This window comes from Carcharodon carcharias, chromosome 6 (assembly GCF_017639515.1).
Source record: "Carcharodon carcharias isolate sCarCar2 chromosome 6, sCarCar2.pri, whole genome shotgun sequence".
Taxonomy (NCBI): Eukaryota; Metazoa; Chordata; class Chondrichthyes; order Lamniformes; family Lamnidae; genus Carcharodon; species Carcharodon carcharias.
Genome location: NC_054472.1, coordinates 175,611,636 through 175,676,698, shown reverse-complemented (window position 1 = coordinate 175,676,698; position 65,063 = coordinate 175,611,636). Strand labels below are relative to the sequence as shown.

Sequence of the window (65,063 nt, the reverse complement as noted above, 5' to 3'; positions counted from 1 at the left end):
ATGTATTGTGTTTCCTTGTCTGGACACAGTCCTGTTTGAGTTTGTTGTCCGGCAGCAGACTGTTAATGATTTTTTTAGAAATGAAGAATGTCATTCACATTGGCTGCCCATTTCCACCTCTGTCATATTACCCATTCCGCCTCTGCTTCAGCTCAGCTGCTACTGAAAGCCTCCCATGTCTTTATTTCCTCCAAACTTGACAATTTTAACTCACTCCTGGCCTGCGTCTGGTATTCTATCCTCTGTAAACTTGAGCTCATACAAAGCTGTTAGTGCCAAGTCCTGTTCCCCGATCACCCCAGTGTTCGCTGATCTACATTGGCTCCCAGTCAAGCAATGTCTCAGATTTCAAATTCTCATCCTTATTTTCAGATCCCTCCATGGCCTCGCTTCTCCCTATCTCTGTAATCTCCTCCAGCCCCATGACCCACCGAGATTTCTGCACTCCTCTGATTCTGGTCTCTTGAGTATTCCCAATTTTAATTGCTCCGCCATTAGTGGCTGTGCTTTCTGCAAAACCCTAAGCTCTGGAATTCCCTCTCTGAACCTTTCTGCCTGTCTGACTTCTCGCTCCTCCATTAGGATGCTCCTTAAAACCTTTCTCTTTGACCAAGCTTTGGGCCATCTGCTCTAATCTCAGTTTATGCGCTTCAGTGTCCGATCTTGCTTCGTAATACTCCCCTGAAGCTCCTTGGAATGTTAAAGGAACTATATATTTAGGGGGAGGTCATGGTATTGTCACTGGACTAGTATTCCAGAGACCCAGGGTTCAAATCCCACCAATGCAGATGGGGAAATTTGAATGCCCTAAAAATCTGGAATTAGAAGTCTAATGTTGAACACAATCAATGATTGCCGATTGTTGTAAAACCCCAACCAGTTCACTAATGTCCTTTAGGAAAGGAAATCCGCCGTCCTTACCCGATCTGGCCTACATGTGACTCCAGACCCACAGCATTGGGTCTTAACTGCCCTCTGAACTAGGGCAATTAGGGATGGGAAATAAATGCTGGCCTAGCCAGCGACACCCACATCCCATGAACGAATAAAAAAAATACGTGTTGTTGTAGTATCTGGAGTGAGATTTGTTCCTTTTTTGATTTAAACAACTTTGTGATTTATGTTTGTGTATCTCACCCTTTGAATGTAACACAACTCCATGCAATTAAATTGGTTCACTTTTGACAATAAATCTTACTCTTAACCTTTTTTGTATATTGACAGGCCTGCCAAATCTTTGATACTGTCAGACTGAAGCTATCTCCCCTGAATATTTGTAGTAGAGACTATTAAGTTCCTAGACCAGCCCTGCTTTGAGTTTGGCCTCAGTTTTTGCCACTGTATCATAGTCCCATGTGGCGACTTCTGCCTGTAGCTCATCAACCATATTTACCTCTCTCCATTCGTTTAAACATATACACCCCAGTCCCATATTTGACTGCCTTGCTTTTGCCCCCTGTCTGGTTCCTCCTTTTTCTGAACAATTCTTCAGCCTGGTGCTATTTGCCACTTCTGCTCCTCTGTGCACCTTTCTCCTGGAAATTTTTTGTGATTTAACTGGACTATAGTAGATATTTAACAGCTTTTAGGAACGTGTAGAATTGTGGAAAGGTGGGAAGGGAAGGAAAGAGCAAAGGAGATGATTTGTGATGGGATGGAGGGTAGGAATGATTAAATGACAATGGATGGCGGAAGGCAAAATGTGGTGGCAGTGGGACAATACAGAAATAAAAACTGGGCATAAAGTAGGTGTAAATAGTTGTACAGAATATCAGGATAGCAAAATCTGGCAAAGAAGAGGAGGCTCCCGGAGTCTGGGAATATGATGGAGAAAAGTGGGTAGACCCCAGGGATATGGACTACCTTGTGGACCATGCACTGACAGGTGGTAGACACACTGAGCACCAGCCCATACATCCTCTACCCCACAGCCTGCCTACCAATCCTTCCCTATTGCAGATTTCTAGAATCTACAGTGTTTGCCTTATTTTAGATTTGGATGAAATTAATTTTTATCTTCTCAAGCATTAAAAGCTTCTCCGGTTCATCCCAGGCACATTTAAACTATTGCTATTGTGAATGCAACCTCTTGCTGTGTTAAATACATCACAACTATCAGATGTTTTGTAAACAAATACTACAACCATCAAAATGGATCATTGTCACAAGTCCAGGGTGAGGAAATGCCTTTAAGACCATCAAACCCACTCCATCCATAGCCCATGCACCTTTAATTTATCGGATGCTCTCTCATCCTAAGTACTACATGTTGATCTCCCTACTTTAATTATCAGTAAGTTCCTTGCTTTATCTTCCCCCACCCCATCAACTCTCAAAAAAGTGATGAGTACTCAATTCCCCTTCTAGACAGCAATCAGTTATCATTTCAAAGTGTCAAAAGCAAAATACTTCAGCTCCTGGGAATCTGAAATAAAAACAGAAAATGTTGGAAATACTCAGCAGGTGAAGTAGCATCTGCGCTGAGAGAAACAGTGTTAATGGGGCTGGATTTAATGCAACAATTAAAGTAGGGAGATCAACATGTAGTAGTTAGGATGAGAGAGCATCCGATAAATTAAAGGTGCATGGGCTATGGATGGAGTGGGTTTGATGGTCTTAAAGGCATTTCCTCACCCTGGACTTGTGACAATGATAAATTTTGATGATGGTTGTAGTATTTGTTTACAAAACATCTGATGGTTGTGATGTATTTAACACAGCAAGAGGTTGCATTCACAATAGCAATAGTTTAAATGTGCCTGGGATGAACCGGAGAAGCTTTTAATTCTTGAGAAGAATTGGGAAAAGGCAGATGGGCCTACTTCATCATGAGAGGGGCTGCACATCAGTCTCCCAGCAGCGGGAAAACCTTCCATGATTAAGTCGGAGGCAGAAAAGGCCCATGGGGAAAACTCGCCCACTCACAGCGGGTTGTCAATGAGGCTCATTATTTAGCCAATTGACAGCAATTATCCCTGAGCCCAGCAGGAGTTAGCAGGTAGTTCAGGTATTTCATGCGGATGGCAAGGCTTTTCCTGTGCTCGCCTGCATCTTCTGGAGGCGGTCCCTCTTTCAAAGGCACTTAGTGACCGATCGAGGTACCTGGTATTGGGCAAGAGGGCGGCTGTTGAAAGCCACTCCCTGCCCCCTCTCCCACAACCCCCTCCCTGTGACCCCCAACACATCCTCACTCACTTGTATCCTGGGTCCCTTGGTGATCCTAACCCTCTCCCTGGGTACATCATCAGTAGCAGCTACCGCTCCCGATGTTGCTGCCTGTAATAGAGAGCTGCCGACCACTGATTGGCTGGTAGCTTTCGATGGTGGGAATTTCACCCTTGGAGTTCTGGACCCCAGGGAAGGCCTGACACTGGCCAGTTAAGTGACTGACAGGTCCACCTCTCAAAGGCAGCATAGGTTTTCTCCCAGTTCTCCAACCAGTGGGCCAAAACTACATTGTTTATATTAAATTCCACCCAATGTGTCCACCCAATGACTTTTTATCAGAATAGCACTGTTGAATCTGCTTCCACCAATCTTTCCTGCAGTGTGTTCCGATCATCATAATTCACTGTGTAAAAAAATTTCTTCATCTCGCCCCTGGTGCTTTTGCCATCTTAAATCATCTTAAATCTATGTCCTCTGGTTACTATCCTTCCACCATTGGAAACAGTTTCTCTTTATTTCAGTTTCCTATGGTGATTGGCACCTAGGTGTACAGCTTTCATTTAGTGGCGGCTTGGCAAGTGCAGCTAATTGGAGTACACTGGTTATGATCACAGTGCGTGCCTTCATTCATACAATGCCACTGACAACGTGTGTGGTTCTCACCATTACATTTTGTTATCCAGTTACATGTTTTGATGGAGCCATTGGGTCTATTGTCTGAGTTTCCTTTGAGAATAATGGCCACTATTAAGCATCTATCAAAGTGAGGTATGTTATGTTAATGTTGTGTCAATTATATTGTTAAGGCTAAGGATAAACAGGTGGAGGGTATTAATTAATTAATTACCTTTGAGCACATATGAAAAGGGAGTGCTGGGACACTGGGTTGATTGGTGGGTAGGAGGCAGCGATCTGTCATGCTGCGTTCTGTGAATAAATCTACTATCAAGAAAAGAGTCTGTATCAAGTTTCTTACTTCACCATCTGGCTTGAATCCATTTAACATATTCATCTCATGTACCAGTAAGTGGGCAGACATCACCTCACATGCCTGGCATCCCTCCATTGTCTCTTCTCATCTTCCTAATACCTCAGATTGAGAGATTGCCATTGGGGAAGGTTTGGAGCAATTAGCCACATCTTTAGAATTTACACAATGGTTCAAGAGAACCTAAATGCCATAGGAGGAGAAAAAAAATCAGATCAGAAATGCACCAGAGAAAGCCTGTAAACACTTCCTTTTATATTACTATACCCATTAAATTAACTTTTGCCTGACCTGTCAGACGCTAGTGGCCCTAAACACCTGATATTAATGTGAGAAGCATAATTTGCTACTTATTATAGTAGAAACAAAATAATCATCCTTCCTATAATAAACTAAATTTGAATAAAATTATCTTAAGTTTTAATATTCTTTTGTATATGCTATCAAATATAACCATTACACCTTGGAACTTTTAGACACATTACACTTTGAGGGTTTCAGAAAGCCTCTTATTCTTTTAAAACTTAGAATAAACTCATTGAGTTGACCAGGATTAGGCTGATAACGCTTTTCAAAAAGGCAGCTGATTTCCAATTCCAAAATATATCCATCACACATATTCAACAAAACTCACAGATGTTTGTGTTAGAATTAAGTGACTTGGCTTCAGCCCGAATCAAAGTGCCTAGCGAAAACCAGAACATAGTTAAAACAATGTATTGAGTTTTTATTCATCCTTTGGATGTTGACGTCACTTAGTATTTATTGTCCAACCTTTGTTGCCTTTGAGAAGATGATGTGCCTTTTTCTTGAACCGCAGCAGTCTCTGTGGCAAAGGTATCCATAATGCTGTTAGTTAAACTGGAACATGATTGGCATGACTAACAAAAACAGAAAATGCTGGAAAAACTCAGCAGGTCTAACAGCATCTGTGGAGAGAAGCAGAGTTAACGTTCCAAGTCCGTATGAGAAAGTCATATGGACTCGAAACGTTAGCTCTGTTTTTCTCTCCACAGATGCTGTTAGACCTGTTGAGTTTTCCAGCATTTTTTGTGTTTGTTTCAGATTTCCAGCATCTGTGGTATTTTGCTTTTATATTGGTGTGACTAAAGCTGGCTGTTAACCATGACAGAAACAAAGAGCCAATGACAAGCTAAACCTTGTACAAAAATACTTTAATTTTGCCAGCAATGTCTTGAGTTCATTGTTGGACTTCTGAAAGCAGAAGAAACTCTCAGAATGGAAAGCTGCTCATCTAAAATGACTCCTAATCATCCATTTATTACAGAGAACTTAAGTGGATTGTCTTCATCTATAAGGATCCTCAAGCCCATCTTCCAGACTAGAATCAACAACCTCTAGTATCATCCTTTGCTGAAGTCTGTACCTCAGGAGCTTAATTAATTTCATTTGTCTTTTACTATCGGGTCATAAATTCAGAGGGTCCTTAAATAGTTCTTTATAGACGAATAAAGGAAGAAATCAGCAGTTTCCACAACTTAACCTACCCACTATTCTAGATATTTTAGATGTTACCTTATGAAAGTTTGAAACCATATATTTATATTTCATTTAGTCCTTCAAAATTGAGAAATGTTTAACCGTCGTGAAGTTTTTCTTCCCCAAATAAGTTATGCTTTTGCTCTGGATTCATTACTTATAGAAATGACTTCTGGGTAAAAGTAGAGGAAATCTATGTTCTAAAATAATTCCTATTTAATTATTGCTCAATTTTCAAGGCAACCTTGGAAGAATTCATTTTGATCAATTCATCAATACAGGAAAGAAAATGGAGATGACTTTTCCACAGCAGCGAATGGGGTGGGTGAAAAACACTCTGAAATTTGTTTTCCCTTTATAGAATAGTCAGTGATTCACAGTGAGACTGAGGTGATGGAGTTATGTCATTCAGAGGAACTACATTAAAATGGTATCGTACCATTAGAATGAATGAAAAATAGCTTGGGGTAATATATTACACAATAAAACTCACCACACCCAACACCAACCACAAACTAGGATCCCCATGAGTAATTTCTATTGATTCAATTTGTGAATTTTCTTGTTGAAGGGATTTGAGGGGAAATTCATGCAGAGTTCTGGAATTAGTAACAGTTTCACATCTTAATGGTTAAAACTTATTTATTTTGTTATTATCTTTATCAACATCAGGCGTGTTTATGCTCTGAACCACTGGGCTGTTTAACACAGCAGGAAAGATGGCATCCAGGCCATCTTAATCGTGGGAGAGGCCCCATGTCAGTCTCCGGCTGGCTGCAGAGCCACCCTTGATTAAGTAGGAGGGTGGAAGAACTGATGTGGGGTTCCCTACTGCCAGAGGCAGCAGGTCAATTCAGCTCACTGATGAGCCAATTTTCATTCTCATTGATGAGCCAAAAAGCCTCATTGATAATGCAACTCATTATCCCTGAGTCCACTGCAATTTAGTGGTGGTTCACGGAGTAAATGGAGGGTGCATGACTTTTCCATGCCCTCGGAAAGCTGCCCCACAAAACCTGTCGGGTTTGCCAGCAGCCATCCGGGCAGGGGGATCCCTCATAGTCAGGCACTGTGCCTGACCGGGAGACATGGCATCAGGAAGAGTAGGGGCATTGAAAGCCACCACCCTCGCCTTTGCCTTCAACACCACTCTCCCATGACCTCCACCTTACGATCCCCATCCTGCCTTCGCTTGCCTTTAGTCGGGGGCCTCACAATGATCCTGGACATCTGGTGGGTGAATTGCCAGCAGCTTCCATTGCTTCCCTGATTCACCAGCAGCTCTTGGTGGGCTGGACTCGCACCACCAGGGACCTCAATCGCAGGGAAGGCCTAATGGTGGCCATTTAAGTGCATGAAAGGCACCTGATTCTGTCAGGCCGTCCCCGCTGCATGAACTGTTCCCTGCTGGATCTGCTAGTGGGCAAGGCCGCCATCAGCCCTGCAGAATCCTGGCCATTACCTTCCTTCCTATTGTAGTCCAAATCTCTTCATTTAACAGAGACCTGTAGCCGTTTGTAATGTTCAGCTACTCCATACAGTTTGTATTGTCAAGTGGCAGATGAATATCAATGTAAACTGAATGATGTAATATCATGTAAAGGTTTGCAAATACAATTGTGGAAAAGGGAAAAATATTGCTGGATTGTGGGGAAAGAATGGGGAAGTGGGGATAATTGTGTCATTCTTCAAAAGAAGTGGGGCATTCAAGATGGGCCAAAGAGCCTCCTCCTGTGCTGTGCTATTCTATGAGTCTATGCTAATGCAAGACCACCTCCTGCTGCCCTGTCCCCATTCCTACTGACCCACCAATTCCCTTCTTGGCTCGCACTTAAGCTGACATTTAAATGACTCCCCCCTTTTCAGGTACTGTCCCTTTCCCTTTCAAAACCATCATTAGCCCAATCCTCAAAAAACTCACCCTCAACTTGCAAATTACTGTCCCAATTTCCAATCTCCCTTTCCCTCCAACGTCCAAAATCCATAGAAACTTAGAAAGATTTATGGCACAGAAGGATGGCCATTCAGCCCATCTTGTCTGTAGCCCAGAGGTTTCAGTACCTCAAGCACATATCCAAGTATTTGTTAGATGCAATGAGGAGTTTTTGCCTCTACCACCCAGACCCTCACAAACCTCTGAGTGAAAAAATCCTTCTAACATCTACTTTTTAATCAATGCCCCCTGGCTTACGACCTCTTTGCTAACAGAAATAGGTCCTTTCTATCCACTCTATCAGGACCCCTCATAATTTTATATACCTCAATTAAATCCCCCCTCAGCCACCCTTGTTTCAAAGAAAACAACAGCAGCCTCTCCAATCTTTCCTCTTGGCTAAAATTCTCCTTTTCTAAATCTCCTTTGTACCCCCTGTAGTGCGATAACATCTTTCCTGTACTATAATCTAAATAGTATTTTATACAAGTCTAACATGACCTCCCTGCTCTTATACTGTAGGCCCTGGCCTATAAAGGAAAATATACCTTCTTGACCACTGTATCTATCTGCCTCACCAATTTCAGGGATTTCTGGGTATATCCTCCAAGGTCGCTCTGTTCCTCTACGCTTCTCAGAATCGGACAATTTACTGTGTATTCCTTTGCCTTTTTCTCTCCTCCCCAAATGCATTATCTTGCACCTCACTGCATTGAGTTCCAATGGCCACTTTTCTGTCCATCTGAACTTCCTGCAACATTCTTCCTCATGATCAGCCACATGGCCAATTTTTATATCATCTGCAAACTTCTTAATCATATAAGTCTAAATTATTGTTTTATTCTACAAACAGCAAGGGACCTAATACTGAGCCCTGTGGAATCCTACTGGAAACAGCCTTCCAATCTCAAAAACACCCATAGACCATAACCTGTTGCTTCTTGCCATTGAGCCAATTATGGATCCAAATTGCCACTTTCCCTTGGATCCCTTAAGCTTTTAATTTTTTGACCAGTCTGCCATGTGGGACTTTGTCAAAAGCCTTGGTAAAATCAATGTGCATCAAATGTGCTACTGTCATCAACTCTCTTCAAAAAATTCAAATAAGTTAGTCAGACAGGTCAGTCCCCTAACGTTGACTGGCCAACAAAGTTAGTTGTCCTCCAGTCCTCCGGTGCCATGTCTGTAGCCAGAGAGGATCAGAAAATGGTGATCAGAGCTATTTCTTCCCTTAGCAAACATTTTATTGCGGGCCTGCGTGTTCATCCACTTTAATAGTAATACCTTAATATTTCCTCCCTTGTTATGTTTATCCCATCCTATACTTCAAAGTCCTTTCCGCCTCCAATACAATGTCTGCTTCTTCCCTCTCTTTTGTAAAAATACATGCATAATATTCATTAAGAAGCACGCCCATGTCTTCCTCCTCCACATGCTGTTTTCTTTTTGGTCTCTAATTGGTACTACACTTCCCTTATTCATCCTTTTATTCTTGATATATTTATAATACCTTTGGGCTTTCCTTGGTTTTATTTGTCAATATTTTTTTATGTCCTCTCTTGGCTTTTCTAATTTCCTTTGTAATTTCATCCTTACACTTTCTACACTCCTCTAGGCTTTCTGTAGTATTGAGCTTTTGGCACCTGATATAAGTTTTATTTTGCCTTACCCTACTCTGTATGCTCTACTTTGTTGGGACATATTTGTTCTGAAAGCTTTTTAGCTCGGTCTTGAATGCCTACTGCTCTGACATGGGCTTGCCTTCAAGCAACTGTTTCCAGTCCACTTTTCTCACCTTAGTAAAATTGGCCTAACCCCAACTGAAAAATGTTTACTCTTGGTTTATCTAAATCCTTTACCATAAATACTCTAAATTTAACTGAATTATGATCACTATCACTAAAATACCCTCCCACTGTTAACCCATCCACCTCCCCAGATTCATTCCCTAAAAGAAGTCTAATACTGAAATCTATACTCTCTTTTCCCCAACTCAAGTTTTCCTCTCTGCTACAGCAACAAAATGATCCTAACCAAAATCACAAATGACACCTTTAGCACAGCTGACCACACCATCCTTCTCTGAAACCTCTTGTCCATTGTCCAGTTCAGTGCGACTGCCCTCACTCGATTTCACCCTCATCTATTCAATCATACATAGCCAGACCATTGCAGCAATGGCTCCTCTTCCGACAACCTGCACTGTAATTTCTGGAGCCCTCCAAGAGTCCAGTCTTGGCCTGTCTTCTTCCTCATCTACCTGCCAAACTTGGCCATATCAACATCAGGCAGGCATCAGCTTCCACAGCTCTAGTGATGTCACTCAGCTCTACATCACCAACACCTCCTTAACCTCTCCACTATTTCCTGCTGTTAGACTCTTCCTTGACCCCTCCACTATTTCCAGTTGTTAGACTCCTTGTCTAACACCCAGTCCTGGAGAAGCTGCAACTTCCCCCAGTTAAACATTGGAAGACCAAACCCTTGGCCCACCCACCACAAACTTTGAATCAGTGGTATGGTACAATCTTCCTGTCATGCCACCAACTCAGGCTGAAAGTCAGACTGCACACAACCTTAGCATTCTATGCTACTGCCAGTTGAGCCTCCAATCCCATATACTCTCCATTAAAGATAATGTACTGGCACTTCTATAATACTGCCCACCTCCATTCATTCCTCTTACCATCTACTGCTAAAACCTTCGCATGTACTTTTATCACCTTGAGAATTAATTATTCCAATAGTCACCTGCCTGGCCTTCCATCTCTATAAGCTTCAACTCATTCTAAACTCTACTGCTAAATACAATCTCTCAACAAGTCCTGACCACCTGCTCCTTGTCTGATCTGAACATGGCCCCTGATCCCCTAATGTATCAAAATGAAAATTCTCATCCTCATCTTTAAATATCTTCACGGGCCTTGCCTCTCCCTATCTCGGTAAGCTTCTCCAGTTCTACAACTTCCTCTGATGTCCCAGTTACTTTGGATCTGGTCTCCTGTGCATCTCCCCTCTTTGATTCCAACATCACAAATGGCTGTGCCTTTAGCTGCCTAAGTTCCAAATCCAGCAATTGCCGCCTTAAACCACTCCATTCCCCTCTCCTCCATGAAAACGCCTCCTAAATGCAAGATGTTGCTAAGATGAGCCTTTTGACCAAGGTTTTTGTCATCCATCTTAATTGTTCCTTCTTTGGTTTGATGTCCATTTGTCTAGATTATGCTTCTTGGAAGTAAGTACCTTTGGATTTTTTAGAGACAAGATAAAAGTGCATGTTGCTGTTGCTGTTGATATTCAGACAGGAGACAGTCGTGGCGGACTAGAGAAAAAAGAAATGGGAGAAACTACCAGATAACGTTCAACGAAGCATTTGTACTCATTACAGGGGGCCAGTTAGCACAGTTAGCTAGATGGCTGGTGTGTGGCTCAGAATAACACCAACAGTTTGGGGCTTGATCCCCATTCTGACTAAAATAGGCTTGGAGCCTGCCCTGTAATAAAGTCACAGCATAAGCCATGATTTGGCAGCCCTTGAATAACTGGGGATGCAACTTGAAGAAGTAGTAACCAATCCAATTTTATTATGCCGTTTCGTCTTTTGAAAGGAGTTAAAAATTAGAATGTAATTGAAAAAAAAATCAAACCTTGCCATTGGCATACGCCAAAGAAAAGCTTGAGGAGGAAATCATTTTAAAATAGTTTTGCCAACATAATTCATGGAATGAAATGTAGAGAACATGACTTTTGTGGTTAAGAGGCTTAGGCCAGAAGTGACTTCTCTTTCTTAGACACCACCTAGTGGCCCATTCTGTGAACTGTGAATCTTGCCACTTGAACCTGTCAAATATAAGTATCCAGAGACAAAGCTGTTTAGTTGTTTGCAAGATCACAAGATAATTACAGATGAGGATGGGCATTTTGCCCATGATAAATGATCTATCCTGAAAGACCCTAATGTTGCTGCTGCCCCCAACACAGTAGCACCTGTAGTATAAAAGTCTGGCATAGAAAGGGTTAACATGGGACTGGGTACAGTACCGCTCACAATGTGATGTGAAGAAACATGTGACCCTACTCTAGAGGGCAGTCTTGTACTGCACAGAGATGTGTGTAGATGCAAGCATGGAGACAGCTCCTAGCTTAGACTTTATACCACATATATGTATATAGTTACAAGTAGTTAAACACTTACAGTTAAACTATACAAAACTCAGAACCTCTTCATGAGACCTACTGAACTACACACAACATCTTATGCATATAAAGAGAGAGTGCTGGAAAAATTCAGCAGGTCAGGCAGCTGTGGAGAGAGAAACAGGGTTAACATTTCAGGTCATTTCATTAGAACAGGAAAAGTTAGAGATCATAGCAGATTTTAAGCAAGTAAAGAGGCAGCGAAAATGGTGTGGCGAGTGGGCAAGAGAAAAGTGAAAATCTGTGTTATGGTGGAAGGTAGGCATGACTAAATGACAAAAGGGATGATGGTGCAAGGCAAAAGGAGCTGGTAATGGGAAAAGTAAAGAAACAAAAGCTGGGCCTTGAGGAGGTGTTATTGGGAATTGGCAGAACTATCACTAATAGCTGTTGTCTGAAAAAATAGGGCCAGATATTATGATCTGAAATTGTTAAACTCAATGTTGAAAGCTATGAAGTGCCCAATCGAAAGATGAGGTTCTATTTCTTGAATTTACTATGAGCGAAGAGTTAAAATGACAAGCGACTAGCTCAGGGTAATGTTTGTAGTCTGAACAGATGTGTTCCACAAAGTGGCCATCCACTCTGTGTTTGGTCGCCCCACTGTAGAATGGACCATACAGTATATGAAGTTGAAAGAAGTAAATTGCTGCTTCACCTGAAAGGAGTTTTTGGATGTTTTTTTAGAGAGGAAACCATATTGAGAGCAGCTCCTCTACATTGGAGAGACCAAACGCAGACTGGATGATTGCTTTGCGGAACACCTTTGGTCTGTCCGCAAGCATGACCCAGACCTCCCTGTCACTTGTCATTTCAACACTCCACCCTGATCTCATGCCCACATGTCCGTCCTTGGCTTGCTGCATTGTTCTAGTGAAGCTCGACGCAAACTGGAGGAACAGCACTTCATCTTCCAACTAGGCACTTTACAGCCTTCCGGACTGAATATTGAGTTCAACAATTTTAGATCACGAACTCTCTCCTCCATCCCCACTCCCTTTCCGATCCCCTGTTTTCAAATAATTTATATAGATTTTTCTTTTCCCACCTATTTCCATTAGTTTTAAAAGTATTTCCATCCATTGTTTTATCTCTAACTTTTAGCCTTTTTCGATCCCTTCCCCCCACCCCACCCTCACTAGGGCAATCTGTACCTTGCTCGTCCTGCTTTCTACCCTTAATGTCACCTATTAGCACATTCCTTAGATAATATCACCACCTTCAACACCTCTTTGTCCCTTTGTCTGTGACATCTTTTGGCAATCTCTACCTATCACTGGCTCTCTATCCAGCTCTACCTGTCCCAACCCCCCCTTAAACCAGCTTATATTTCACCTCTCTTCTATTTTTCCTTAGCTCTGTTGAAGAATCATATGGACTCGAAACATTAACTGTGTTCCTCTCTGCAGATGCTGTCAGACTTGCTGAGTTTTTCCAGGTATTTTTATTTTTGTTTTGGATTTCCAGCATCCGCAGTTTTTTGTTTTTATCTTAGTTCAGCATCCTGTTGGTTTTGCTGATTGCTACTCTGCATTGGTAGGACAATGTTCATCCCCTTATCCCTCCAGTTCACTGGATTGAGAGCATGGCCCAAATCTGAGTTCTTCTTCTGTCACCTTCATCTCCATTGCCCACTTCTTTGGCCAGGATTCTTCCTGCTGCACAGTGAACCCCCTCTCCTGCCTTCAGAATTCTTGTTCCACTTGGGACCCTTCCTCTGGCCTCTAAGGATCTCTAGATCTTTACATTGAGAAGTGCAGGTGTAACATTGGCCATTTCATTTTCTCTGCTCCCTCACTCTAATTGATCTTCCTCTGAACTTGCAGTGCTTCATTTTCTCAGGACCAAACCTCATTAAACCCACTGTTGCTGCTTAGTAAACCAACTCTTACCTAGAGAAGGTTGAATGCTAACTTGCTGACACCTCCCTCTTACCTCCCCCGGACCACACCACTGAATATCAGGCCAATATTTCTATCTTCTCTGGAGATCTTCCGTTCACAGCCTTCAACCTCATTGTACCCCCAAGCATTGCACAGCCCCCTTCTACCTCCTTTCCTAGGTGCACAGGACCTAAACAGGATTAACCTGCTAAAACCATCATCTCAGCCTGTTCTTGGCTCATCAAGCTGGTTTCTTCCTATCTCGATTATTTTTCTTCCCTTGTTCAGTCTGTTAGGAAACTCAGATACTTACCTTGATTTAAACTTGGAGTCTGGACACTCAGTTTCCAGTGGGCCTCGGGCCTTCTGCACATGTGCTGGCCAGGAAATAGGCACAGATGCTCAGTTCATGTTGTCTTTGTCCTTCAGGCCAGGAACCAGCCCTGCATGCCTGCACAGAAGAAAAGTAGAAAAAAGTGAAATGGCATGAAACTGCAGGTCAGGTGACCTGAACCGGAGTGCCATTCCAGAGAAGCTGTCTCAGGGTGCAGGACATGGGGAAGGGGACAGGGACAGGTTCCAGAAGAAAGTCCCAGGCAGGGACAAAGACATGAATCAGACAGCGGTCCCAGAAATCAAGTTGAAAGAAAGCAGCAGAGCAATAGGCTTCAAGTTAAAGACAGAGCTGTGAGGACAGACTTAAAATGAAACAGGCTTGAGAGAAGCCCTGAAGATCAGAGGAGGTAGTTGAAGATTGGCGACTCCTTCTGCGGGCTTTTTGGAGCAGTGGTGTTCTGCTTGGCATGGCTGAAGATCTGAAATTGTGCTTGTAAGGTGAAGCTTGAGTGTACTCGGAGATCCAGTGGAAAGAAATCGTGGAAGGTGAGATTGAAAGCCTGGAGGTGGATTCTTGTTGAAGCCATCCGAGTGGGAGTGACATTTGGAAAGAGTTCCAAGGTGAATTCTTCAAATGTGGAAACTGGAAACACTCGTGAGAAAGACAAAGTTTCCATGAGATTGGCCCACAATGTGACAAATGTCTGTGTGGGCTGCTGAGAAATCCATGGAATCTGCTTTGGTCACATCTGTCATTTACTTTGGAGTGTTGTGTGTCTGACCACAGTTTGCCTATTAATTCACAAGCACTCCATTCTAACCCTGAGTATTAGAGTATAAGATAAATATTGTAAATTATTTTATCTTTCTGAATTTATATGTGTCTGTAGAGATGTTGCTGGGGTAAAGGAATAGTGAATATTTGGATCATCTTCTTGGGTTTGTATCGAGATTTTTTCCAATCTTTTTATCTGGTGTAATATTGTTCATTTTTCTTGTTTAATAATTTTTTTTTGTGTTAAAACTTCATCAGCAGACTCCTGTCAATTTGTTCAGTAACTTTCCACCAAGGTTTCTTAAAAAAAAAGTTAGGATCTATCAAGCCAGGTTCCACTCTGGGATCTGACTTGTCCAGTATTAACATTAGCTGGGATTCTAACACTTCCCACCTATATTTGCAAGTCTTCTTATGTCCTCTGTCACTTTAACAATTTCAGGGTCTAACTGGCTCCTTTTCACCAATCCCTTTGCCTATAGGCTCTACACTTCTTCAATGACAGGGCCCAACCAGTCTTCATCCTCCATCCTCCTCCACCTAGCTGAACTTGTTCTCACATTGAACAACCTCTCCTTTGACTCCAATCACTTTCTTGAAATAAAAACGTGTTGCTATGTGAAACCATTTGGTCATAGCCTTCTTGTGGGAAATGTAAAATTATTTGTCCCAATCCTACTCAGGTCTTCTCCCTCATTTCCTTTTCCATTACCATGAAGACTCTATCAATGTTGTTTCCTGTTCTCACCTTGAATTGGAAAATTTAATTAACTTTGCTTCTGAAATTTCCACCTTTCCCTTTCCTCCATAAGGTTCAATTCCAACTCTTCCCTTTCTCAACTTCTGTGCATCCATTTCAGGGGATAGGCTATTGGCCACTATCCACTGTAAGCTGGTTGACTCTCACAGCTACCTTGAATACACTACTCACAACTCACTTCCTGTCAGGATTCTATTCCCTTCTCCCAGCCTGTCCCATCTGTTCTGACAGTGCCAGTTTCCATACAAGTGGTTCTGATATCTTCCTTTTTCTCAGCTAAGAATTCCTCTCGTGTTCCACCTGATTAGCCTTCACATTCTATGTATCATCCCTTGCCATTTCTATCACCTCCAGTGTGATGCCACTGCCAACATATCTATCCCTCCCCTTTGAGCCTTCCAAACAGATAGATCCATCCTAGTCCACTTCTAAACAACACAAACACCCCCTCCCTTTCCCATGCAAGTGTAGGGGATGTACTTCATTCCCAATGCGCAAGGTCTCAAAAGATCCTTCAACATGAGACTTGTACTACTTTCAATTTATTATACTGTATTTATTACTCACTGTGGTCTCCACTACAGTTGGGAGCCCAAACCCAGATTGGGTGAGCACTTTGTGGAACACCTTTCAGTCTGCAAGATTCTGGTCACCTATTATTTTAATTCTCCACCCCACTCCCAACTCTCTTCTCTGTCCCCAGCCTCTCTTCCAATGAAGCTCAATGTAAACTCAAAGAACTGCACCTCATTGAAATGGCACTTTACAGCCTTCTGGACTCAGTACTGAGTTCAAAAGTTTGAGATCAGAACATTCATCTCCATTTCTTTGGATGACAGGTATTGGGGGCAAAGATACTGCTATTTTCCATTTACACCTTCTCTATACACATCTTTTGTTTCTTTATTTGTCCCATTATCATCTCCTTTCTCCTTGAACTATCAGCCCTTTTTGTCATATAATTTGTCCTACCCCTTCCACCCTATCATGGACACCAATGACATGCATGGTTTCTTCAGCAATGCCAAGACCATCTACGGCCCAAGCACTCAAGGGCCCACCACACTGAGAGCCAAGTATGTAGGGGAGCTCATCAAGGACAGGGAGGTAGTCAGTATTCACTGAAGAGAGCGTTTTAAAACTCAATTGAGACTGACTTGAATGTCCTCAACTCCATTCCTGGCTCAGTCTCCATGTGACCAAGAAGTCCACAGCAAGGTTGAAAAAGTTATTCTGAGGCAGATGGAATCCCTGCTGAAATTCTGAAACATGGCAGAGATACACTCCTGATATGGCTGCAGCACCTCATATCCCTCATCTGGGGCAAAGAGTGCATGCTGGGGGATCTCAGGGATGTTGTGACCTGACTAAATTCAAGAGGAGAGACAAGCTTGACTGTGCTAACTACAGAGGAATCTCACTGCTGCCTGCCACAGGGAAAATCATTGCAAGGATCTTCCTCAAATGCCTCCTCCCAGTTGGACTCTGAAGAGCTCCTTTCAGAGTCACATTGCAGTTTTCACCCATTGAGAGGCACCACAGACATGAGCTTCACTGTGTAGCAAATCCAAGGAAAACACAAGGAACTAACTGCCATACATGGCCTTTTCTGACCTCATGAAAGGCTTTGACTCTGTTAACTGTGAAGCCTTATGTAGCACCCTTACAAATTTGACTGCCCTTAAAAATTTGTCACCATCCTCCACCTACTCCATGATGACATGCAACTTGTGATCCTCACCAACTGAACCACAAGCCCTATCTCAGTGAAAACTGGGGTCAAGCAAGGTCACGACAACCCTCTCCTCCATCTTCTTCATTGCAAGACTTCATCTCAACAATTTGCAGAACAGATGGGAAATTGTTCAACCAGTGCCACCTTCAATTCAAAACTGAAATAACTCCAATTTCAGTCATTGAGTATCAGTATGCAGATGATGCACTCACTCAGAAACTGAGCTCCAGGTCATTGTCGACTCCTTCTCCGAAGTATATGAGAAAATGGATCTTTCACTTAACACCCAGAAAACTAAGGTCCTCTTCCAACTAGTCCCATAACAAGACATCTTCCCCCAACCCAGCTGGAAAGTGTGCACCATTTTACCTATCACGGGAGCCACCACTCAGCGAAAATCATTATCATCTCCAATGTGCCAGCTCAGTTTTCAGCCGACTGAGGCAGGGAATATTTCAGGAACAAGATCCCAAACGTGAGATAAGGTCATAGTTTATCAGGGAGCAATAATCCCCACATTCTTATATGCTTTGGAGAATTGAACAATCTACAGCAGGTAGCTCAAAGCACTGGAGAAGTACCACCAGCAGTGCCTTTGTAAGATCCTCCAAATATGGTGGCAGGAAAGGCATTCTAACAGCAGCATCGTTTCCCAACTCAACATTCCCAGCATTGATGGGCTGATCACTCAAAACTTGCTACCCTGGGCAAGACATATTGTTCCTATGCCTGATGCCAGACTCCCAAAGCAACTAAAAACAAAAAAACTGCGGATGCTGGAAATCCAAAACAAAAACAGAATTACCTGGAAAAACTCAGCAGGTCTGGCAGCATCGGCGGAGAAAAAAAGAGTTGATGTTTCGAGTCCTCATGACCCTTCGACAGAACTTGAGTGAGTCCAAGAAAGAGTTGAAATATAAGCTGGTTTAAGGTGTGTGTGTGGCGGGGGGGGGGGGGGGGGTGCGGTGGTGGGGGTTGTTTGGGTGGGGGGGTAGAGAGAGAAGTGGAGGGGGTTGGTGTGGTTGTAGGGACAAACAAGCAGTAATAGAAGCAGATCATCAAAAGATGTCACAAACAACAGAACAAAAGAACACATAGGTGTTAAAGTTGGTGATATTATCTAAACGAATGTGCGAATTAAGAATGGACGGTAGGGCGCTCAAGGTATAGCTCTAGTGGGGGTGGGGGGAGCATAAAAGATTTAAAAATATTTAAAAATAATGGAAATAGGTGGGAAAAGAAAAATATATATAATTTATTGGAAAAAACAAAAGGAAGGGGGAAACAGAAAGGGGGTGGGGATGGGGGAGGGAGCTCAAGACCTAAAGTTGTTGAATTCAATATTTAGTCCGGAAGGCTGTAAAGTGCCTAGTCGGAAGATGAGGTGTTGTTCCTCCAGTTTGCGTTGAGCTTCACTGGAACAATGCAGCAAGCCAAGGACAGACATGTGGGCAAGAGAGCAGGGTGGAGTGTTAAAATGGCAAGCGACAGGGAGGTTTGGGTCATTCTTGCGGACAGACCGCAGGTGTTCTGCAAAGCGGTCGCCCAGTTTACGTTTGGTCTCTCCAATGTAGAGGAAACCACATTGGGAGCAATGAATGCAGTAGACTAAGTTGGGGGAAATGCAAGTGAAATGCTGCTTCACTTGAAAGGAGTGTTTGGGCCCTTGGACGGTGAGGAGAGAGGAAGTGAAGGGGCAGGTGTTGCAGCTTTTGCATGGGCATGGGGTGGTGCCATAGGAGGGGGTTGAGGAGTAGGGGGTGATGGAGGAGTGAACCAGGGTGTCCCGGAGGGAACGATCCCTACGGAATGCCGATAGGGGGGGTGAAGGGAAGATGGGTTTGGTGGTGGCATCATGCTGGAGTTGGCGGAAATGGCGGAGGATGATCCTTTGAATGCGGAGGCTGGTGGGGTGATAAGTGAGGACAAGAGGGACCCTATCATGTTTCTGGGAGGGAGGAGAAGGCGTGAGGGCGGATGCGCGGGAGATGGGCCGGACATGGTTGAGGGCCCTGTCAACCACCATGGGTGAAAAACCTTGGTTAAGGAAGAAGGAAGACATGTCAGAGGAACTGTTTTTGAAGGTAGCATCATCGGAACAGATGCGACGGAGGCGAAGGAACTGAGAGAATAGGATGGAGTCCTTACAGGAATTTGGAGGAACAACACCTCATCTTCCGACTAGGCACTTTACAGCCTTCCCGACTGAATATTGAATTCAACAACTTTAGGTCTTGAGCTCCCTCCTCCATCCCCACCCCCTTTCTGTTTCCCCCTTCCTTTTGTTTTTTCCAATAAATTATATATATTTTTCTTTTCCCACCTATTTCCATTATTTTTAAATATTTTTAAATCTTTTATGCTCCCCCGACCCCCACTAGAGCTATACCTTGAGCGCTCGACCGTCCATTCTTAATTCGCACATTCGTTTAGATAATATCACCAACTTTAACACCTATGTGTTCTTTTGTTCTGTTGTTTGTGACATCTTTTGATGATCTGCTTCTATTACTGCTTGTTTGTCCCTACAACCACACCAACCCCCTCCACTTCTCTCTCTCTCCCCCCACCCAAACCGCCCCCCCCCACCCCCACACACACACACACACACACCTTAAACCAGCTTATATTTCACCCCTTTCTTGGACTCACTCAAGTTCTGTTGAAGGGTCATGAGGACTCGAAACGTCAACTCTTTTCTTCTCCGCCGATGCTGCCAGACCTGCTGAGTTTTTCCAGGTAATTCTGTTTTTGTCCCAAAGCAACTAATCTACTCAGAATAAAAACAAAATACTGTGGATACGGCAGAAGCTGGAAATCATAAATAAAAACAGAAAGTGCTGGAAAAACTCAGCAGGTCTGGCAGCATCAGTGGAGAGAGATACAGAGTTAATGCTTTGGATCCAGTATAACTCCTCCTGAACTGAGGAATCATATTGTACTCTAAATGTAACTGTTTCTCTTTCCACAGATGCTACCAGATCTGCTTAGCTTTTCTAGCACTTTCTGTTTTTATTCTCAACTCGGAAGTCAGTCATGGAAGGAGACTTCCAGGAGGACAGTGGAAAGGCTTTAGGGATGTTTTCAAAGGATCCCTGAAAAGGTCAAACATCCCCATCGACTCAATGGAGTCCTTGGCTTGTGACTAACCAAACTAGAGGCTCCTGCAGGAAAACACTGAACGCGTTGAGAGACTTTATCAAGAACATGCAGAGATGAAGTCGAGTCATCGGAGAGAGTGCACAAACCTCCAAACAACTCAAACCCAGCCCTTCAGGCACCGCCTACCGTGCAAGTGGCAAAATCTGCAAATAAGACAGAACTTATCAGCCATCTCAGAACTCATCAAATTGGAGTGGAGGCAAGTCATTCCAATCCTGAAGGACTGCCTAAGACGACAGTGCCACTGAATACAATCCCAGCAATTACACAAGAATCGTGACTGTGGATTAGCAGGTCTCATTTTCATTTGTTTGCTTAGGAACAGAAGAAATAGGAGTGGGAGTAGGTCATATTGCCCTCAAGCTTGCTCCATCATTCAATAAGATCATGGTTGATCTTTGACCTCAAATCCACTTTTCTACCCAATCATCACATACTTTGGATTGCCTTAAAGATTCTTCTCTTACATTGTACACATACAAAATATACATCAGTATGCAGTTTGAAAGAATTTGCAGGAATGCTGTTTGAAACTAACTAACATAAGGTAATGCTAATAATAACCGTTGCAAAGAAAATATTCTTTATTTTTAAGCACATTTCAGTCAGTACTTAAGTGCAGCAATGTTCAACAGACCAAATTCTATTAAATACTTTAAACAATTAAAATTGAATAAAATTATTTGAGAAAATGTTAAAATACTCGCTTGATAGTACAGAAGTTGAATATTATTGAAAAGAGGTATGTTGCCGAAGCTTTTAGTCTTGCACTCATCAAGACAAATGTAAGAATGCCAAATTTCAAACGATCACAACAACTTATACTGCAGGAGAAAAGGGTGTCAAGTGGTTGACAAATTGACACTGATTGGCCAAGGCATTGCCATGGAGAAGTTTAGATTCCCAAACTCCTGGGTAATTCAAAAAAGGCGCAAGGCTTGAACATATTACTTTTGTTTTCAGAGACCGGGCTCCATATGTATGAATGTATGTTGCTTCAACCAAGCGTAAATGGGCCACATTACCAGCTTGACTCAAACTTAAATTGGTATTTAGGTAGCTATTAGCATATTCAGGATTGTTCAGTAAGTGCCACTCAATCGCAGTGTTGTGGTGCCTTTTAAAGATTGACCACAAGAGACTCAGATACTGGTTAATGATTGTTTTATTCAAGCAAATGCAGGGAGAGTCTGCCTTAGACTGGCTAAAACTAGAATATCTTGTTCATTGTATATTCTGTAAACTCGCATAAGGGTCAAAGGCTGCCATTTTTGGGCCTGAAAAGTACCCGGCCTTCTTTAAATTACCCTGGAAATCAAAGTATATCAAAAATTTTAACAACAGGTTAAGCAGGCCATTTTGGATTGCCACTATGCAGTGGCTAAACAAATAATATTTTCCATGAACGGAATGCTGCCAGAAGTCCAAAAAGACATTCTGCCTTCCATGCAATTGAGCACCACCCCCCCCACCCCATTACTGCCCCCACCCACCTCCCCTCCTGGCCTCCAACCCCATCTCCAAGGGACTGAGAAGATACAGCCTGACACCAAACCCAAAACCCACCACCACCACCGCCCCCCCCCACCTCACCGGAGGCCCGACACTCCTACCCGACACCACCCTTGAGGCCCAACCCACCAACTACTCCCTGCAGAGTCCTTATCCACCCACTCTGCTGAGAACTGACCTCCCCATCCCCAATTGAGCAACATTGTGTATGAATTTCACTGCTGGTGTGATGCCAGGTATGTGGGTTGTATGTCCCAAAAATTAGCTGATCAAATCAAGCAGCATGTTCCTTCAGTTTGTTATAGGGTACAGACCATACTCGACCAGCCCAAGCTTGCAAAACCCAAAACAAAATGTTTCCCATTAGATGTCATTCTGCTGTAAGAGTTAAGCAGGGATTTCTATGTTTTTAGTAAAACCAAAGGTTAGCACAATTCTCCAGACGAACCTTGTACACCACAGGGCTGATATCAGCAGAACTCTCCAGAAAGACCTCAGGGATCATAAGGAATTAACTGGTCAGGAGACAGAAGGGGGTGATGAGGATAAATAGACAAGGTAAACACAAACAGTTGCCAGGCATAGAGCCAGACTAGAATGAGATAAAGAAGCCCTGCTTGGGTGAGTAAAGATAGATACCTGGGATTGGAGACATCTGCTTGTGTGATTATATACTGACAAGAATAGAATTTGAGTAATGCAATGTGTACGCGACTAGTTGTGTATAAAAAAGATGGCTTTCTTGTAATATGTAAAATTAGTTCAAATGACAAGCACTGAGTGCTGGGGAAGTTTACAAAAGTAGATTTGCACAATAATCCTTCAACCCCAATACAATGGAAGCATGGCAACTGACCTGTTTTGATAGAAAGGAAATTACCCAAATATGACTGAAACATAACTGTCACAGAGTAGCTTTACACTTTCATAACCACTTCAACATAAGTCAATTTGAGAATCATTGGTCAGAGTGACATTGATAGAGCTCACATTGATAGTTCCAATTCAGTCAACGTACTTCAGATGACTTAATCAGAAATGAGTTTGAAACCAAGTTTAGGAGTAAGGTATTAATAATGTGCTTCAGGATCTCCAGCCTGCACCCCTGCTCACTCCATATCACATCTCATATGGATAGATCTTCCTCAAAAATTACACACCTAAATTCCAACCTAAACACTGATTTTAAAAAAAGTTATAAAACTTGCTGATGTAAGGTTGCAAGACCATGTAAACGTAATTCCGAAATACATACACTTCATTTTATTGATTCAAAGCCTAAGGCAATGATGCTTTAACAACTCCACATTCAAGTATTAGTCCAATGCATTGCATCAAATACAAGACAGTGCATAATTCAAGTGTATATGTTTGTCCATCATCTCCAACTCCATTGTGAGAATAAGTCTTTTTCACATGTACCATGCTGATTTATCTATGTAGATCTGAAGTTTGACTAGTGAAGGATGTTACAAAAACATAATTTTTTAATAAAGAATCCCAAATGTGGCATCCCATATTCACAGGCTTGCCTGCTGGTTGTTTTATTTTAAGAAACTGAAAAGGTTTGAAAGTTGTTTGATACATTCAAGGTCAACTTTGTAGCTTATATTCTTCTCTCTGAAAAAAGGCATGAGTTGCACCTTAAAATGACACAGAACGCAAGTTACTAAGTGAATTTCCTGAACAGATGTCAAAGGGTGGCACAGCAAAAGCTAACCATAAATCTTTGGCAGCTGCCGCGGCCATTGCAAACTTCATATTTTCTTGGACAGACGTTGTCAATTCTTCATTCTCCATATTTATCTCGTCTAACACCCACACTATTGTTTTGCAGCCCTGAAAGCAAACATATTAGAAGGGATTAAGCACAAAATAGGACCAAACGAACTAGCAAGTAAAGGTTTATCAAAACCTTTCAAAAATGTTCAAATCTTACACTTTTCAAATGATGTGTAGAATATATTAAACATTAAATCTAAATACTCAGTACGTTAAGACAAGAAATTTTGCATTCTCTTACATTTTGCAGTCACCCAGTAGAGGCCACTTAATTTGCTACTCGAGACATAGTTTAGATAAGTTTGTTATATAATTGCCTATTCAAAACTGCTATAAATGTCCATTATTTCACACATTCGTACAATATCTGGCATCTATTAAAGCACAGATATGAAAAAGGATGTCATAAATTAGAATTTAATTTTAATTAGAATTTAATTTTTGAGAACTGTCCTACCAAAGGATTACTTATATAGTGGCACATACATTTTGTGTGATATAATTCACCAATTTATATTCCACACAACAGAAAGGCCCAGCTTTGCAGCACTAACATATCCAAGGCCATGAGAGTATTAGAAAGCTGCAATGGAAATCCGGTAAACAAAGCAGTTAAAACACAAGACATCCGAGCAAATATTTAAGCAAATTGTGGCTAATGCAAGGGTAAAACTGAAATCCAGGGGACAAACAGTTACATTCAAAATAGTCTTTTCAATACCCAGCTCCTGATTTAATTGATAAAATAAGCTTTCCTCAGTCTAGTGTAGAAGGGACACTGAAAATTGGAGAGAAGATAACAGTATTGTTAGGGAAACAAGGGCTGCAATTAAAAAGTAGGTACTGGACAGATTATATGACAAAATAACAGGCAAATAAAACTTCCATCATGCATTCACAGGTTCATAGGCAAATACACTAATGAAAACATACCACACATAAACGAGAATCTCAAGGGTAAATGCTAATGCTATGTATCCATTTCAATTGCATCATCATAAAATGTTGCCAATCAACAGAAATTTTATTCTAAAAATAATTCTACATTTATCTGGACATGCATTGCTTTCCACAGCATGCACAGAGAGGTATATTTTATAGTTTCCAAAAGCCTTGTAATAGGATCACCTTGTGGGTGGTTAAAAAATAAAGGCTATTCAGACCATCTAGCTGGCTCAATCTACTTTATCACAGATTCACTCTATTTAATCTAAGAGAATTTCTTCCATAAATACACCACAATCCCAAACCGAGTAAAAACATAACAATCTGTTAAGAACAAAAAACTGCGGATGCTGGAAATCCAAAACAAAAACAGAATTACCTGGAAAAACTCAGCAGGTCTGGCAGCATCGGAGGAGAAGAAAAGAGTTGATGTTTCGAGTCCTCATGACCCTTCAGCAGAACATATCGATCTGTTGCTGCTTCCCACTAATCAATCCTAACAAGTCACTTGAGGAAAGCTTTTCTTGGTTCCTGTGCATGCATTCCATGAGGTGATTCGAACATAATGGCCAGGATTTTTACCTTGTCGGGTGGGCCCGGGAGCGGTCTCGAAGCCGACTGCTGCCCATGATCGGGCCCCAACATCGATTTCATGCTGGCTGGCTGATTAACGGGCAGCCAGCATGAAACGCGCGATGCAGCGCTCAGTGCTGGCGGGTGGGGGCGGGAGGAGTGCGAAGTTCGTGCATGCGCACGAGTGCATGCAATGAAAGCTCCCTGAGGCACAGAGCTGCCTCAGGGAGATGAAGGTTCAAAAATAAAAAATTTACCACTGTTAAAAACATGTCCCCTTATCTGACTCTGTCACATGAGCAGGGACATGTTATGAATGAAATTTAAACATTTTAGTGTAATGTTTAATTGCTGTTGGAAAACTCATCCTGCCCGTGGATGAGGTTTCCTAAAAAATCCAAAGGCTGCTTGGCCTTTTCACCTGCAGTGAAAAGTTTCAGTCAATTATTACTTTAATGGCCTTAATAGGCCTGTTAATTGTCAGCGGGCTCGCTGCCAACTTTGGCACGTGCCCGCCGACTGAAATATCACGTGCCATTTTACACTCGAGCAGGGTTGGGCGTGCACCTGCCCGCTCAGCATAAATTTCTGCCCCGTGTGTGTAAGCACTACACATAGCATGGCCCCCAGGTTTCCTCAGTCATTCGACATGTAACAGTTGGGGTGGGCAAGGAGGAAAAGAATGCTAGCTGGTTACAGGATTTGGGAATGAAGTCCACATTGCTTACTATTTAGTGGCTGGACTCAAAACTGGTCTAACTGCAGATCAAAGTGAGATAGTTCTGGCAGATGCTGCCATAGTAATAGACAGCCAGATTTTTACATTGTTATTTTAAAGAGTATTTTAGCTCCTCTTCTGTCTCAAGATAAAACTTATGGATCCAAAGCACGCAATGCACCCTCCTCAGTTAACAGAAATTGTAACTTACCCTGGATCTTTCTGAGCTGAAAGCTGTTACTATAATTTAAAAACCTTGAATTTTATATATGTATCAGTGTTTCATAGAGTATAATTACTTGCAAAGTGCTTTGTACATGGCTATTAAATAGAAAAATCTCTTGGTATTGTGCTAATGAAATTGCTAATGTGGCTTGTAAGTTCCAGTATTGCGCAGTTCAGGGCTCTGACAAGATTCACTATCAAAGTTAGCTCAAGATGAACTGCACTAGCTTTTTAATAACCCATAAGGGACAAATTATACAATGAATAGATTTTTCCAAACATGCAATGCTTAGAAAAAAATGCATATAGCTGAAAGAAACTCAAAATATTCAACATTTTCAACACAAAAAAACACAGCAAGTTCTAAAGTGGGTAAACATACAAACTTGGCATGCAACCCATGCTACACAAACAGGAGCACATTCCACGTAATAAAATGCCATTAGATTATTAGGTATTTTAATAAATAAATAGTTACCACTGGGAGAGTGCAATATGCAGAAGTGAAAGCTGTTAGCTAACAGCAGAGTTTTGAATTATCCACTCAATAGCATCCCACCCCTAGAGCAACACAGAAGAGGGACATCACACATGGAAGAACAGATACACGTTTGAAGTATTTTCACCATATGATTAAACAAATCTGTTCAGGATCACTCAGAGAAAAATACTTAAGAGGTAAAAGGAACCAAATAAATTTTTCACACAGTCCTGTAAGTGCTGAATCTCTGTTTTGTGTATATTTAATATTCATGTAAGGTGTTCAGTCATTTTTAATTGTAACAAGATTAATTAGGCCTGTCACCTTGTGTAAAAATATTATCAAGAAGCTCTGTCTGTTTCTGGTGCATTGATATAGGTTATATAGAAAACAGCACTCATGATTAAATAACTCTTCAATTGTATTTAGCAAAATTCACACAAATAGAAAAATAATATTTGTGCACATTAACACAACTCTCTGTAAAGTATACTTGTTCAACTAATGGTACTTTTGAGATTTAAGCTCTGCACATTGAGTGTTATTTTTCTGCTTATTTCTTATTGGAGTCAATGTCTTTTATCAGAGTAAGCGAGTTGGTTTGAATGATACCATTATTTGCCAAAATCTAGCGATGATCCTGGGATGGTATCAGACCCCCATGTAGAAGAACATTGGGACAACAGTGATCATTAGATTTAAGTTCATTAGCCAATTTAATGTAACGGCCAGATGTTAGGAAGGGTAAATTTTTAAGGATGAGGAGGATTTGGGGTAGTGTTAATTGGGACATGATAATAGGTATGGAAAACTGTGGTGCTGATGATAAATGGAAGCCACAAAAATGGACGAGGAATATGTGCAAGTGCCTCATAAAAAGAAGGCTGCATGTTAAATGCAACCAAAAATGGCTTAAAAGTGATGCCCAAAAACTAAAGAATATAAAATGTAAAGCACCTTTCATGACCTCAGCATATTCCAAAGCACTTTACAGCTAATCAAATGCTTTTGAAGTGTAATACTTGTGCAATTTAGGAAACACGGCAGCCATCTTGCACACAGCAAGCTCTCACAAACAGCAATGTGGTGGTGATCAAATAATCTGCTTTTGTGATGTTGATCGAGGGATAAATATTGTCAAGACATCAGGGATAACTTACCTTCTTTTTTCAAAATAGTGCTATGAGGTCTTTTAGGTCTACCTGGGGGGTAGACAGGGTCTCAGTTTAATGTCTCATATGAAAGACAGCACCTCTGACAATGCAGCATTCAATCAATACTGCACTGGAGTGTTAGCTTAGATTTCGGTGCTCAAGTCTCTGGAGTGGAAATTAAATACTTTATGAAATGAAACAGAATACTTCAGCACTCTATCAGATGTCAAATGAAGGTAACAAAATCAGATTTCCCAAATGATCAAAAATAACTGAGCGAAAAGGCCTGGCCACTCACTTATGTTAGGACACGGAGTGATCAAGTATTACATAGGGTCAGGCATATTAGGGTAGAGGTCCAAGAGATGATGGACATGCTGAATAGTTATAAGACTTAGACTAACACTCCAGTGCAGGATTGAGGGAATGTTGTACTGGAGGTGCCATCTTTAAACTGAATCTGCCTCTTCCCTCTTGGGTGGATATAAAAGATTCTGGCGCTATTTCGATGAAGAGGCAGGGATTTCTCCCCATTGCCCTAGCTAATATTTATCCTCAAGCAACCCCTAAGAACAGTAGGTCCTATCATTATCACATTGCTGTTTGTGGGGTCTTGATTTGCACAAATTGGTTGCCATGCTTCCTACATTACAGTGTTGGCTCCATTTTAAATGTATTTCACTGGCTGGAAAGAAAGGAAGCAAGAAAGAAAGAAAGGAAGGAAGCAAAAAAGGACAGATAGATTTGGATTTATGAAGTGCTTCTCACGACCATCGGACATCCCAAAGTGCTTTACAGCCAATGAAGTACTTTTTCAAGTTTAATCACAATTGTAATGTAGGAAACGTGGCAGCTAATTTGTGCTCAGCAAACTCCCACAAACAGCAATGTGGTAACAGCCAGATATCTGTTTTTTTGTGCTGATGATTGAGGGTTAAATATTGGCCAGGTTATCAGGGATAACTCCGCTGTTCTTCTTCAAAATAGTGCCATGGAATCTTTTAAATCCAACCGAGCACACTCTCAGTATTGCACTGGAGTGTCAGCCTTGATTTTTGCGCTTAAGCCCTTGGGATGCCCTAAAGTTGCGAAAGGCATTATACAAATGTTTTGCATTTGCTTTTACTGGTTTCTGCTGAATTGATAAAACTGGCAGGTAGATGCAATGCTAAAAATTAATTAATAGAAGTCAATACGAAGTAGTCATGACTTGATTTAGCAGGTGGCAGGGCTTGCTGGAGTATGAAGATGGGTTCTGTATTGAACTAGCTACTTTAAAAACTTGTTGAGTTCTGGGGTTATTCCCATGGATCAGAGGGAGCTCATATGCTTCCTAGGGTTAATAAAAAGGGAGCAAATTGGAAAGTGGGAATTATAGCCCGGTTAGTCTGACATCAGTTTCAGTCAGTCTGTGTGATCATTTGGAAAATGCAGCTGTTATTAGAGAATTCCACCACAGTTTTTGGAAATGAGGGTCTTACCTCACCAACTTTGTTTTTTTTTTTAAGATCGTAGTCCAGTCAATATTGCAAAACTTAAATTTCTAAATACCTTCAAAAAATGCTGTACAGAGGCTTAATGGTAAGTTGGCAATAGTTAAGATTGGGTTCTCAAGTCAAATTTTAAGGCGTATTATAAATTTGAGTATTGCTGAAAATAGAGACATGCTGTCAAAGCTTTTTACTTTGCACTCATCAAGACAGTTCACAAGATTACCAATAGTAAAGGGAACGATAATTTATACTGCATGAGAACACAGTGCTAATTGGTTTGCAAGTGGACTCTGATTGGTAGAGGTGTTGCCATGAGAATGCAGTGGGGAACAGTTAACTGCCAAGCTTCTGTTCAAATTCAAATCACACAGGTCGACTCTGATTGGTCAAAGCATTGCCATGGGGAATGAACCAGGCAATGGCTGTCCCCCAAACGTTTGTTTGGTTGAAAAAGGCACAATGTGTAGACATGCTCCTTCTGTCTGCAAAGCACAGGCCCCTGTGTGTAGCTTCTAGCATGCCTAAGTGAGCCACACTGCAAGACTGGTGGTTTTCAGTATAATTCTTAGCACAATCAGGATTGTTTACCAAGTGTTGTCCAATTGCGGAGTCACATCTAATGTTGGCCACTATGTTTTAAGTTTTGCAAGCATGGGCTGGTTTAGTACGATCCATACTTTACCAGTTGCGGACAGCTGAATGGATGTGCTGTTGGATACAATTCGCCAGTCGTTGGGACATATGGCCTACATACCTGGCATCACATCAGCACTGGAATTCATATACCACATTGCTCATTTGTGTGATAGACAGAATGTTTTTTTGGCTTGACAGCAGCATCCTGTTGGCGGAGAATACAGTCTGTGTTGCTACTGCATAGTAACAGCACGAAACAGCTAGCTTTACCTGTTGCTCAAATTTTTGAGTCACCTTCACTTCCAGGGTAATCTGAAATAGACTGGACACTCTTCAGGGCCAAAAGTGGTGGCCTTAGGTCCATTCATGACTTTGCGTGATGTATAGCGAGCAATGATCTGATCAGGGTAGCCATTATCCTGCAGGATAGCTTTGATCTGCCCCAATTCAACATAAAGCTTGCACGATGAGCAAATGGCTCAGGCTCTGTTTAGAGGGCTGCAGATAAAGCCAGTCTTATAGCACATGGTACTGTAGGTATCCCAACATGTTTATTGACCAGTGAAGGTAGGCTGACGGTAGACAATAGTAGAGAACCCATTAGCAGATTTCTCAATTAGCATGTCGAGGAAAGGGAAATCCTTTGACTGGTCCATTTCAAAGGTGAATTTGAGGGCAGGATGAAGCCGATTAAGGTGGGAAGGAAGTTCTTACATGCAGCTGTGGATTCAAATATAGTAAATGTATCAGCTACAGAGATATGCAAGGGTAGGAGGTTAGTTGTCATTCCATTGCAGATGCGTTTCTTGTGGAAACCAACAAAGATGTTTGCGAGCGCATGGCAACACCATCTATTTGGGTATACATGTGTCGTTATGATGGAACTCAACTGCATGAGTTGCTGAGTTCTTAAGTTCAATCAATATAGATTCAGACATGCAGGGGCATCTAGCTTGTCATGATATAGTGATGCAGTACATTGATGAATAGGCTAGCAATGCCAAACAAGCACATGAACACAGCATTGTTATCAATATGTAAGTCCTGTATGGTCTTTGCAAAAATTAAGGAATCCTATGTATGTGGGAAACTTGCTGAGAACTGGTTGTAGCAACTCACCTAACCATTTGGCCAATTCATGTTGTGCAGAACCAGTTATACAGTAGATTTTTTAAAATTCATTTATGGGAAATTAACATTGCTGGCTAGGCCAGCATTTATTGCCTATCCCTAATTGTCCTTGAGAAAGGCAAGATAGAGTGTAAAGGGCCATCACTTTTGTGTGCCTTGAGCAGCCCATATATACGCAGGACACAGTGAGTTGTGAGGGCAAATCGTATCATATATACCCCCGGCAGCTTGTTACTCTTACACAAGTTCAACAAGCATTTTTGTAACTTGCTTTCAAGCTGGTCTGTCAGGTCAAGCTTAACGGCAGGTCCAATGCATACAAATTTGGACCCATTACTAAGAATGACATGCGTCTTGTTGATATAGTTACACTTTTTAAGGATGACTATTCCAGTCCTTTTGTTAGGTTTACAAATATCTATGTCTGGGTTGGTCTTGAGGCCTTGCAACGCTACCAGAATTCACAGTGCATGTGAAAATCAGCCAAGTCGTTCGGGATCTCGAAATGTGAGGCACTAAATCAGCTAGGCATGCTTTCAAGGATTCAGCATCTTCAGTGGATGCTGGTTTGTGGTGGGATAGCTGGGAGTAGAGGATTTCGAACTCAGCAAATATCTCTTTCCGTTTGATGTGGGATGAAGGCACACCAAAATCGAAGCCATGCCCTAGAACAAACTCTTCACTTTGAGAGAGTTCATGGTCAGATAGACTTACTACATGTTTGGCAGCATCATTAATTGTGCTGCCAACCCGCTTCTGCTTAAGTGCGGGTGTGTTTCAAGCAGGTATTGTTTATGGTGGGGTCATCTACTGAGGCAATACAGCGGCACAAACTGAAAAATGAAAGAAATTTGCACGCCTCAGACCAAGCTAGATCATGGGGCTGTGTTTCACTTTAGCATTACCTATGTCCCAACAACTGGCAGATCGTATCAAACAGCACGTCCCTTTGCCTGTTTGCAAATTACAGACTGTACTCAACCAGTCCGTGCTTGCAAAACTCAGAAAACAGTGTCCAAAATTAGGTGCAGTTCTGTGATAGACAACACTTGCTAAACAATCCTGACTGTGCTAAGAATTACACTGAAAACCAATCTAAGATTATCAGTCGGGCTCAGAGTGTGGCTCATTTACGCATGCTAGAAGCTACATATATTCACACACAGGGCCCTGTCCTTTGAAGACAGAAGCAGCATGTCCACATATTGTACCTTCTCCAACTAAACAAGAGCTTGGGTGAACAGCCATGCCCTTGTTCATTCCCCATGGCAATGCTTTGACCAGAGTCAACCTAACTCATTTGAATTTGAACAAAAACTTGGCAGTTAACAGTTCCCTGGTGCATGCTCCATGGCAATGCTTCTACCAGGGTTTATTCGCCAACCAATCAGCACTCTCTTCTCATGCAGTACAAATTGTTGTTCCCTTTACTATTAATATTCTTGAACTGTCTTGATGAGTACAAAACGAAAACCTTCGACAGCATATCTTTTTTTTCTAGCAATGCTCAAATTCTGTACTACTAAATGACTATGTGATTATAAATTTGCTGTATTTGGATTGTTAGACTTTGTAGCAGCTCTGAGAACTGTACAGATGGAAGCCTTGGGGAATCCCTGTTTGAACTGTTGCTCTTTGCCATCTTCAATGATTTAGATGAAGACACTGGAGGTAAAATCTCTGATTGCAGATGACACAAAAAGTTGTGCATGATTTAGGACATCAGTCAAGTTAACTAGACTGCATGCTGATCTAGACTTTTTTAAAGCATGAGCTCAAATGTTGCAATTGTTCTTCAGCATGCAGAAATGCAGCCCAACATATGTGAAGTTGGATAATTCTATGCATATTTGCATTATACAGGGTTACTTGCTTAAGGCTAAGGAACAGGTTATGGTGTAGTAGTTCATGGAGTGGAGCCATGACCAGTGTCCTGGGAAATAGCAAATTCAAACAGGGTGTTAGGTTGAATAGTTAGGATTGTTGAATACAAAACTAAAAATGCCAATAAAATTGTGAGGTACAACACCTTGGTAAGCAACATCTAGAACTGTGCCCATTGTAGTCCGCTCACAAGATGGAGAATATTGAGGTCTGGAAAAGGTCTCAAGGAGCCAGTAGAATGACACCTAATCTTAGAGCTCAGTTATCCGGATAGGCTTAACAGCCATTTTTTTAAGTGGAAAAAGTATTGACTTCAAAAGGTTTATGATTGAGATCCTAGAAATAATGAAGGAATAGGCTCTATTTTAGGTGGACAGGTTACTTGAACTAGTCAGAGAGGGGAGAACCAGGGACATCAACTCAAAATAAAGGAAACAGGGTTAGAAAGTACTTAGGTTGCAAGTATGTGTCATGAGTATGGAATCACTGCAGAGTTCCAATAAGGAGCAGATAGCTTCCAGCAAATGGAGAAAATCTTGTTACAGAAAGTGGGAATGGCCACTTGCGATTAGTGCCATTTGTTACAGTAATCTTCTGGAGCTTTCTTGATTGATCTAGAGGGATTAGAGAGGAATTTCCCCATTGTGCTATTTTTCCTTTTAAATGGATTAAGGGTTCTTTCTTCTGTTTACTGCCTCTTCTAAGGAGATTGTACAACTGTGGATAGGTGTTGATGGCCCATGTAGGTTGCATCATGTCTGGTATGATGACTTGGTCTTCCTTCATCGTGGTCACAATTAAGGTAATTCCATAATTATTCAAAGGTTACCAGCGAGAGCATCACTAGAGCACAGCATTTCCTCCCAAGGCTGAGTGGAAACAACAGTTTGTAATCTCAAGTATTAAATATCCAATGGACTCAAAACCTGCCATCAGTTCAGACCTGTACTAGTTCGTTGATGGTAAATGTAAGTTAATGCATCAAAATCTTGAAATGTTGTAAAAATAAATCTTGAGGGGTCTGACTGGTCTTCTGTTGTTCCTATGTTTATAGACAGAGAACAATTAAAAAAGCCAAATTCAACTAACTTGTCAGGTCAGTGATCAAACTTTTCCTGTATGGGACAGCACCAGAATAAATGATGCATTTAACAAACTGTAAAGACTTCACAATGATTTTTTACAAATGTAACTGGTATCAATATCAAAAATCAGCAAAAATCTAAGACATTTTTGCCACCCCATTCACAACCACTCATCGATTCCACTGCATATTCATTTCTGCCGTTGGGAGGTCATGTCCCAAGTCATCGCTTGTGCTGCTGGCTATAACTGCTACAAACTGTCCTATTACAATTAGATTTCACATATTTATCTTTTCCAATTTGCTTGAGATCAGGAGCTCAACTCAGCATCCCACTATTTTACTATCCACAAAACAACCCAAGAGAGTAGATGCCCAAAACATTTTAGATGGAGGGTGAAAATGAGGCAGGGGGAGGAAGAGGATGAGAAATGAATGTAGATTTTTTTTATCTGATTTGCTTTTTAGGAAGGTGAATCAGCCAAATGAGACTCATTTTAATTAGTGACAACTGTGGTTATTCATTTATTCCCAACCTAAAGATTAGAAGTATTTGGATTGCAAAAGGTTCAATTCCCATTCAGAATGGTTTTAGCATTGTGTGGACCAAAAATACATCCACTTTAAATGAAACTGTACACGTACCTTTCCAGCATTAGCAGAAATTGTGCTGGCCATTAATCCTTCCAAATAGTTACTTAAAATAACTCCTTTCACTGTGATTATTGCCTCCTGGGTCAAAATGGTCCTAAAAGTCAATGTATTGTCAAGTGAGCCAATATTTAGTTGCATGGTTATGATTATATCAAAATATTCACATTTTATCTATCTTGGCATAATTAAATCTATAAATATTTGCAGTTATTAATTGCATATCCTTGGTACTCAAAAATTTGGACTAAAACTGAAATGAATCAATTTTATATACCGTAGACCACACTCTCTTAAGTTGTTATTTTTTTTTGAAAAAGGACCATTTGCAATTTGATTCATCCAAAAGTACACTTGTCAACTCAAATAAATTGCAGAAATCTGAATTGGACATCTGTAACATTTGGTTACATGGCCCCCTCAAGTGCAGAAGTGCAGTAGCATTGGGTGCAGTATGTAATATTTTCCAATCCCATAAAAGAAATCACAGAAGTGATTCTTTAAAAATTAAAATCTTTCTCTTTGTGATAGGCAGCACACTTCAGTTCTGGTCTCTCCGTTTGTTTTGTCGTATCTTTGCATCTCAATAACCTTGACTTCAATGGTAGACTCATGTATTAGCTTAATCTAATTGAAAACTAAAGTTTATAGCTCCTTAAATCTGAAGCCACCATCTCCCATGGCCTGGGTTTTGTCTTGAGAATAATCGTGAAGCTAACAGCACTCACCATTATTGTGAAGAAAATTGGACTGCCACTTCCAGACCATGCACATGTACAGCTAAACGCAGAGCCCTAGAAGTTGCATTTGAATTACTCTGCTCATCCACAGGTTCACATCGAAATCAATGCAAGGACGTGAAGTTGCAGTAGTTACCATTAATTATTCACTATACATAACAGAGAAAGTTAGAGCTGGTGCATTCAGATGCAAGTGAAATTTTTAATGGTGTGATCAGTCATAATTAATGACAAACAACCTCTCTGGCCCTGAAAATTTAGTTTCATAAGTGTGGAATTCCATTCATCAGAATTTAATTAGTGTTGAAAATGTTATTTTAAATTCTTAAAATACTTTTTGTTACTCTAATTTAAATCTAATTTATGCTTCCTGGTTTATTCTCTAGGTGTGATTGATGTGCTTCACTGTTACTTGCCCAGCTCACACACCACAGATCCTCCATAGTGGGTGCCACTTTGGATCAGATGTCCATTGATGCTGAGTCTCTGCTCAAATGCCTGCAAAAACTCTGTGAACAGCTGTGAACATAGTGAGTGGCAAGTGCCATTTGTTCGTCACTGACCACAAAATTCAGGCCATTGTTTAAAATAAACCGTTCAATGTAAATTACGTAAGGTCATGGCATTTAAACTTTGTTTCTCTAGATAGATAAAATTATCCAAAAAGCAAGATATAACCAATAAAATAAAACAAAACGAAATAGTCTTATTCAGGTGTTTAATAAAATTACATTGAACTCACTTTTCTGGATTCTCAGGATGAGGTCGATATATCAGTCTTTCATCAACTGATACAAGGTTACTGAGAGTTATCTGGAACAAAAGAATTGAATAGGATTGGAACGCATATGAAATTGTATAGTCCCATTCACAGGATCCGTTCTTCCAACATTAAATATACAGGCCCCGAGACCTGTGCACTAACAAAAAGAAAAGTTAAAGAGAAAAACACTTAAGCTTCTTCCTTGACCTTGAAGAGTTGTTATTAGAGCAGAATGACATAATGTATTAAGAGTTTCTACCAACATTGGGAGGGGTAGTAATTGCAAGTCACTTTGGAGTGAAGGTAGGAAAAGTGAAGACATGTATACCTTTCACCTGTTTTCCGTGGAATTATTGGCTCATGGGTCGAGCCTACCATCAGCTTCAGAGAAGATTCTGTGATCCACCTTGATGGAATTCTCTCTAAAAATGGGTTCTAATCAGTGTTTTTGAAGCTTTCTTTGCAGCTGTTCCAATATAACAATGACCTGATAAATGATATTTCCTCAAACATAAGGATAAGTTTAACATAAGAACTAGGAGCAGGAGTAGACCATACAGCCTGTTGCGCCTCCTCTGCCATTCAATATGATTATAGCTGATCATGGGCTCAACTCCACTTTCCCACCAACTCCCCATATCCTTCGAATCCCCAAGAGACCAAAAGTCTGTCTATCTCAGCATTAAATATTTTCAATGATGGTGCACCCACAAGCCTCAGGGGTAGAGAATTCCAAAGACACTCAACCCTTTGAGTGAAGAAATTTCTCATCTCAGTCCTAATGATTAACTCCTTACCCTGAGACTGTGTCGCCTTGTTCTAGATTTTCCAGCCAGGGGAAACAACATCTCAGCATCTACCTCTGTCAAGCCCCTTCAGAATCACAGAATGGTTACAGCACAGGAGGCGGCCATTCAGTCTGTCATCTCTGTGCTGGCTCTCCGTAGGAGAAAGTCACTTAGTGCCATACCCCGCCTTCTCCCTGTAGCCCTACACATTCTTCCTTTTCAGATAATAATTGAATTTCCTCTTGAATGTCCTCAATTGAACATGCCTCCACCACCCTCTCAGGAAGTGCATTCCAGATACTATCCACTCATTGTGTAAAAAGATTTTTGCTCATGTTGCCATTGCTTCTTTTGTCAATCATCTTAAATCTGTGCCCTTTTGCTCTCAATCCTTCAATCAATGAAAACAGTTTCTCCCTTATCTAATCTGTCTGGACCTCTCATGATCCTGAATACTTCTATCAAATCTCCTCTCAACATTCTCTTTTCCAAGAGAAACAGTCCCAACTTCTCCAATCTATCGCCATAACTAAAGTTCCTCATCCTTGGAACCAATCTCATGAATCTTTTCTGCATTCTCTAATGCCTTCACATCCTTCCTAAAGTGTGACACTCAGAACTGTACACAATACTCCAGCTGAGGCGGAACTTGTGTTCTATATAACTTACTTGCTTTCATGCCAGACAGTTTAAGCTCAGTAGAGAGGAAGCTTTTAGAAATGACTATTTTTTTTCTGTAGAAGATATTGTATCCTAGAATATTTATTTCCCAACCTTGGTCAACTTGTAATCATATCACTGTAATGGTGATTAGAACTAAATCATTTATCTCAATTTGTGCCACTAGTTCATCTATCTTATTACAGATGATCTGCGCATTCAGATAAAGTGACTTTATTTTTTTAGCTACTATTCCCTGCATGGATTGTCCTTAATGATGCACTATTATCATTAAACTCTGTCCTGTCCTGTCCCACTTGATATACTTTCCGATTGCCTCAACCTTTTGTTATGGCACAATGGATGATAAATGCTGAACTGCTCAAATCCCAGAGAGAAAATTGAAACAGCTGCCACAACTGTTTTGCAATTTGTATTTTTCTTTCGAGATGCATGCCTTGAATTCAGTAGTAATAAGACAACCAAGTCTTAGAGGTTTTTTTTTCAAAACTAAATTAAACATTTATTAATAAAAGAAATGATTTTAAACACATACATAGGTTTACAGATTACTACTATAACAACCCCTAGCTCTCTTAATTAATCTAGCTCCCAGTTACACCTCCGTTAAGGCAACAATAAAGCAACACAGATTTCAACAAACCCAAGTAAAGCACACAATACCCCGGACAGCGATATTTAAAATGAATTCTCTTAGCTTCAGTGCCTGGAGATAGCAACTTCGTTTATAGAGGCTGGAGGCTTTTCACACTTGTTGGATCTAAGAATGTCTTCTTCCTTGCACATGTTTCTCCCTTTTTAAATCCCATTGTTCCAATGTGTCTTTGCAACGTTATTATTTCCATAATATAAATCTTTCATAGTACTCATTTAATCAGTAACCTTTGGGAAAAATGAACACACTGTTTGGCTTAGCCTCTTCTGGCTATGTGTAACACCTTACCATCTCTATGAAATTCACTACTCTGGTTTATCTAAAAACACAAATGTTCTTCACACCTCACATTCTAAAACTTCAGCCATGTTTACGTATTTAGTATTTCAAACCTTCTGATACATCGAAGCACCCAAACCAGCTGTCTGTAATTCAATTAAAACCCACACACACACCAACACACAGAGAAACTAATCCAAACCCTAACATTAACCTACCTTTACAATAATGTTTTGAAAATTATTAAATTTTCCTGACATTTTATCTTTGGATTTCTAAATCTCCCTTCATCTGAACACTCCACTTCTGTTAGTTTAAAACCATTTTCCACTTCTCGGACCATTTTTGCTGGTGCACTCTTAAGTTTGTACACCCTTCCTGTCACACTCTAGTTACAATTATCCCATCATCTCTCTTCAATTTTCCAAATCTCCCCTCACGTGAACCTCCTTCCCTATGTGGGCAACCAGCCTCATCCCTGGTAGTGTATGGAGGGAGTCAATAGAAATATTATGCAAAATCTAGTCATTGACCCCCAGATGTTCCAACAGAAACATTCAGCTCCAGACCTTGTTACAAGCATGGATACAACTTTTATTCATTCATGGGATGTGGGCTTTGCTGGCTGGACCAGCATTTATTGCCCATCCCTAGTTGCCCTTGAGAAGGTGGTGGTGAGGCCTTCTTGAACCGCTGCAGTCTATGTGGTACACCCACAGTACTGTTAGGGAATTCCAGGATTTTGACCCAACGACAGTGAAGGAACAGTGATATATTTCCAAGTCAGGATGGTGAATGACTTGAAGGAGAACTTCCAGGCGGTGGTATTCCCATCTATCTGCTGCCCATGTCCTTCTAGATGGTAGTGGTCATAGGTTTGGAAGGTGCTATCGAAAGATCCTTGGTAAATTCCTACAGTGCATCTTGTAGATGGTACACACTGCTGCTATTATGCGTGGATGGTGGAGGGAGTGAATGTTTGTGGATGTGATGCCAATCAAGTAGGCTGCTTTGTCCTGGATGGAATCAAGCTTCTGGAGTGTTGTGGGAGCTGCACTCGTTCAGGCAAGTGGGGAGTATTCCATCACACTCCTGACTTGTGCCTTGTAGAAGGTGGACAGGCTTCGGGGAGTCAGGTGGGTTACTTGTTGCACGATTCCGAGCCTCTGATCTGCTCTTGTAGCCACAGTATTTATATGGCTAGTCCAGTTCAGTTTCTGGTCACGGGTAACCCCCAGGATGTTGATAGTGGGGGATTCAGTGATGGCAATGACATTGAACATCCAGGGGTGATGGTTGAATTCTGTCTTGTTGGCGATGGTCATTGCCTGACACTTGCGTGGCACAAATGTTATTGCCGCGTATCAGCCCAAGCCTAGGTATTGGACATGGACTGCTTCAGTATCTGAGGCATCACAAATGGTGCTGAACATTGTGCAAGCATCAGTGAACATCCCCTCTTCTGACCTTATGCTGGAAGGAAGGTCATTGATGAAGCAGCTGAAGGTGGATAGGTTGAGGACACTACACTAAGGAACTCCTGTGGTGATGTTCTGGAGCGGAGATGACTGACTTCCAACCACAGCCATCTTCCCTTGAGTTAGGTATGACTCCAACCAGCGGAGAGGTTTCCCCGATTCCCATTGACTCCAGTTTTGCTAGGGCTCCTTGATGCCACATTCTGTCAAAGGCGGCCTTGATGTCAAGGGCAGTAACTCTCACCTTACCTCAGAAGTTCAGCTCTTTTGCCCATGTTTGAACCAAGTCTGTAATAAGGTCAGGAGCCAAATGGCCCTGGCGGAACCCAAACTGGGCGTCAGTGTGCAGGTTATTGCTAAGCAAGTGCCGCTTGATAGCACTGTTGATGACCCCTTCTATTTCTTTACTAGTAAATGAGGTGATATATTAGCTGTCCTCAATGAGGCAGCATTTATGGAATACGACTTCAAAGAGTCCTAGTCATGGGGGGTAATAGGGTGTTTAGGTTCATTGATGGGGTGCCAATCAAGGGTACCATCCATGTCCTGAATGGCGTTGAGCTTGAGTACTGTTGGAGCTGCATTCATCCAGGCAAGTGGAGAGTAATCCATCACACCCCTAATTTATGCCTTGTAGATGGTGGACAAGCTTTGGGGAGTCAGATGATGAGTCACTCACCACAGAATTCCCAGCTTCTGACCTTCTCTTGGAGCCACAGTATTTATATGGCTGATCCAGTTCACTTCTGATCAATGGTAGCCTGAGGCTGTCGATAATGAGGGATTCAGCAATGTTAATGCCATTGAATGTCAAGGGGAGATTCTCTGTAGTTGGAAACAGTCATTGTCCGGCATTTGTGTGATGCGAATGTTACTTGCCACTAATCAGCCCAAGACTGATTGTTGTCCAGCTCTTTCTGTATAAGGACACGGTTGCTTCAGTAGCTGAGGAGTCACGAATGGTGCCGAGCACTGTGCAATCATTAGCGAAACATCTGCACTTCTGACCTTATGGTTAAGGGAAGATCATAGGTGAAGCTGCTGAAGATGGTTGGGCCTCCTACAGCAATGTCCTGGGGTAAGAGAGGATTGACCTCCAACAAGAACTATCCTTTTGGGCTGGTTGTGACCCCAACCAGTGGCGAATTTTCCCGATTCCCACTGACTCCAGTTTTGCTAGTGATGCCATACTTGGGTCAAATGCTACTCTGATATCAAGGGCAGTCACTCTCACCTCACCTCTGGAGTTCAGCTCTTTTCTCCATGTTTGGAGCAAGGCTGTAATGAAGTCAGGAACTGAGTGGTTCTGACAGAACTCAAACTAAGCCTCAGTGACAAGTTATTGCTGTTGCTGGTAGGAAGCTTTTACCAAATGCTCTGCAGTTGAATACATCCACATCTTGGTAGTTAATCTTAATATCATTTCTGGAGCTCAAATGTTTTTCGTGCATTTGAAATGTAATAAGCTGAGAAATTTAGCCACAGGTTGTAAGAAGTGGAGCAACAATTTTCATGTTCTTCAGGTCTGAACAAGACTAGAACATTCAATTTGTACTAGGGCAGTGCAGAAACCCACAAGCATAAAGCAAAATAAAACCTGAAAAGGTACCTGATTCATAATTCTACATGCTGAAAGATTTTATTTTTCTCTTTAGAATGCAGGTACACATTACTAAGAAGCACTAATAAAAATTAAAATAAAAAGATGGTCCCATACAATTTATTTATATCTGGCTTTAATGTAATAAAATGTTCCAAGGTGTTTCACAGGAGTGCATAATCTGATACTGAGCCACATAAGGAGATGTTAGGGCAGATGATCATAAGCTTGGTCAAAGAATTTTAGAGAGTTTATTTAGCAAAGACAAGAGGTGTTAATTTTCACTGATAGGTTGAAGCAGAACAGCCATGATAGTAAAGATAATGAATTTTATAATATATAATGTAATCCAGACAGTTTTCTAGAATATGTTTAAGAACCAAGAGAACAAGCCATTCTTCATATAGTGATGAATAATGAACCACAATTAGTTAACAATCTGAAGACAAGGATACATCTTGCGAAGAGTGACTATGATATGATTGAAATTGATGTTAGGGAAGGACAAACAAAAATCACGAGCTAAGGTTTTAAAATAAGCAAGGCAAACTGCAAAGAAATAGATTAACAGCAATTAACTGGGACAGTCTGTTAATGGGTAAATCCATAAACACTGGAAAATATTCCAGGAATAGTTGCAGAAGATTAGGTATAGTAAAGTTCCTGTAATAATACTCATGTTTATTATGGGGAATGTGCATAGCAACATCACTGAAAGTACATGCAATCCATGCACACATTGTCGCATGAACACTATAGGGTAGTAAATTCTGCACATATAGTAAAATGTACATTCATGTTTGCTTTATTTTGAACTGCAAATTTTCTATGTTTAATTGCACAAAATGGTTATAGCACAGAAGTAAATTCTATATATCTGATTTACATTTTGGGATCACAGGACAATGCAATTGAAAGTAATTCTTTGATTTCTAGGTTACAGCACTTCAGATGCAGATCCAGGTGCCCTTTAAATGAGTTGAGCATTTCAGTCTCAGCCACCAACTTAGGCAGTGAATTCCAGATGCCCATCACCCTCTGGGTGAAAAAGTTTTTCCTCATTTCCCCTCTAATCCTTCTACCAATCACCTTAAATCTATGCCCCCGGTAACTGACCTCTCAGCTAGGAAAACAAGTTTTTCCTGTCTTCCCTATCTAAGCCCCTCATAATTTTGTACACCTCAGTTAGGTCACTCCTTAGCCTCCTCTGTTCTAAGGAAAACAATCCTAGCCTATCTAATCTCTCCTCATAGCTGTGATTTTCAAGCCCTGGCAAATTCTTGTACATCTCTCTACTCCCTCCAGAGCAATTAAGTTCTTCCTGTAATGTCCAGCCAGTGTTTTATACAGTTCCGTCATTACATCCCTGCTTTTGTATTCAATACCTTGCCCAATAAAGGAAAGCATTCCATATGCTTTCTTGACCACCTTGTCCACCTGTCCTGCCACCTTCAAGGACCTGTGGACATGCACTCCAAGGTCTCTCATTTCCTCAACTTCTCTCAATAACTTCCCGTTAATCAGTGTTCCCTTGCTTTGTTTGCCCTCTCCAAATGCATTACCTCACACTTATCTGGATTGAATTCCACTCAACCAAACCATTGATATCATTCTGGAGTTGACAGCTATCCTCTTCACTATCAACTACAAGGCCAATTTTTGTGTCATCTGCAAATTTCCCAATCATGCCTCCCACATTTAAATCTAAATCATTAAAAATACAACAAACGGCAAGGGCCCCAACACTGAGCCCTGCAGAACACCACTGGAAACTGTTTTCCATTCGTAAAAATATCCATCAACCATTACCCTTTGTTTCCTGCCACTGAGCCAATTTTGGATCCAACCTGTCACCTTCCCCTGTATCCCATGAGATCTCACTTTCCTGACCAGTCTGCCACGTGGGACCTTGTCAAATGTCTTACTGAAATCCATGTAGACAACATCCACTGCACCACCCTTATCAATCCTCCTCATAACTTTCTCAAATAAATTCTATTAAGTTAGTAAGACATGATCTTCCCCTAACAAATCCATGCTGACTATCCCTGATCAATTTGTGCCTTCCTAAGTGACAGTTTATCCTGTGTCTCAGAACTGTTTCCAATAACCACTGAAGTCATACTGACCGACCTATAATTTTCTGGCCTATCCTTCGCACCCTTTTAAAATAATGGTACAATGTTCGCAGAACTCCAATCCTCTGGGACCTCAGTGAGGATTGGAAAATGATGCTCAGAGCATCCACTATTTCCTCCTCGGCTTCCTTCAACATCCTGGGATATAACCCATATGGCCCTGGTGATTTATCCACCTTCAAGGATGCCAGTTCCTCCAATACTTCCTCTCTCATTATGCTTAATGTATCTAATATTTCACACTCCTCCTCTTTAATTAGAATATCTGCATTATCCTCCTCCATAGTGAGGACAGAGACAAAGTACTCATTGAGAACCCTGCCCATATCTTCTGCACTAACCCACCAGTTACTTTATACATCTCTAATGGGCCCTAGCTTTTCCTTAATTATTCTCTTGCTCTTAATGTACTGGTAAAACTTCTTAGAATTTTCTTTGATGTTACCTGCCAATATTTTTTCATATCCTCTCTTTGCATTCCTAATTTCCATTTTTATTTCATCCCTGTACTTTCCATATTCCTCTAGGCTTTCTACAATATTAAGTCTTTTGTGACCGTCATAAAGGGCTGATTTTTCCCAGAATTGCACTAAGTGCAGTAACGGGCATTTAAATTGGAGTCCAACTTGCCGATGAAAATGACAGGTTTTCACGCTGTATCTTCCCAAGCCTGCCTCATTATATCTTCACTCCTGCGAAACACGCTGTTTCCAGGACAGGTGGACTCTCATTCGTCCGCTTACCATCACCCAACTGTTGCATGATATGGCCGCTATCTTTAAAAGGCAGCCACCAGCAAAGCACTCATCGCCACCAGCTCACCAGCGCTGCCTGGGAGACATGGCCTGCAAAGACAAAAAAAGACTGCAGCCCCTAGCTTCAACAGTGGGTCCCACGAGCGACTGCTGGATGCCATGGAGGCCGGCTGGGATGTGCTCTATCCCAGCCCTGGCCGCAGGATGGATAGCAATGTCATCAACCCAGCTTGGGAGGCGGTGGCAGCAGTGGTCAGCACCAACGCCCTTCAGAAGAGGACAGCCACCCAGTGCCGTAAAAGGATGAATGATCTTCTCCGTTCCACAAGGGTAAGTCACTCTTTTCATCACTCCCAACTCACATACTCTCAAATCCATCACACACCCACAGGGCCCTGACTCACTGTCAGTGCAAGGGACAACACATTCATTTTTTCACACACCATTGTCCTCATCCCATCCATGGGACCACTCACCATTCCACACAGGCCAAGCATACCTATCATCTGGCCTAGCAGGCGTCCTGATACACTCTCCCCATCTCTATCCATGCAGAACAAACTGGCTAACAACAGGAGGGAAAGGTTGCAGACAGGTGGAGGGATGCCAGAAGTCAAAGTTCTCACAGGATTTGGAAACACAGCCATGCAGCTGGCCAGCGATGACCGGGACTGGTCCTGGACTGATGGTGAGGTCAGTGCTGCTCTACCAAATGAGGATCCAGCAGTGCAACATTCATCAGATAACCATGCTGTGAGTGATGTGTCCCCTTTCACAGGCCACTGCCATGCACTAATTATCTCCCCTAGCTTTCGCAGGCACATCTGGGAACCAGCAGACGAGTCCACAACCCAGACCTCCAAGCAAGCTCCGAAGAAACCTCTGAAGAGGAATCTGAAGGCACCCTTCCCTGAAGTCCCGTCACAGCGCCACACCCTCCACCAGCGCAGAGACACACACCTCGGTGGGACCGAGCTTCAGAGTAGCCTCGGGACCACAATCTGGTGAACACATCACACTTTCTGATCCACAGCAGGCGGAGGCAGGGACTTCCTAGGTCTCCAGAATCGAAGGACTGCTGGAGGCCAGAACGTTGCTGAGTCCAAGTCAGAAGACGAGCCTCTGGACTCAGTCATACCTCAGTTGCTGAAGCTGCAAAGGCAAGCTCAGGAACATCAGGAAAGGATGGCTGCTGCACTCTGTCCGTCCATCTTCAGGCTGAGATGATAGCACCGGCATCGCAACACACCATGGTCAACACTGGCAGGATGGCAGCCGGCATAGAGACCTTGGTCCAGGATGTCACTCCTGCACGGGCTTAACTCCATTGCTGATGCCATAGTTGGCCTCCAACAGTGTATATGCGAGACGGGTGCTGGGCAGCTCGATCTCACTCCAGCTACCCCCTTCTGTTCACGGAGTCAGCCAGGGGCTCTCAGGCACCCATAGGGAGGAGGATCAGCAGATGCACACTCCAGAATCATCCACCCAGGTGACTCTGGGAACAACCGACCCATCTGACTTCCCTCTTCCTGTGACCTCCGCCGATCCAGCTTTAAGGCCGAGGAGGGTGCCACTGTCACACAGCAGGACCCAAAAGCAGGCCGGGGCCCTCCAAGTCTCGGCCCTCCAGAGGATGCCCGCCAAAGTCACCACAGACAGAGCGCCACAGTCAGTAGGCTACCTCTGCCTCCGCTGTGGATGTCTGGGGAGCACCACGACATATTGGCATGTTTAGAACAGTTAAGGAGAATTAACCCTATTGGAGTCAAACAATTAAACTAAGTTAACAAAAGTTGCACAGCCTGGGCACAGCTGTTAATCACTTGTACACAATGTTCACTATTGTCAATAAACTCCCAAGAATGTCTCCCAGCCTATGGTTCCTTGTTCCGATGAACAGTGTTCTTGTCACTCAGATGTGAAACCTTTCTGCACAAGATAAAAGGCAGATGTCTCAGTCCAGGGCCTCTTCCCTGTGCGGTCTTCAGGCCACAGTGATGGTCTAGCCTCACATTCCCAGGAAACATTACTGATGCCTGAGCCTCAGCAGTTCTGATCATTGCTGCCAGTGGGCAGGCGCTACAGAGTTCTCTCATACTCTGTGTGCTCTCCGCACCTTTAAGGTTGGGCTTGTCCCCATCACACCAGCATCTGTGACCAATGATGCTGTGCACCAGCTCCTGAAGGCGGATGCAGCATCAGATGCATCTAAAGTTTCATGGCTGCGTCTCTGAGATGGCGCTGATCATGGAGCGCAAGCAAGCAGCGTTCGGCCAGACAGAAGTCAGTCGTTCTCAGGGGTCATGTGAAAGACTATGGAGTGTCCTTACTGCATGATGTCATCATCCTCCTGCAATCAAGCGACTATTAGGGCCTCCACTGCATCTCCATGACAGGAGCATTCTCTCAGAGGGTATTGGCGCTGAGATAAGTCAGACTGGAGTCAAACATTCACAACTGCAATGTGAGGATCTACAGGGACACTTCACTGCATGTCCTCATCCTCCACAAATCTGGCAACTATGAGGGCCTCCCAAGTACACCTGCCTCGTCTAACCAGTGCAAGAGCCTCATCCCAGTTGTCGTCACCACTGAGGACCCCCTCACCCTCATCTCCGTCAGCATCCTCCTCATCAGAAGAGCCATGCAGCTCCTCCATCTCCTCCTCAGCCAGCTCCTCTCCCCATTGCAGCACCAGGTTGTAAAGGCGCAGCAGATGATGACAATGCATGACACCCTCTGCAGACTATATTGCAGGGCTCCACCAGACCAGTCCAGGCACTGGAACTGCATCTTCAGTATCCCAATGGTCTGCTCCACCAAGTTGCAAGCTGCTACATGAGCCTTGTTATAGTGTTGTTCTACTGCAGTTTGAGGCCGCCGCACGGGTGTCATCAGCCACGGCCTCTGCAGGTAGCTCTTATCCCCATGGAGCCAACCCTGCAGCTTCTGTGGACCCTGGAAGACTGCAGGGACCTGTGAGTGGCTCAGGATGTAGGGATCGTGCACACTCCCTGGAAACCATGTGCATACCTGCAGGATACATTTCTGGTGGTGGCATATCAGCTGCATGTTCAGTGAGTGGAAGCCCTTGCGGTTGATGAAACCCATCGAGTGTAGCGATGAAGAGCTGAGTGCCACATGAGTGCAGTCAATCACACCCTGCACCTGTCAGAATCCCGAGATTGGGGGAATCCAATGACTCTTGCATCATGGCTGTCCCGGTCGAAATGCACGAAGTTGTGCGCCATGGAAAAGATGGCATCTGTGACCTCATGGATGTATTTGTGGGTGGCGGATTGTGAAATCCCACAAAGGTCACCTGCAGAGCCCTGAAAGGAGCCACTGGCATAGAAAGTGAGCGCTGCGGTCACTTTCACAGCCACTGGCAGTGGATGCCCTCCATGTCCCCTTGGCGCCAAGTCCTGCAGTAAGTGGCAGATGTGAGCCACCTGGTCCCTAGACATGTGCAGTCATCAACAACACTGGTTCTCAGTCATCTGCAGGAATGGCAGGCAGAGCCTACAGACCCTGCTGTCACTAGGCGCTGACCAGCCATGGCTCCCTGTCGCTCCTGAACAGCATATGCGGGAGCCCCTGCTGCCCCTTCTTCATGAGGTTGTTGCTCCTCCCTTTGAGCAGCCAGGTGCCTCAGTCGCACTCTCCTCCTTCTTCTATGATCTCTGTAGGTCATCAGGCATACAGCTAGGTCACCAGGATCCATGGTCCTGACGTGGTCCTCCTGCAGCAAGAAAGAGAGAGAGTCGTAGTTATCGGCTGTACTTAGTACCTCTCCTGGCCCTGTGTGACCGCCCCTTAATGCTTCCCGGAGAGTGCTGGTCACTCCTCAGATGGCCAGAGATGAGTGCACTGCATGGCTGCCCTGTCAACCTACGACATGGGGGACACTGGTCCACACCACGGTGCTGAGATTGCAATGGTTCTGTGAGTGGCTCCAGCAGTGACTGCTACATGGCCAGCATTGGTAAGGAGATTGTACAAACATGTGCAGTCCAACTGCTCTGCAGTCTAATAAAGTGGTATGCTGGTGGGGTGGGGGGTTGGGGTAAGGTATGGAGCGTTTGGTAGCCCTTTGGTGCCTCTGCGATGCTTGCATGGGTGGGCAGGCTAGAAGCCTGACTCCAATCATATCATTGAGGCTGCGCCTGATCTGTCTTAGTGGCAGAGGCATGATCAGTTTATACAGGTGTCCATAATGCATGGCCATTTCCCTCGCTTACCCTGCCCCCCCATCTCAATTGCCTGTGCAAGGGATGCAGCGCCAGGGCAGCACTTGATCCCCCGCCCGCCCACCCCCCCAACCCCCCACGCCCGCCTTCAGCAGTCGCCTCCAAGGCTGGCCAGCACTATCCCCAGCCACTCCCCCCTCCCCTCAGCAGTCGCTTGCGGGGCCAGGTATCAGTTTCCCCCAACCCCCGGTACCCGAGGCCTATAAACAACAGGTGAGCTGTGGAGAACGCTGTTGCTCACTCACCTCAGTTCCCCCAAGGTGAAGGCCGCCAAGCGCACGTTGCCTGCTTGCTGTTGCGAAACACGCCGGTGTGCTTTCCCACCAATGTGGACGGACAATATGGTGGGGTTCCAAGAGCCTGGTGGGTGGCATTTTAATTATATGCTAATGAATTACAAAAGTTTTCTTGAATGGGGTTCAAGAATTTTGCACCCCCTTCACACTGTTTGTATCTTAATTGATGTTAGAGTAATTGAAGCCCCCAATGATTACTGCCCTATTATTTTTGCACTCAGAAGAGCAAACATGTAGACAGATTTCTAACTCCCTTCCACTCTTTGGGGGTCTATAGTACACTCCAAGCAGTGTGGCTGCCCCTTTTTTATTTCTGAGCTCAACTCATATGGCCTCATTTGATACTTCATTTAGTATATCATCCCTCCTCACAACTGTAATTGACACTTTAACCAATAATTCTGCACCCCCACTTTTTTTATCCCCCCACCCTATATCCAGGCATGTTGAGTTGCCATTTCTACCCCTCCTTAAGCCAGGTTTCTGTTATGGTGATGATATCATGCTGCCATGCATCTATTTGTGCCTTTAACTCAATCAGCTTTATTTACAATGCTCCTTGCATTTACATATATACTTTTCAACACTGCCAAATTCCTGTTCTGTACACTTTTAAACCTGTGCAGCTTTTGTCTTTCAGAGTCACTCACTAATAGTCTATCTCCCGTTCCCTGCTCTGAATTCACCCTCAGATTCCCAACCCCTGCTCATCTAGTTTAAAGAAAGCACTTCCAACAGTGCAGCACTCCCTCAGTACTGCACTGGAGCATCAGCCTTGAGTTTTGCACTCAAGCCCTGGTGTGGGACTTAAACTGGAACCTTATGACTCAGGGATGAGAGAACTACCAAATGATCCAACAGCTAACACTATAAATTCAATAATGCAAAGCTTTTAGAAAAGACAGTATCCCTGATGTTTTCTATTGTGGAATAATACCAGTTCCTATTTTTTTTAAAAAGTTGTTTGGAGGAGGAAGAAAAAGCCTTGGGTATTTGCATATTATCATACAGATGCTCCATGGTGTCAGGAGTTTCAAATTCATATACTTACATTAGAAGAACTAAGTTCCATTGTCCGTTCAACTGGATCTACAACAGAATGTTCTTTAATATACGTAGTGGTCCTGCTTGTACCTAGGATCTAGCAAAAACACATTACGTAGGCTATTGTATGAAACTACCCCAATGCTACCTTTATTTTACTTCAATTTCTGTATAATATTGTTAAATTCCACTAAATACAGAACTAGAATATAATGCAAATTTCAAGGAGTTAAGTGAATTTAATCCCATACAAGTCTTTTGGAGATATAATTACTGGGGCTTTGTATCTATTTTACAACAGTGAGTGCTGGATTAATTTCCTTAAACCACACCTCACTGGCAAAATTGAAAACACTGAGGCCACCAGCTACAAAATATTTACACTGAAATTGGAAACTTCCTATTTGGTGCTTGTGTTACATAGAAAATAGAAGGAGTAGTAGGTCATTCGGCCCTTCAAGCCCGCTCCATCATTCAATATGATCATGGCTGATCCGCTATCTCAACGCCATCCTCCTGCTCTCTCCCCATACCCCTTTATGCCTTTAGAGACTAGAAATCTATTTCCTTCTAAAATATATTCAGTGACTTGGCCTCCACAACCTCCTGTGGTAGAGAATTCCATAGGCTCATCAAACTCTGAGTGAAGTTTCTCCTCATCTCAGTCCTCAATGGCCTACCCTGTTTCCTGAAATTGTAATCCTTTTTTCTAGACCTCCCAACCAGAGGAAACATCTTCCCTGCATCCAGTTTGTCCAGCCCTGTCAGAATTTTATATGTTTCAATGAGATCCCCTCTCATTCTTCTAAACTAGTCAGCCCAATCTCTCCTCATAAGACAATGCTGCCATCCCAGGAATCAGTCCGGTGAACCTTCACTGCATTCCCTCTCTGGTAAGTATATCATTTCTTAGGTAAGGGGACCAAAACTGCATACAATACTCCAGGTGTGATCTCACCAAGGCCCTGTACAGCTGCAGTAAAACATCCTTGCTCCTGTACCCAAGCCCTCTTGCAATGAAGGCCATTTGCGTTCTTAATTGCTTTGCACCTGCATGCTCGCTTTCAGTGATTGGCATAAAGGACACCCAGGTCCCCTTGTACATCAACATTTTCCAATCTATCACCATTTTAAATAATACTGTGCCATTCTGTTTTTCTTACCAAAGTGGATAACTTCAGTTATCCACATTATACTGCATCTGCCATGTATTTGCCCACTCTCTCAACTTAGCTAAATCGCCTTGAAGCCTCTTAACATCCTCCTCACCATTCACATTCCCATCTAGTTTTGTGTCGTCAGCAAACTTGGAAATATCACAAAAACAGAATTACCTGGAAAAACTCAGCAGGTCTGGCAGCATCATGACAGAGAGTCATGAGGACTCGAAACGTCAAGTCTTTTCTTCTCCGCCGATGCTGCCAGACCTGCTGAGTTTTTCCAGGTAATTCTGTTTTTATTTTGGATTTCCAGCATCTGCAGTTTTTTGTTTTTATCTCTTGGAAATATCACATTTGGTTCCCTCATCCAAATCATTGATATATACATATAATAGCTGGGGCCGAAGCACTGATCCCTGCGGTACCCCACTAGTCATCACCTGCCACTTGGAAAAAGACCCATTTATTCCTACTATTTCTTTCCTGCCTGCTATCCAATTCTCAATCCATGCCAATATATTACCCCCAATCCCATATGCTTTAATTTTTCACACTAACCTCTTATTTGGGACTTTATCAAAAGCTTTCTGAAAATCCAAATACACCTCACCCACTGGTTCTCCCTTATCTATTCTGCTAGTTACCAGTCCCGGTCAGGCACAATCCTGCTGCTTTTAAGGTCGGGTGCTTCGGGTCCAGCAGTTTGGGCTGGGCTGGGTTGGGTCAAGCCAATAACTAGTCAGCGTGCCATTGCGCCAATGCAGCACCGAGCCAAACAAGCCGGTAAGTTATTTTACGCATCTAATAATAATTAAAATTCATGCATGACAGCTTAAAAAAAAAAGTCCCGGTCAGGCATCGCTGGTTTTCGGATAGTTGGATTTGAGACATTGTACCTGTATAAATAATATGAGGGATTAAGCAGGTTGGCTAAATTATTGTACTTTTACACCTGGATTTTCATACAGATTGCCCAACATTCTAACTATAAACCTGGACCTGAGTTCATTTACTATGAATTAGGCACATGAAGCTTACTAATGGCAATGTATAAACATACGAATTAAGAACAGAGTAGGCTATTTGGCCCCTCAAGCCTGCTCCGCCATTTGATAAGATCATAGCTGATCTGATTGTGGCTTCACCACCACTTTCCTGCCTGCCCCTGATAAAAATCCAATAGTTTCAGCAACTAAATAAATAAAGCAAAGTAAATGTCACTTCCTTAATCTCCATACAGGAAAATATTTGAGTTTAATTTTATTCCAGATTTAATTCAGAAACTAGGTTACTCTGCACTAACCTTTATGCAGGCTAACTGTGTCAAATTTTTAGGGACCTGCACATTAACAGATCTTGGACCTTAAAAGCTCCTGTTGATTTTGACTATTTTGCATGAACAATATTAACCAATGGCATCAAAATTAATTGAAAATAATGTACAAAATATTGCTGTCAAACTTACAGCCATAACAATGCTGGGAAGTCCCCACTCTGTACTCAACAGACGTTGGCTATGCAATCTTCCTTGAGTATCGAGATTTCTCTCCAACACATCCACTCCCACCACGTTGGGGTTCATGGGATTAGGGTATTTCCGCATTGCAGCTTTGATGACCGTCTCCCATGGATGACTAAAGGACACAAACAAGTACATATAAACTGACACTACTGTATTAGGAACAGGAGGAAAGAAGTAGGTGCAAAAGAGGTCCATTTAACAGAAAGGAAGTTACAAAACTATTACCCTAGCCAAGTTTAAAATCTGCTAAAATGCGTGTGTACAACAGATACTTTAAATGCTCATATGCTGAGATATAGCAATGCACAATGCACCACAGCGTAGGAATTAACTTTAAAAATATTAGACCATTTAATTCTAGCAGAAAATACCGGAATTTCCTTTTTCCATACCACAGTCTATTTCTCATCATATTTGTTCACTAAAATGTATTGCATATATTCCCATAATGTATGCCAAATGAATTGGTAGCAGCACTAAGACTGAAATTACCAACATCACAAAATGTCTTTAGCTCACTCAGTCTGGAAAGAGGTGATCTGTATGATCACCCACAAGTCAGGAGGAACTCTTCAAACGATAAAAGTAAAATACTGCTGATGCTGGAAATCTAGAACAAAAACAAAAATACCTGGAATTCGCTGCTCCCAATGCAGTCTCCTCCACATTGGAGAAACCAAACGCAGACTGGGTGACTGCTTTGCGGAACACCTTCGGTCTGTCCGCAAGCATGACCCAGACCTCCCTGTCACTTGCCATTTCAACACACCACCCTGCTCTCATGCCCACATGTCTATCCTTGGCCTGCTGCAATGTTCCAGTGAAACTCAACGCAAACTGGAGGAACAGCACCTCATCTTCCAACTAGGCACTTTACAGCCTTCCGGACTGAATATTGAGTTCAACAACTTCAGATCATGAACTCTCTCCTCCATCCCCACCCCCTTTCCATTCCCCCTTTTTCTAATAATTTATCATTTTTTAACAAATATATTTTTCTTTTCCTACCTATTTTTAAATTTATTTCGATCTATTGTTTTATCTCAACCTTTCAGCCCATTTCGATACCTTCCCCCGACCCCCAAACCTAGCTTGTCCTGCTTGCTACCCTTAATGTCCCCATTAGCACATTCCTTAGATAATACCACACCCCTTTGTCCTTTTGTCTATGACATCTTTGGTAATCTCTTCTTTGCCTTCACCTATCACTGGCCCCCTATCGAGCTCTACCTGTCCCACCTCCCTCTACCAGCTTATATTTCACCTCATTTCTCGATTTACTTAGTTCTGATGAAGGGTCATAAGGACTCGAAATGTCAACTGTATTCCTCTCCGCAGATGCTGTCAGACCTGCTGAGTTTTTCCAGGTGTTTTTATTTCTCTTCAAACGATGTTTAACTTTTTCAAACAGAGATATGTAAGAAGGTAAGGACAATGGGGATTGGCAGAATGGCAGAACATGCTCAAAAGGTTATATGGCCTACTTCTGCTCCAATGTTCCTAAATGAAAAGGAACGCTAACAAATGTTAGGTATAAGCATTGGAAAGAAAACTGAGCTGTGAAGGAATAGGGGTCAAATAATACGGAACTAATACAGGAATATTAGGTTAAAAGTTACTTTGGGTAAACTCACAGTAAAACATATTTTAACAGGGGTCAAAACTAGCTTGCAAAAACAGCAAGTTTAGCTCCCTTCACAACAATGTGAATTCACCAATAAGAAGTGCACTCACCTAAAAAACAGTATTCTATGGTTCTTGACATTATATTAGCATATACAGTGCTACCCCTGATAATTAAAACCACAATCAGATAAAAGAATGCTAGGCCTCAAGTCTTACACCAAATATAGGAAACTAATTAGGAACATAGGAATAGGAATAGGAATAGGCCATTCAGCCCATGGAGCCCACTCTGCCATTCAATACGATCATGGCTGATTGAATATTTCAATGCCGTTTACCCACACTATTCCCATAACACTTTATGTTGTTGTTAATCAGAAATCTATTAATCTCCAGCTTAAACATACTCAATGTCTGAGCTTCCACAGCCCTCTGGGGTAGAGAATTCCAAACATTCACAACCCTCTGAGTAAAGAAAGAAAGTTCTCCTCACCTTGGTCCTAAGTGGCTTCCCCCTTATTTTGAAAATGTGCCCCCTGGTTCTAGACTTCCCAACCAGGGAAAACACTTACCTGCATCTACCCTGTCTATTCTTTTAAGTATTTTGTAGATTTCAATGAGATCACCTCTCATTCTTCAAAACTCCAGAGAATACAGGCCCAGTTTCCCCAATCTCTCTTCATAAGACAGTCCTGTCATCCCCGGAACAAGTCTGGTGAACCTTCATTGCACTTCCTCTATGGCAATGATACTCTTTGAGGTAAGGGGACCAAAACTGCACACAGTACTCCAGGTGAGGTCTAACAAAGCTTCTATACAACTGAAGCAAGACTTCTCTACTCCTGTGCTCAAATCCTCTCACAATAAAGGCTAACATTCCATTAGCCTTCCTAACTGCCTGCTACACCTGCATGTTAGCCTTCAGTGACTTATGGACAAGGGCACCCAGGTCCCTTTGTACATCTACACTTTCTAATCTCTTACCATTGAGGAAATACTCTGTTCCTTCTACCAAAGTGGATAACCTCACATTTTTCCACTTTAGATTCCATGTGCCATGTTTCTGCCCACTCACTAAGTCTGTCCAAATCCTCCTGTAGCCGCTTTACATCTTCCTCACAACACACATTCCTGCCTAGCTTTGTATCACCCGCGAACTTGGAAATATTACATTTGGTCCCCACATCCAAATCATTGATATATATTGTGAACAGCTGGGGCCCAAGTACAGATGCTTGCGATGCCCCACTAGTCACAGCCTGCCAACCGAGAATGAGCTGTTTGTTCCTACACTCTGTTTTCTGCCTGTTAGCCAATCCTTAATCCATGCCTCCTATTCCATGTGCTTTTATTTTTCTAATCAACCTCCTGTGGGGGACTTTATCAAAAGCCTACATCAACTCTCCTCTATTAATTTTGTTAGCAATATCCTCAAAAAAAACTCCAACAAGTTCGTCAAACATGATTTCCCATTTGCAAATCCATGCTGACCATGCCCAATCAGATCATGGTTATCCAAGTATCCATTTAGCACATCCTTTATGATAGATTCTGGTACTTTCCCTACTACTGATAAGGCTAACCGGTCTGTAGTTCTGTTTTCTCTCTCCCTCCCTTCCTAAGTAGTGGGGTGACGTTTACCATCTTCCAATTTTCAGGAACCATTCCAGAATCTATAGAATTCTTGAAAATTATCATCAATGCATCCACCATCTCTATAGCAACTTCTTTCAACACTCTGGGATACAGAATGTCAGGTCCCAAGATTTATCAACTTTCAGTCCCATTAATTTCTTCAATACAACCTTCTTACTTGTACTAAATTCCTTCAACTCCTCATTTTCCCTAGTCCCTTGGATCTCTAAATCTGGGAGACTTCCTGTATCTTCCTCAGTAAAAATAGACACAATGTAATAATTTAGCTTCTCTGCCATTTCTCTATTCCCCATTATGAATTCTCCTGACTCTGCCTGCAATGGACCCACATTTGTCTTAGCTAAACACTTCCTTTTTACAAAACAAAAACAAAAATACCTGGAAAAACTCAGCAAGTCTGACAGCATCTGCGGAGAGGAACACAGTTAACATTTCGAGTCCGTATGACTCTTCAACAGAACCAAGGAAAAATAGAGAAGAGGTGAAATATAAGCTGGTTTGGTGTGTGGGGGGGGAGAGGAACAAGTAGAGCTGGATAGAGGGCCAGTGATAGGTGGAAATAACCAAAAGATGTCACAGACAAAAGGACAAAGAGGTGTTGAAGCTGGTGATATTATCTAAGGAATGTGATAATAAAGGTACAGATAGCCCTAGCGGGGGTGGGGTGAGGGGAAGGGATCGAAATAGGCTAAAAGGCAAAGATAAAACAATGGATGGAAATACATTTAAATATAATGGAAATAGGTGGGAAAAGAAAAATCTATATAAATTATTGGAAAAAAGGGATATCAGAAAGGGGGTGGGGATGGAGGAGAGAGTTCATGATCTAAAATTGTTGAACTCAATATTCAGTCCGGAAGGCTGTAAAGTGCCTAGTCGGAAGATGAGGTGCTGTTCCTCCAGTTTGCATTGAGCTTCACTGGAACAATGCTGCAGGCCAAGGGTGGACATGTGGGCATGAGAGCAGGGTGGAGTGTCGAAATGGCAAGCGACAGGGAGGTCTGGGTAATGCTTGTGGACAGACCGCAAAGCGATCACCCAGTCTACGTTTGGTCTCTCCAATGTAGAGGAAACCGCATTGGGAGCAGTGAATGCAGTAGACTAAATTGAGGCAATTGCAAGTGAAATGCAGCTTCACTTTAAAAGAGTGTTTGGGCCCTTGGACGGTGAGGAGAGGGGAAGTAAAGGGGCAGGTGTTGCACCTTCTGCGATCGCAGGGGAAGGTCTGTGGGAGGGGGTTGAGGTGTAGGGGGTGATGGAGGAGTGGACCAGGGTGTCCCGGAGGGAACGATCCCTGCGGAATGCCACCGGGGGGGGTGAAGGGAAGATGTGTTTGGTGGTGGCATCATGCTGGAGTTGGCGGAAATGGCGGAGGATGATCCTTTGAATGCGGAGGCTGGTGGGGTGATAAGTGAGGACAAGGGGGACCCTATCATAGTTCTGGGAGGGAGAGGAAGGTGTGAGGGCGGATGCGCGGGAGATGGGCCGGACACGGTTGAGGGCCCTGTCAACCACCGTGCGTGGAAAACCTCGGTTAAGGAAAAAGGAAGACATGTCAGAGTAACTGTTTTTGAAAGTGGCATCATCAGAACAGATGCGATGGAGGCAGCGGGGTGTGAGGAGCTGTAGTCGAGGTAGCTGTGGGAGTCAGTAGGCTTGTAATGAGCATTGGTGGACAGTCTATCACCAGAAATTGAGACAGAGAGGTCAAGGAAGGGAAGGGAAGGGAAGTGTCAGAGATGGACCATGTGAAAATGATGGAGGGGTGGAAATTGGAAGCAAAATTAATAAATTTTTCCAGGTCCAGACGAGAGCATGAAGCAGCACCGAAGCTATCATTGATCTACCGGAGAAAGAGTTGTGGGATGGGGCCGGAGTAGGACTGGAACAAGGAATGTTCCACATATCCCATAAAGAGACAGGCATAACTGGGGCCCATGGGGGTACCCATAGCCACAGCTTTTATATGGAGGAAGTGAGAGGCGTTTAAGGAGAAAGTTTTTACAGTCGTTTTTGTTTTTTGCTAGTCTGCATTCATATTCTATTCTCCCCTTCTTTACCAGTTTCTTGGTCTTCCTCTGCTGCTTTCTAAAAACCTCCCAATCCTCAGGTTTGCTGCTACTTCTGACAACTTTATTTGCCTTTTCTTTTAATCTTATACAATCCTTAACTTCCTTTGTCAGCCACGGTTGACAGACTTTTTTGGGTTTTTGCGCTTTGAAGAAATGTATAGGTGCTGAAAGTTATGTAATAGTTCTTTGAAGACAATCCATTGCCTGTGTACAGTCATACCTTTTAATGTATTTTCCCAACCCACCGCAGCCAATTTGTCCCTCATGCCTTCATAATTTCCTTTGTTTGACTTTAACCCCCTTGCTTCAGAGTGAAATACCTGGCTTTCAAATATAATGTAAAATTCTGTCATATTGTGGTCACTCATCCCTAAAGGTCCTTTTACAAGGTTATTAGTTAGCCCCTTTTCATTACATAATACTGGATCTAAAATAGCCTGTCCTCTAGTCGGCTCCTTAACACACTGCTCTAAAAAACCATCCCTAAAACACTCCAGAAATTCGTCTTCCACAGCATTAGTGGTCAATTGGTTTACCCAGTCTATATGCAGACTGAAATCACCCATGAATACTGTATTGCCCATGCTACATGCTTCTCTCATCTCCTGATTAATACCATGCCCCACACTACCATCACCAGTTAGTGGCCTATAAACAACTCAATGTCTGCTGTCCTTTGCTGTTTCTTTGCTCTGCCCAAACAGATTCCACACATTGTTCTTCCGATCTGAGATCCTCCCTTATTAACGCACTGATCCCATCCCTTATTATCAGCGCAACTTCACCTTCTTTCCCTTGTCTGTCCTTCCTAAACATTGAATATCCTTGAATATTCAGTTCATTTCTACTTAACCATTAATTATACAAAATTCATTATAAATGTCTCAACTCAAACTTAAATCTTAAGATTCGTTAAGATTCTTGTAGATTGACTTCAGACCTGTTCTGAACCAGCGAATCTCACATACTCGGGGATTAAGGTGATTTAATTTAATATTAGATGGATATCCTTACTTTCTTTTGAAATGCTCTGTTACAAGCCTAAACCTAGGATTTTCTAAGAACTAGCTAAGATTCTAAGATCTAGGATAAAAGCAAAAAACTGCAGATGCTGGAAATCCAAAACAAAAATAAAAATACCTGGAAAAATTCAGCAGGTCTGCCAGCATCTGCTGAGAGGAATACAGTTAACGTTTCGAGTCCGTATGAGTCTTTAACAGAACTAAGGAAAAATAGAAGAGAGATAAAATATAAGCTGGTTTAAAGGGGGGCAGGGGTAGGTAGAGCTGGATAGAGGGCCAGTGATAGGTGGATATTGCCAAAAGATGTCATAGACAAAAGGACAGAGGTGTTGACGGTGGTGATATTAGCTAAGAAACCGTCAACACCTCTTTGTCCTTTTGTCTATGACACCTTTTGGCAATCTTCACCTATCACTGGCCCTCTTTCCAGCTCTAACTGTCCTACCCCCCCTAAACCAACTTATATTTCACCTCTCTTCTATTTTCCTTTAGTTCTGTTGAAGAGTCACATGGACTCTAAACATTAACTGTATTCCTCTCCAACGATGCTGTCAGACCTGCTGAGTTTTTCCAGGTATTTTTATTCTAAGAATTAGGTTGTAATACACTACAGAGCAACACACTACTCCAAAATAGATCACAGGAGCATTATAAAACAAAATTTGAGGCAATTCTCTGGATAAGATGTTGGCCACTTTGAACAGAGATTAATTTTTTTTTCCACTCAGAGGGTTGCGAATCTTGCGAATTCTATGCACCAGAGAGGATTGAAGGCTGGGATATCAAAAGGGCAAATGCTAAGAGAACATTTTGCTTGTGAAGGGATCTAAAACTAGGAGGCACCATTTCAAAATTTTTAAAAATGTGAAATCGTCCATTTTGGCTGAAAGAATAAAGAAGCATCTTATCTAAATGGTGAGTTTGCAGAGCTGAGTTGCAGAGGGATCTGTGCATGAATCGCAAAACGTTAGTACGCAAGTACAGCAAATAATTAGGAAAGCTAATAGAATGTTATCATTTATCCCGAGGGGAATTGAATACAAAAGGTTATGCTTCAGTTATACAGGGCATTGGTGAGACCACATCTGGAGTATTGTGTACTGTATTGGTCTCTTTATTTAAGGAAGGATGTAAATGCATTGGAAGCAGTTCAGATAAGGTTCAATACTAATACCTGTAATGGGAAGGTTGTCTTATGAGGAAAGGTAGGACAGGCTAATCTTGCATCCGCTGGAGTTTAGAACAGCAGGAGGCAACTTGATTGAAACATATAAGGTCCTGATGGGTCTTGACAGTGTAGATGTGGATGTTTCTTCTTGAGGGAGCATCTAGAACTAGGGGTCACTGTTTAAAAATAAGGGATCACCCATTTAAGAAAGAGATGAGGAGAAATTTTTTTCTCTCAGTGGGTTGGGAATCTTTGGAACACTCTTCCTCAAAAGGCAGTGGAAGCAGAGTGTGAGGGGACTAAGACCTCACACTGTATACCTTTTGTGTGTATGTGTATATATAAATATATATTTTAGATATAGATATCCTCGTGGCTATTTCTAAAATTTTAAAAACTGGACCAAGACCTTCTAAGATGGCTGAATCAATGTCTGTCTGTGAACTTTGAACAAAAGGAGCTACTTGGCAGTGTCGAAGAAACCTGCACCTCATTATCCCTGAGGAGACACTAACGACCCCCCTGTGGGCTGCACAGACAAATTCAAAGAAAGCTATACAAAGGCCATCTGCATTTCTTAACCCAGATTGAGCAACCGGAGTCTACACATCCGCTATGACAAAAGGTCCCGCAACCTTCCTTTCAATTCTTAATGGTTGAGATATTTAACCATCCCGGGGCCAGGCAAGGGATATACATCCTTTGTCATAGATAATGTGGAGAGGTGGGAGTCATGTGATATGGACCTCTAGCTTGTGGAACCAGCTATGTTGCCTTGCTGTACTGCAAACTCAGTCTGCTATTTTACCACCTAACCAGCAGCATCACAGAAAAAGGAGCTCTGCCAGATTGAATACCTGGTGCCATCTACACTGTCTTCTGTTGGAACTTCTGCACCATCGCCCACAGTACTGATTCCTCGCTGCATGCCATTGTGTGAAGTCAACTCCACCAGTAAAGTGAATTATACAGCATCAGTTTTCAACCGCCAACCTCCATGCAGGAATACTTTATTGGTATTACTTATTTATTGGTACCTTACTTTGATTCTAGATCCAAGTGTAATAATATTTATTTTCTCTGTGGTCTCTGCACTGTAATTTTTCTCTATCCCTCTTCTACTGTATGAATGCAACGGAGGCAATGCTGCTATCCTCCTCCTGCGGCTTGAGTGTGCGCAAATAAACTAACCCTTTGAGTTCATCCAATCTCAAGTTTGCTTTGGGATTATTAATAGAAATTGGATCACACCAAATCTGAGAGGTTGGGAAATACGCCACTGCTTATAAAGGGGGAAGCAAATCAAAACAACTTTCTGTTTATGGACCGATAGCGAGGGGAAAAATTAATGTTGTTTAAATTAATGCCTCTCCTGTCCGTAACAAGCGTCTTTGAATATTTTTAAGGCAGAGATAGAGAGATTCTTGAAAAGCAAGGGGGTAGGTGGGAATGTGGAGTTGTGGTTACAATCAGATCAGCCATGATTTTATTGAATGGCAGAGCAGGTTTAAGGAGCCAAGTTGCCTACTCCTGCTCCTAATTCATATGTTTCCCATTTAAGACAGAGATGAGGAGGAATTTCTTCTCTCAGAGGGTTGCTAATCTTTGGAATTCTCTACCCAGAAAGCAGTGTATATATTGAATGTATTCAAGACTGAGTTAGACAGATTTTTTAAATGTACAAGCGTTATGGGGGCCAGGCAGGAAAGCAGAGTTGGGACCATGCTCAGATCAGCCATGATCTTATCAAATGGTGGAGCAGGCTCGAGGGAATGAATGTCCTACTTCCTTTATCTCATGTTGTGATTCATTTTTGGACTCTAAGGGAATCAAGGGAAATAGGATTCTGTTGGGAAAATGGAGTTGAAGTCACAAATTGTTATAGTTTGATTAAATGGCAGAGCAAGCTTGAGGGGGAAAATAGCCTAATCCAACTCCTACCTCTTATATTTTTATCAAGCTACATAAGGAGGATTAGGACAGATGACCAAAAGCTTGGTCAAAGGAGTGTCTTAAAAGGAGAGAGGGGTAAAGAAGCTGAGAGGTTTAGGGAGGGATTCCAGAGTTTAGGGCTGAGGCAGCATGGCTGGCAATGTGCATCAATTAAAACCTAGTTTGCGCACGTGGCGGAGGGGGTTACAGAGATATGGAAAGACGAGGCCATGGAGGGATTTGAAAAGGTTTGTTTTCGAATGGCATCGTCAAAAGGATAGCATGCAGGTGAGAAAGAGGAGGGGGCAGTGCCACTGGAACGAAGTTCATCTTTGGGGGAACCTGGGGCCTCGATTCAAGGAATGCACCTCCAAAAGTCCATCACTCGGCATGACACCTGGACATTTTGTAGAGTGGGCTTGAACCCGGAACCTTCAAGGGTTTCAGCACTGGAGGAGGCTGACACAACAACCATTACTCAGGGCTAGGATTTTGAGGTTTGACACCAGGTACACTGGTCGTACCTGCGGTATAAATCTCCAGATGGTTAACTAGGATCATCATCACATCTGTTCCCAGATAAACAAGGAGTTGGATACAGCTGGATAAGGGATGTAGTAAACAATTAAAATGCCTTCCAATGGAAGGTGTTTTGCACACAGAGATACACAGGAATATTTTTTCAAAAATAGCAAACGTTCCTTCAGTTCTCTATGCAGTAGTCTCCGCAGTTTACGGGAGATATTCTGTAAAACATTTTCTGCGTAAAATTCAGCGATTTCCACAGAGCCACAAGCTAAGCTGCTCAAGCAGAGTTAAACATCATTGGGGTGACAGTCAGCACCCGCATCGTACCGGCTCCCGACACAATCATCTCAGGGCCAGTGACTGAGGGGCAGACTGAATTATCCCTCCCCCACCGATTCAGGACGGGACACACCACCCCCTCCCCCACCGATTCAGGACGGGACACACCACCCCTCCCCGATTCAGGACGGGACACCCCCCCCCCCCCTCCCCGATTCAGGACGGGACACCACCCTCCCCCTCCCCGATTCAGGACGGGACACCCCACCCCCCCCCTCCCCGATTCAGGACGGGACACCCCCCCCCCCCTCCCCGATTCAGGACGGGACACCCCCCCCCCTCCCCGATTCAGGACGGGACACCCCCCCCCCCCTCCCCGATTCAGGACGGGACACCCCCCCCCTCCCCGATTCAGGACGGGACACCCCCCCCCTCCCCCTCCCCGATTCAGGACGGGACACCACCCTCCCCCTCCCCGATTCAGGACGGGACACCACCCTCCCCCTCCCCGATTCAGGACGGGACACCCCCCCCCCTCCCCCTCCCCGATTCAGGACGGGACACCACCCTCCCCCTCCCCGATTCAGGACGGGACACCCCCCCCCCTCCCCCTCCCCGATTCAGGACGGGACACCCCCCCCTCCCCCTCCCCGATTCAGGACGGGACACCCCCCCCCCCTCCCCGATTCAGGACGGGACACCCCCCCCTCCCCGATTCAGGACGGGACACCCCCCCCTCCCCGATTCAGGACGGGACACCCCCCCCCCTCCCCCTATCAGGACGGGACAACCCCCCCCCTCCCCCTATCAGGACGGGACAACCCCCCCCCCCCTCCCCGATTCAGGACGGGACACCCCCCCCCCTTCCCTCCCCGATTCAGGACGGGACACCCCCCCCTCCCCGATTCAGGACGGGACACCCCCCCCCTCCCCCTCCCCGATTCAGGACGGGACATCCCCCCCCCCTCCCCCTCCCCGATTCAGGACGGGACACCCCCCCCCCCTCCCCCTCCCCGATTCAGGACGGGACACCCCCCCCCCTCCCCGATTCAGGACGGGACACCCCCCCCCCTCCCCGATTCAGGACGGGACACCCCCCCCCCTCCCCGATTCAGGACGGGACACCCCCCCCCCCCTCCCCGATTCAGGACGGGACACCCCCCCCCCCTCCCCGATTCAGGACGGGACACCCCCCCCCCCTCCCCGATTCAGGACGGGACACCCCCCCCCCTCCCCGATTCAGGACGGGACACCCCCCCCCCTCGCTTCCGGCCGGACCCCGACACCCCCTACCCCCCCCCCCCCCACCCCTCCCTCGCTTCCGTCCGGACCCCGACACCCCCTCTCCCCCCATAAATTACCTAAACAAGTGCTCCGAGCTCCAGATCTTCATGTTACCACCGGTCAGGCCGCTCTCCGGTGCTAACAGCACCGGGAAATGAGCCACTCCCTCTCTCCCTGTATCCAACGCTGAGGCCGGCGGCTGAAACCGATGCCGAACCCTCCCGCTCCCTGAATCAATGCTCGGCCTGACAGAAGCCGGTAAACAGGGCCGGATTCCAGGACAGGCTTCGAACCCCCACCCCGCCCATATTCAGCGGCGCTGCCGCTCCCCGTCAGTGCCCCGCCCCCGCGCGCACAGCGCGAGCCGCGCCCACGTTCAACGGCACTGCCCCCCACCCCACCCCTAACCCCGGTCTGTGCCGCGCGCCCCTCCCCTCACCCCGCGCATTCCGCACCAGGACCTCTGTGCCCCGCCCCCTCACCCACGCCCCGCCCCCACCCAGCACATTCCCCGATGACGTCACCCGCACTGCTGCCGTTCTCGCAAACGGCGCGGTCACCGTAAGCAAAACGGATGAAAGCAAAAAAGAACTGCGGATTCTGGAAATCGAAAACAAAAACAAAAATACCTGGAAAAA

The 65,063-nt window shown here is 43.2% G+C and overlaps 1 protein-coding gene across 2 annotated transcripts; it reads right to left on the bottom strand.

The window, feature by feature from the left end:
• Positions 1–22,080: 22,080 nt before the first annotated feature.
• LOC121279357 (PRELI domain containing protein 3A-like) lies at positions 22,081–64,732 on the bottom strand. Of its 2 annotated transcripts, XM_041190538.1 has the most exons (6): positions 64,503–64,732; positions 52,802–52,970; positions 50,184–50,273; positions 36,189–36,259; positions 34,701–34,803; positions 22,081–23,788 (listed from the first exon to the last, which is right to left on the bottom strand). In XM_041190538.1, the coding sequence occupies exons 1-6, from the start codon at positions 64,532–64,534 to the stop codon at positions 23,594–23,596; spliced, it is 660 nt and encodes a 219-aa protein (XP_041046472.1). In that variant the 5' UTR covers positions 64,535–64,732; the 3' UTR covers positions 22,081–23,593. The 2 variants fall into 2 exon arrangements, with proteins under 2 accessions (XP_041046472.1, XP_041046473.1); XM_041190539.1 differs by lacking the exons at positions 22,081–23,788; positions 34,701–34,803; positions 36,189–36,259 and adding an exon at positions 47,999–48,328.
• Between the last annotated feature and the right edge of the window lie 331 nt (positions 64,733–65,063).

Excerpts from the sequence above, each read along its gene's own strand:
- LOC121279357 (XM_041190538.1), bottom strand. The coding sequence starts at position 64,534 with ATGAAGATCTGGAGCTCGGAGCACTTGTTTAG. Across the intron at positions 50,274-52,801 it reads TTCCCAGCATTGTTATGGCT|ATCCTAGGTACAAGCAGGAC; the intron begins GTAAGTTTGACA and ends TGTTTTTGCTAG. Across the intron at positions 23,789-34,700 it reads TTTCTGCTAATGCTGGAAAG|GGCTGCAAAACAATAGTGTG; the intron begins GTACGTGTACAG and ends GTTTGCTTTCAG.